General features: G+C 37.2%; 2 protein-coding genes and 1 long non-coding RNA gene across 5 annotated transcripts; 1 reads left to right on the forward strand and 2 right to left on the reverse strand.

Annotated features, from left to right (window-relative positions):
- Positions 1–11220: 11220 nt before the first annotated feature.
- On the forward strand, positions 11221–16614 carry LOC104116247 (SUMO-activating enzyme subunit 1B-1-like). Of its 3 annotated transcripts, none has more exons than XM_009627059.4 (11): positions 11221–11374; positions 11599–11703; positions 11909–11960; positions 12270–12465; positions 13352–13431; positions 13557–13673; positions 13879–13929; positions 15091–15157; positions 15915–16018; positions 16106–16210; positions 16287–16614. In XM_009627059.4, the coding sequence occupies exons 2-11, from the start codon at positions 11615–11617 to the stop codon at positions 16395–16397; spliced, it is 972 nt and encodes a 323-aa protein (XP_009625354.1). In that variant the 5' UTR covers positions 11221–11374; positions 11599–11614; the 3' UTR covers positions 16398–16614. The 3 variants fall into 3 exon arrangements, with proteins under 3 accessions (XP_009625354.1, XP_070053498.1, XP_009625356.1); XM_070197397.1 differs by having other exon boundaries at positions 11272–11366; XM_009627061.4 differs by lacking the exon at positions 11221–11374 and adding an exon at positions 11381–11463.
- Positions 16615–19451: 2837 nt separating this feature from the next.
- On the reverse strand, positions 19452–20839 carry LOC138908798 (uncharacterized). Its single transcript, XR_011415206.1, has 2 exons — positions 20497–20839; positions 19452–19897 (listed from the first exon to the last, which is right to left on the reverse strand). It is a non-coding gene; the product is annotated as an uncharacterized lncRNA (long non-coding RNA).
- Positions 20840–22495: 1656 nt separating this feature from the next.
- LOC104116248 (gamma carbonic anhydrase-like 2, mitochondrial) lies at positions 22496–27468 on the reverse strand. Its single transcript, XM_009627062.4, has 2 exons — positions 26964–27468; positions 22496–23075 (listed from the first exon to the last, which is right to left on the reverse strand). Exons 1-2 carry the CDS (start codon positions 27343–27345, stop codon positions 22699–22701), a joined length of 759 nt encoding a protein of 252 aa, XP_009625357.1. The 5' UTR covers positions 27346–27468; the 3' UTR covers positions 22496–22698.
- Between the last annotated feature and the right edge of the window lie 44621 nt (positions 27469–72089).

Genomic DNA, 72089 nt, shown 5'->3' on the forward strand with positions numbered 1-72089 from the left:
AGGTGACGTTAAATGTGACTCGTTAAGTCGAGTAAATAGTTATGAGGTCTTCATGCCTCACATTTTGCTGTCAGTATTGTGAAAAATTCGAAACGAGATTTTGGTTAATATGAGGTTAATCGGCGATGTTGTAATCGATTATGAACAACTATTAAGACCAGAGATATGGGGCATACATATGATGTGCTTCATGTCCTGATATCAGTATGATAATGCGGTGCATGTAATGCTGAGATTAGTGTTATTAATATATATATTGTGGTGCTTTGTTGGGTTGTGGATGAGTTGTTAGGAGTTATTTTGGTGTTACTCTGGCAGGTGGATAGACCCATTTACAGGGAAGACTCTGCCGAAATTTCTGAAAATTTTGGGAGTTAGTAAAAATTTGGGGGATTGAGACGTGCAAAAGAAGAGATAAGTTATGTTATGTATTTAAGGGCGAATGATCCTAAGCGAGGGAGAATGTAACACCCCGGAATAATTTTGAAGTACTTCAATACTATCAAGAAAGTTGATGTGTGTGTAGATACGAGTGGCTATAGCCAGTTGAGACTAATACCGTGCGTTGATGTGAAAATCGGTCCTTTTGAAAATGTTTGGAGTGTAAAAAATTGGTTTTAAGGCTTATAAGTGTAAATCAAAGAAATAATCACAACTGATACGGTGTTGTCGGTCTTATCTCAAATACGGTAACGTGGGATCAACCGTAAGTATATGTGTAAAAGTAAAATCATCAATTTGGTAACCTCTGAATAATTCTTAGCACATTCGAGGACGAACGTTTGTTTAAGAGAAGGAGAATATAACTACCCGACTTGTCGTTTAAAAAATTAACGCCCCGTTCAGCGACATAAGGTTTCGAGCAACTTCATAATAAGTATTATGACCTGCTGGTGTGGTCGAGTTTGATTTTTCGGAAGATTCGGAATTATTAAAAGAAACAATCCTTAATTAGAAGCTTAAATGGAAAGAGTTGACCGGAGAGTTGGCTTTTGAGCAAACGACTCCGAAATAGAATTTTGATGATGTCAATAGCTCCGTATGGTGATTTTGGACTTAGGAGCATGTCCGAAAAATTATTTGGAGGTCGGTAGTGGAATTGGGCTTGAAATGCGAAAAGTTAAATTTTTGGGAAGTTTGATCGGGGGTTGACTTTTTGATATCGAGGTCGTAATTCGATTCTGGAAATTGAAATAGGTCTGTTATGTCATTTATGACTTGTGTGAAAAATTTAAAGTCATTCCGAATTGATTTGATGTGTTTCGGCACAAGATGTAGAATTTAAAAGTTCAAAGTTCATAGATTTTGATTTGAGGTGTGATTCATCGTTTTGATATTGTTTGATGTTGTTTGAAGCCTCTACTAAGCTCGTATTGTATTTTGGGACATGTTGGTATAATTGGTTAAGGTCTCGAAGGCCTCGGGTGGATTTGGGAAGGTAAACGGAATGGATTTCGGACAAAGAGGGTTGCTGGAAATTTCTGTTGCAGAGCTGTTCGCCAGAAATTTCTGGTGCGTGGAGCCAACTTTGGAAGCTTATATCTCACAATCTATAAAGAATCTGAAAATATTTAAAATGTCAAAGTTGTATCACTTTGATTCTAGTTTCCAGAAAATTAAATCATTCATTATTTGGATATTTGTACAGAAAGTTATGATGGATTGAATGAATGCTGGTAGAGTAGTTTCGTCAGAAATTTCTGATGCGTAGAGCCAATTTTGGAAGCTTATATCTCGCAATTCATAAGAAATCGGAAAATTATCAAAACATAAAAGTTGTAGTTTTTTTATTTTAGTTTTCAGAAAGTTAAACCATTCATCATTTGGACATTTGTACATAAAGTTATGATCAATTGAATGAAGGCTGGTGCAAGCAAATTTTGGTGTGGACTTTTAGTGACGGAAAAAAGACTTTTAGTGACGGATGGGCAGAAACTTAAGGACCAAAAATGGTCATTTCCTTCATTTCGTTTTGAATTTTTGGAGCACGGTTCTTGGGCGGTTCTTGGGGGATTTTTAGGCGATTTTCACTGAAAAACATTGGGGTAAGTGTTCCTTATCCTATATTGATTATATTTCATGATTCCATACTCATTTACATCATGAATCCGTGAATTTATGGAAGAAAAATCAAATTTTTTGCAAAATCTTCCAAAAATAAAAATTTAAGATTTGGAGGTCGAGTTGTTATCGGAATTTGATAAAATTGGTATGGGTGGACTCGTAATTGAATGGGTTGTCGGATTTTGTGAGTTTCGTCGGATTCCGAGATATGGGCCCCACGGGCAATTTTTGAGTTAAATTTCGGATTTTGTTGGAAAATTAGTATTTTCATATGGAATTAATTCCTACAATTAGTATTCACTGAATTGAATTAATTTGGTTAGATTTGAGCTGTCCGGGGGTCAATTCAAGCAAGAAGGCGATTTTGGAATATCGGCCTAACTTCAAAAAGATAAGTGTCTTGCCTAACCTCAAGTGGGGGAATTACCCCTTAGGCATCGAGTGTTATGTGCCATTTGTGAAATGTGAAAAGCCGTGTACGCGAGGTGACGAGTATGTACTGGGGCTTATATATGCAAAATTTATTGAGTTAAAGTCTTGGACATATTGTGTAGTAAATTAGATAATTGTTGGCATATATTTAATCATCTATGTGCCACGCCTCAAATCACATTTATTGAATTTGTTTTTATATGACAATTTGATATAATTATTACTTGTATATTTATGTGAATTCCGTGAGTTTGATGGTTTGATATTTCTTGGAATTTAATTTCATTATGAATTTTTCCTATGCAAATAATTAATTAAGCAAGCTTAAGAAGAAGTATTAATATAATTATCTAAATTTGGATTAATGAAGGTGTTGCCCTATGTTAATTATTTTCTATCTCTGTTGGTTGATTTTGAGGCTTTATATACATTAAGTGGAGCCTTGGGCTATTTGTTGTGAAATTAACTGATTTTATTATATCATTGGAATTGATTGTGACCATTGGGCAAATCTTGGTATGAATTGGTGGAGGCAAATGAAGAAAGATGTATCAGGACTTGCGGCAGCATTATTGGCGGAGGCGAATGAAGAAAGACATAGTTGCATATGTATCTCGGTGTCTAAATTGCCAGCAGGTAAAGTGTAGGCATCAGAGACCTGGTGGTTTGCTTCAGAAGATAGAGATTCCTGAGTGAAAGTGGGAGCGTATCACTATGAATTTTGTTGTTGGACTCCCACAGACTCAGAGGAAGTTCGATGCAGTTTGGGTCATTGTGGACAGGCTGACCAAGTCAGTGCACTTCATTCCTGTGGCAGTTACCTATTCTTCGGAGCGGTTGGCAGAGATTTACATTCGTGAGATCGTCCGTCTCCACGATGTGCCAGTGTCTATCATTTCTGATCGAGGTATGTAGTTCACCTCGCACTTCTGGAGGGCAGTACAGCGTGAGTTGGGTACGCGGGTTGAGTTGAGCATAACATTCCATCCTCAGACGGGTGGGCAGTCCGAGCGCACTATTCAAATCTTGGAGGATATGCTCCGCGCATGTGTTATAGACTTCGGAGGATCGTGGGATCAGTTCTTGCCCCTTGTAGAGTTCGCCTATAACAACAGCTACCACTCGAGCATTCAGATAGCTTCCTATGAGGCATTATATGGTAGGCGGTGTCGGTCGCCAGTTGGGTGGTTCGAGCCGGGAGAGGCTCGGTTGTTGGGCACAGACTTAGTACAGGATGCCTTGGATAAGGTCAAGATTATTCAGGATCGACTTCGCACAGCTCAGTCCAGGCAGAAGAGTTATGCCGACCGCAGAGTTCGTGATGTTGCATTCATGGTCGGGGAGAGAGTGTTACTTCGGGTATCACCCATGAAGGGCGTAATGAGGTTCGAAAAGAAGGGCAAGTTGATCCCTAAGTATATCGGACCTTTTGAGATTCCGGAGAGAGTGGGAGATGTGGCTTACAGGCTTGTGTTACCACCTAGTTTAGCAGATGTTCATCCGGTATTCCATGTGTCCATACTTCGAAATTATCACGGCGATCCGTCCCATGTGTTAGATTTTAGCTCTGTCCAGTTGGACAAGGATTTGACTTACGAGGAGGAGCCAATGGCTATTCTAGCCTGGCAAGTTCGCCAGTTGAGATTAAAGAGTTACCCTTCAGTTCGAGTGCAGTGGAGAGGTCAGCCTATTGAGGCAGCTACTTGGGAGTCCGAGTCCGATATGCGAAGTAGATATCCCCACCTTTTTACCAGCCTAGGTACTTTTCTATGTTCGTTTGAGGACGAACGGTTGTTTTAGAGGTGGAGAATGTGATGACCCAAAAGGTTATTTTATGTTTTAGAACTCGAATATGCGCTCTTAAGCATTGAAAATCTTATTTTTACCCTCCTCGATTTGCGTGCACAGTCTGGGCGTGTTTCCGGAAAACTTTTATGTCGCAAATTGATGAAAATAAAAAATTTTACTTTAAAAATTGATTTTAGTTGACTTCGGTCAATATTTTTTGTAAACGGGCCCGGATCCCTGTTTTGACGGTCCCGGTGGGTTCGTATCTAATTATGGGACCTGGGCGTATGCCCAGAATCGAATTCGGAGGTCCCTAGCTCGAGTTTTGAATTTTTGATGAAAATTAAAAGTCTGAAAATTAATTTTATTTTAAGAATTGGTTGATATTTGGCCTTGTTGATATTGGGTCCGTATTTTGGTTCCGAAACCTGGTATAGGTCCAATATAATATTTAAGACTTGTCTGTAAAATTTGGTGAGAAACGGAGTTGATTTGATGTGATTCAGACGTCCAGTTGAGAAATTAGAAGTTTTAAAGTGTTCTTGAGAATTTCATTTGATTTGGTGCTAAATTCGTAGTTCTAGGTATTATTTTGGCGATTTGATCGCGTGAGCAAGTTCGTATGATGTTTTTAGGCTTGTGTGCATGTTTGGTTTGGAGCCCCGAGGGCTCGGATGAGTTTCGGATAGGCCACGGGATGTTTTGGACTTTGGAAAATCTGATTTTCTGCAGATTCTGGTGTTCTAGCATGTCCTTCTTCGCATTCGCGAAGGTCCTCTCGCGAATGCGAAGAGTAAGCTGATGAGGCCGGAATTTTCTTCTTCGCGAACGCGAAGGTTTGGTCGCGAACGCAAAGCGATGAGGGCAGCCTACGCGAACGCGTAGTGTTAGGCACTGGGGGGGGGGGAGGTGTCAACCTTTCCTTCATCACGAACGCGAGCAAATATCTCGCGAACGCGAAGGCCAGGGGGGTAGCCTACGCGAACGTGAACACTGTCTCGCAAACACGAAGACTTGGCAGCCAATGCTCTTCGTGAACGCGACAGCGGCCTCGCGAACGCGATGCACACTGTCGCCCAACACTTAAAACAGAATCCAACACGGGATTAAGCCATTTTTCCCACTTTTCACAAAACAAAAGGGCTAGAGGCGATTTTCAAGATTTATTTTCTTCCCCAAAGTGTTGGTAAGTGATTCTAAACCATTTTCTTTCAATTACCCATTACATTTTATGAATTATCAACCTAAAATCTAAAGTTTTCATGGTAGAATGAGGGGTTAGGGTAGAAACTAGAAATTTCGAAAATTTGGGGATTTAGACCTCAATTTGAGGTCGGATTCCAAAAACAATTACATATTCGGGCTCGGGGGTGAATGGGTAAATAGATTTTGGTCCGAACCTCGGGTTTTGACCAAGCAGGTCTGGGGTCAATTTTTTGACTTTTTGGAAAAAAAATTGGAAAATTTAATTTATGCAATATAATTGATTCCTTTAGAAATATTTGATATTATTGAGTCATTTTTGAATAGATACAAGTGGTTTGGAGGTGAATTCTAGAGGAAAAGCTGTGATTGAGAATTAAGTGGCCTTCAGAGCGATGTAAGTATTGTGTCTAACCCTGACTTGAGGAAATTAGGAACCTTAGACTATTTGCTATGTGAAATTCATGTGAGCGGCGTATATGTGAGGTGATGAGTACTTATGCGCCGTCAATTTACCTATTTTCCATGTTTCTTCTGTTTTTCTTATATTGTCTCTTTCGTATGCCTAATTGCTATGTGTTTATACTAGTGTTGTTAAATTGATCGTTCTTATCATGTTTACGAATTTTTTGGTGATATATTGTGGAACCAAATGTTGAAGTAGGCTTGTACTTGTTATTCTATCTCCCTGTTATTATTTATGCATTACATTTTGGTAAGGGAGAATGTTAATGCACGAAGGTTGATGTCGTGCCATAATGTGAGTGTTAATGCACGAAGGGTGATGCCGTGTCGTTCCTATTGATTTATGGTGAGACTAGGAGTAAAAGCACGAAAGGTGATGTCGTGCATTTTTCCTTTACTGTATTCGTGTTCCTGTTGATTCATAATATATTGGTTGTTCCAGTTATCATTACGCTGTAGTTCTTTATCTCGTATTTCCCCCAGCATATTTCTCCCTCCCGATATCTCCTGTCTAATTCTTCATTACTGTTATTTGTATATACATTGTTAAACTACACAGGTTGATTTGTAGGTGCCTTGCCTTAGCCTCGTCACTACTTCGTCGAGGTTAGGCTCGACACTTACCAGTACATGGGGTCAGTTGTACTGATACTGCACTCTGCACTTTTTGTGCAGATTTTGGTACCTGCTCGGGTTGATCGAGATTTTAGTTGTTGGACCCGCTATCCGGAGACTCAAGGTAGATCTGTCGGCGTTCACAGACCTTGAAGTCCCCGTCTATCTTTTCTGTTTTACTGTTTCTTTCATTCAAACAGTGGTATTTCTCTCAGACTATTGCTTGTAGTGAATTCTAGAATGCTCGTGAATTGTGACTCCAGATCCGAGTGATAGTAATTGATACAGTCTTTATATTATTCCGCACTTATTATATTTCATCTTAGCTAATTATTGTTATTTACTAAATGAAAATAAGGATTTGGTTTAATGATTCTCTAACGTTGGCTTGCCTAGCAAGTGAAATGTTAGGCGCCATCACGATCCCGACGGTGGAAATTCCGGATCGTGACAACTCCTCATTAAATTACATGGAGTGAGTACTGATACATTACAATGTCTTTCATTTGCTATAACGTTATGGGTGTTTAATTCATCTAGAAGAGTATAAAAATAACAAAGAAGTGGAAGAGTTTCAATTCCATTATTACATTAGCTTAGTTGAGAATACAAAAAGATTTCGCTAGTTACAGGGACATCTCATGCGTACGTTGCATTCTATGTTTTCATTATTTATTCATATAATAAAGAGTAGTAGAAATTATTGGAATACTATTTGATTGTAAGGGTAAAGTAAATTTGTAAATTAATTTTTGACTTTAAAGTTGATTAACATAATTAATTAATTGCTCCACATAAAGTTAGTTCAAATAAATTATTAAATAAAGGGTAGTTTGGTCATTCTGCTTTTGAAGGATATTTTAAGTCTTTTAACTTTGACTTAGGGTCTTCACACTTATAATATAGTATATATATATATATATGATGTGATTAACTTTGACTTAGGATATTCACACTTATAATATAGTATATGATATAGATAGATAGATATACTCTATACGTTTATGTATGCCACTGAAGCCGTTTCTTTTCTTTTCCCAAAATCATACGTTCTTTTCTTTTCCCAAAATCATATGTTACAAACTCTTATTCTTTTAACTATGACATTCCAAGATTTATTAACCTTTTACTTTATTACATTATAGTTGAGAATGACATGTGAACAATACAATAAACAGCCTCTTCAGAACATATAATCCCTCTGGTCTACAATAAGTTACCAGTTTGCTTTAGGCACGCCCATTAAGAAAATACTAAATTCTATACAAAAATACCTAGTATGACTAAACTACCCTTAATTAAATATTGGTCACATAGTTATAGTGGATTTAATGTTATGAGTAAGATAATTTTTTAGGGATATGCACATAAGGGTAAAAGAGTAAAAACAAATTGAATTTTTTCTTGATTACATAAATGGACACTTATTTTGGACCAAAATGAAAAAGTAAATTGGTCACTTATTGTGAATCGGAGAGAGTAAAATTCTTCCAGGACGGTAAGATCTGTCAAAGCAACAAAAATTAAAACTAACCAATTAGCTAGACAAAATTTATGGTAAACATTAGATTTAGTTACAGCTTACAACATAAGTTTTGTCAAGTTGACCCTTCTTCCATTTCGTACTATACATATAAGTGTATGTTGGAATTAAGACCTTTAGAAAATTAGATATGGTTTTTGGGTCAATCATACAGTTGAAATAATTATGCACATTTCTCCCTTATACAAAGCACACAAATTAAAATAACTTTAGATTGGTAATAATATGTTTTAATGAATCATGATTAGGTGAAAAAAATCTATATGAAAATATATTTCATGCATCTATTCATTCAGTGTAAACATCGAGTGTGGATAATTTTTTACCCTATTTTAATTTTCTAAAGTAAAAAGTGCATTCTTATATTTTTGAGTCTACGCGACATGTTTTACAGTAGGGTTTTTTGGTTTAAACTTGTTTCACAGTATGTACCAACCTGAAACTGTTGCATAAAAAAAGTAATTTATCTTATTTGGCACAATAACATAATTAACCTTAGTCCATGTGATTAAACAGATTGGTGCGTGTGAACAATTCCTCTATTTTTTTTAGATCTAAAGGTCAACATATCTTTGAAAATATAGTTATTTCTTTGGTTTTTAAAAGTAGTTGTGAATAAAATAACAATGTAAAAATCTTACAACTATCTATCTTATGAAGAAATACAATTATCCAATCATGACAGGAAAAATAAATGTTAGTAAAATTTAATATCTTTAGCCATTTTCATTATATTATGCGACTATTGCACTTCAAGTTCCTTGAATATTTCAGTTTCCCAACATATTGTTAATTATGAATGGAAATGAATCCACACCCCCCCCCCCCTTCTGGATTTTCATTCGTTTTACATTCTTTCTACTTCTCCTGAATTATCTGTAAAGAGAAAAGATACCAAAAGCAGCATAAAACAAGAGGTCCTCTTCTTGGATAGGAGCATTAACCATGCCTACTAATCTAAAGCAAGATTATGACAAAAAACTTGGTAAGTTAGTCAGTTAAATTTCATCATGATTACCGTAGTAAACTCCATATATTATATATAGGTGAAATATATATGAACCCCCAATGGATATATATAGAATTAATTTATTCATTTATTTATGTTGGGCTTCAGGTTTGAAGATGTTAGTATGTCATGTAGAAGAAGAAGAAGAAAAAATTGAACATGTTATTTTAACAAGATGTCAGATTCTCATTCCCATGTTTGGCAGGTACGCACTATATATAATGCCTGCTTCGCGCTCTACTGTGTTTTCCTACCAAATAATAACAGGCAGTCGGGTCAGACATAAGCCGATAAAAAACGAGTAATGCAAAAATGAATAAAGTATTTGACCGGGCCCATATTTAATATAGATAGAAATTGGTTAACCAACGGATAATATAATCACTTTTGAGAAAATTTTTAGTCTCCCAAACTTGAAGAACCTCCAATTTGGGTCTTTGCAAATGTAGAAGTTAAACTCATTATCCATTGATTATCTATTTTTTAAATGGATAATAGGGATCTTATTCATATTTAATCTATTTTTAAAAAGTTCATTTTGCCACCACTAATTGTACTCTTCTTATCTGTGTTCACGAAGATGCACATAACAACTTTTGTCTAGTTAAGATTGAACACCAATATGAAGCAAATAATACAATTGCACTAGAATTGTTTGATATAGATGAGATTTCTTCGCCCTTAATCTAAGATCTCGGTCCGATCCTTGAGAATAACTCCTAATAGGGAACACTCCATTTGAGACTGCTCGATAACACGAATTTTAATCAGTCAGTAACTTATTTTCGAATATCGAATTGTTAAAAAAAAAAAATAAATAAAGGAGAGAATTGTTGGCTTGTGTCTATGTTTACTTTGTACTTCTTTACTTAGAAATTATGGAAATCTCTGTGACTATTTTCTTTTTGTTCAATAAGGTTTCCAGTTTTTCTTTACAAAATTCCCAAAAGGAGGATTTAATTTTTGCAAATCTCTTGTGTTACTCCAGATGTACTCCTTAAGACTCTCCGCAATCTGATTGTCTAATTTTCTTTATAATGTTTAATCGAACTTTTGAATTGAAATTTAATGTGAATATAAGCATGTCCAAGAAATACTTATTCTTATTATATTTTTTTGGTACATTTGTTATTTTATTTTGCTGCGAAAGCGTCGCTATAGTCTCTCTCAATTTGTTACACTCTTGTTTTTTGGTTTCTAAATTGGTGTCTAGTATTTGCTTTGAAACCTTACTAGTTCGATTTTGCATAAAACCGTTCCGGGCCACTCTGGGTAAAGCACTTCTTATCAAAAGGATCCTCCCTCTGAGAATAAAAATTTACCCGCATCGAACGTTTAAACTAAACCAATAAATATATAACACATGTCTTTACAATTATTGTGATATCACTAAACTATAATTAAATAATTTCTTCATTATTTAAGTGATGGATTAACTCAAATAGCCACCCACTTAATTAATCTTTTAAACTAAAAATAGCCGGCGGATGTATAACATATGTATAGTTCATTTACAATATGTGTATAACTACGTATATTAATCAATATATAATTTATGTATATCAGTTAGGAAAAGTAAGCTGTGAATCTGGCCGGCTATTTGTGTAACGATCTCTTAAATAATACACCTTCTTTTCTTAAATTATCACTTTACCATGATAAATGATTTAGGATAAATATTTGATGCAGGTAAAGTTTTACTATATTCAAGACTCGAACGTAAAACCGCTTATTATGATGAAATATTTTTCGCAAGTCCGACTCAGCACAGAATGCAGTTTAAAGAGTATGACATCAATTAAGAAGACACCATCGAAGAATATCGCGTTTTACTATAGATTTTGCCTCAAATATTTTAAATAATATTTAAAAATTATTTTAAATAAGTATTAATTTATCAACTTGAAACATTTTTCAACTTCAAAATATTTTGAAGTTTGAAACATAAGCTTTTGGATTAATTTCATCAACTTTTTGAAATTAAAAAACACTAGATTAGTTTTATTCTTAAAATTATATTTCCTAAAAAAGCAGTAGTAATAAATTGCTTACAACTTTTCTCATATCAAAGTTTAGGAAAATTAAATCTTGAAATGGAAGTCATCATTTATATGAGGAGTAATTTTCAATCAGTTTTACTTTGACTTCACTATTTGACCAAACAGAAAGCAAAACCAAAGAGAAGAAAATAGAGACGCTGCGAAGTAGAACCCTATATTCTTCTGCAAACAAGCTCAGTTCTTCTGTGGTTGAGTGTATGCTCTCTTTCCACTACTTCGTCGTCTTCTTTTTTTCCAATTTTCCTTTCGAGAAACGAACCCGATCCGGAGGTTTTTTGAGCTGGGTGCGGGTCGGGGAGTTTCTATTTGTTATTGCGCGTCTTCTTTATGCAATTACATTGAACAGATTCGACTTTGGTTTTGAGGTTATAATTTGTTGTTATTGCTTTATACTTGAGTAATGCTATTTTTTTTTTCAGGCTGCAATTGGGACAAATGGGAACAGAAGGTGAACAATTGACGGAGCAGGAAACTGCCATTTATGATCGTCAAATTAGGGTTTGGGGTGTTGATGCTCAGAGAAGGTAAATATCAATATGACGCGTCACGAACAGATAGCTGTTTAGCATGTACATCCACTTACTGATTAAAAAAGAAAAAAATATACATCGACTTAAACACATAAATTTGTATACCAGCTTTTTATTTGGAAATAAAGAAAATAAGTAGTAGAACATCTCTATTTATTCGATTTGGATTTCAATCTGTATTATTTGTTGTTTGCTTCAGGCTCAGCAAATCTCATGTATTTGTTAGTGGACTGAAAGGAACTAGTGTTGAGGTAGCTTTTCTACTTTTTGAACTCTTTTTATTGTTAATATATTTTTACTATGGCACAGTGTTTTTCGCAGCAACACTCAACAGAACATATTAATCACTAATTATAGTATTGTCTCTTTGAATTGGGCTATTACATGATAATTCACCAAGCTCATAAATATTACACGTCATGATTATTGGCCCCTTGATATGTTCCTATCGAACATCTGGAGTACCAGTTGCTAAAATTAATTTTGAGTAGCTTCTTGTACTTGTTCTAACTTATTTGTTTGTCTATGTTTTGTTTAATTATTTACCTTTCTTTTCCCAGTTCTGCAAGAATATTGTTTTAGCTGGAGTAGGTAGTTTGACGCTGAATGATGATCGCTTGGTAACAGAAGAACTATTATTAGCTAATTTCTTAATTCCTCCTGATGAAAATGCTTTCCGTGGGAAGTCCGTTGCTGAGCTTTGCTGTGATTCATTGAAGGATTTCAACCCTATGGTTTCTGTTGCTGTAGAGAAAGGTTTTTTTTTTTTTTTGGATGAACTATTAGTTTGCTAGTTTCTGTTGCTGTAGAGAAAGGTTTTTTTTTTTTTGGATGAACTATTAGTTTGCTTCTTTCCTCTATCTCATGCAAAATTTTGCATTTTCATTGTTGTTGCTTTATCTGGACATTGCTTCTTATGTCATGCTTGCCTCATCGAATGGAGTCTCAAGTTGAATGCAGGATGAAAGGAACATAGTAAGGTGGGGATTTAAAACGGAAACAAGAAATTATAAATGACTAAGCACAGCATCACAGTTTCACTAGCATCATCTGTCAAAAAGAATGCGGAGGATACTTTGATAAGTATACTCAGTTTCAAGGGAAAAGCTTAGGATGTCTCACAAAAAAAGAATTGGTTTCTTCTTAAAGTTGTTACTTATTTTGCAGAATAAGCATTTGCATTTCTTGATTCGCTGCCGTGGTGCATCAGGAAATTTCCGTGTCACGTGGTGTTGTAAACTTAGGCTCTAGAATCTTTTGACAAACGGCCATAATCACCTGAATCTAAATCAGCTCAATGTCAGCCACAGAAAACTCTCACTTTCTCCCAATTTTGCCTCAGCTGTCTGGTTATTCATCTAATTGCTTACATTATAATAGTGATTTTCCTTTAAGCTGACCACTGAATGAGGCTGTAATACACACGTGCATTTTAAGCTGTTAGATAACTCATTCAATAATTGCAAATCCTATAATACAGCAAGCTTGTTATTATGTTATTTTTTAGCTTGACTTCCTGATGTGCTTGTTTTTGACATTTCGTTATGTGTTAAGTAACTTTGTCTATTTAATGTCAAAATCAATTTTTCTGTTTCAAAGCTGTTGGAAATTTCTCATGTGACTTTTATACTATATTTTTCAGGCGCTCTCTTCAATTTTGACGCTGATTTCTTTCAGAAGTTTGATGTTGTTGTTGTTAGCTGTTGCTCCCTTTTGACGAAAGTAAAATTATCCTTCCATTATATGCTGTTTTAACTAATCTTTAATAAAATTATCAGATTCCTTCCTAACTGGTACCTTTCGGGAAATACTGACAATAGTTGTTTTGATTATGTTTCCTTTTGCAGAAATCAGTAAATGCTAAGTGTCACAAGTTGCCAAAGCGTGTTGCATTTTACAGTGTAGAATGCCGAGACTCCTGTGGTGAGATATTTGTTGACTTGCAGAATTACAGCTATTGTAAGGTTATAACCAACTCATTTCTTTGTTTATTTCTCTTTGTTCTGCTGGATTATATCCTTTTCTCTCTTAAATGTAATCTTCCCCCCTAAATGATTAAGGTAGAGTCACTGATCTTTTTTCCCTCTATGTCCACTTGGTCTATGTCTTTTTCATATTAAAAGAAAGTGGACCTCAAGGCCTTCAGTAAATTCTCTGTTACTTTTGCAGAAAAAAAATGAAGAGACGATGGAATGCACATTGCAGTATCCAAGTTTTGAGGTATAACTTCATTGAAGCATAAACTAATAATATTTGTTTTTATTTAGCCATAATAGTATTTTGCTAACTTGTTCCACTGTTAAAGTTATATATATCTTTCTATTTATGATAAATATTTTTAGGTTAAATAAATTTTGAAGTCTTTAGTCAGCAAAAGCATAGTCCAATTGAAAGTCAAAACTGAAACAAATTCTCATTGAGGTCAATCGTAGAAATTTTTTCGACTCAAGTTTATAACATCTATGTGTCTAGCAGAAAATATATCATGACTATCAAAGATTGGAGACATTATAGTAGTTTCAACAAACAAATGATATTTTATTTCGTATCACAAGCTTATAGCATGCACGTTTCACCTTCTGAAGATAGAGCCTGATGTTTGTGTTTTCATTTCTTAAATCACTTTTTACCTTGTCTCAATGCATTTATAAGTACTTGATGGTCAGCTTAAATTTGTATGTGGTATTTGTGTAGCTTGTAAAAGTATATGGCAGCTTTTAATTGTAGACGATTTGCCTAAGTGATTGTCCATATTGTGCAAGTCTATGATTCAGACTAACTAGAATACAAAGCACAGAGATGATCTCCCTACATACCACATCCTTCTGAATGTGTTGTCAATGCCATTGAGGAATCATCAAAACTTGCTTCCTGTGGTTTCTTTTGCACCTGTCTCCCGTCATTGCCTTTTTCTGTACTAGCCATTCCCAGACATCGATTACAGCTTTGGCAATTTGTTTATTACCAGTCTCAGCACGGATATAGTTCACATTTCCAGTTCTAGTTTAAATTCAGACACATTTGGTTGCATCTAGATTTGAAATTCTTTGGGTATTAATCTTCCTAACAATAAACAAGGACAGAAATGCAGTAACTTTTTGAATAAAATTTACATGCAATTCTGAAGTCATAATATTGTCGAAAGGTACTGACAAATACCTAAATTACCTTACACTATAATATTTTCTACACAATGAAGAATCCTTTTCGAACCCCGTTAACAACAAAATGTGCACTAAAGAATCCCTTTCATATCCCGTTAACAAAAATATCGAATGAAAAGCTTGACTTCATCATTACTCGTTTTTTAAGTCCATAGGGTTTCCTTATTTCCTATGTTGCTGAGTATTGCCACAATTGCCCTAAGATTAATATTTGCAGGAAGCCATTGCAGTCCCCTGGAGATCTCTACCCAAGAGGATGTCAAAGCTATACTTTGCAATGAGAGGTAATTGTATTGCTCTGTTTCTTGTAAATTCTTATGCAGCTATTGTGATGGGTTGTCTAATACAGCGACTTCTTATCTGAGATTTGCTAAATGTCACTTGGTATTCAGCATTCCATAAAGGAGAGTTATCTGAGTCAGAACTATGATGATTTGCTTAATTTCTGAAAACTTTTGCTTGTCCATAGATCAGAAATACAGAAAGTAAGGACCAATCATATACATCTGAGAAGTGGGCCTATAGGAAATGTTAATCTCCAGCATGCAGTAATGTTAGCATAATCGTGTCCCCCCTCCCTTACTCCCGCCTCTGGGAAATACATATAGAAAACGTTTTTCTCCAGCAGGCAGTATTCTCATCCAGGACTTGTCAGAAAAGAGGACTTGCACGTGCTATTCAAATACTATGTTGTTAATTATAATTGACAAGCATGAATATTTTTGAGAAACTTGACTGGGTACTGTCCGAAATTTATGACTTTGTGTACTTGACTTCTTTCTCGCCGTATACTATTTATGCTTTTTCTAAAATGTCTTTTAGTTGTAGTGAATGTTGTTGACTAATAGCAGTTGCCGGTCATAATCCAAATTTTGGCAGCCTGAACGTGTAATATATCAATGACGATCTTATTGTTAGTGATCTGAATAGTAATAATGGTGACAAATTGATAACACGTTCTTCTGATATATAGCTTGAGCGGAAGAATAATTTATTTATGTGGCTTGTCACCTGACTCCTTGACCACTAACTCTGTTGCAGTTATAGAAAGGTTTGAAGAGCTTGAGGGCCGGAATCCTGGAGAAACTTCTGCTGATGACCTTCAAAATGTTCAGAAGTTGAGAAAGGAACTCTGTGAGGCACATGTATATCCCCGGAATCTGATATGCTCTTGTATATAAGTTTCATTCCTTTCCTCTAGGTTGCTAACCTATATTTCCTCTTGATTACAGTGCTTAAACGAATCTCAGATCCCAGATTCTCTTCTGCAAAGATTGATAGCAAGTAGAAGCGAATTTCCTCCTGTCTGTGCAATCATGGGAGGAATTCTTGGACAGGTAATTATGCCACTGTTGTGTTGACTAAAACTTTTGGACTTCTTTACTAATGTGTTGTAATTCTCTTCCTTTGCAGGAGGTGATAAAAGCAATATCTGGCAAAGGAGATCCTCTTAAGAACTTTTTCTTCTTTGATGCCATGGATGGTAAAGGGATAATAGAAGATATATCGAATGTCAACAGCTGAGGATGGTCTGACTTAATGATAGAAACCGTCTTTTAAGGAAAGCTGACCTTTCTGGGGTATCTTTTAGGTAAACCATATGACTAATTACAGCTAAACCTGTGGACATTCATTCAACTTAGAGTTCTGATTAGCAAAATTTATGATGTTTTTGACACTTGATACCATCAGTTGAGGGTTCGCGTTGGCTAATATTCTGAAACATGCGGATATTGTCTCATTTTCAGTTGTCACTATTCTCTCGAGATCTCTAGGCATGCTAAGTTACTCTCCTCATGCTGCCTTCATGGCCTAAGTTGTTCTGAACTGCATGTTTTTTATACCAATCTTTTACTCAAACCCTTCTAATTATTAGTTGTACATGATCTCTTCTGCCAGTCATTGATTTGAGAATCACCAAAAGGAAAATAAAAATAAAATGGTTCGACAAATTTGACATAATTTTATATTAGCATCTTGGAATGAGACATGTTATAACATCACCATTATGTATATTCTTAATAAACGACTTATTCAGCATACTCAAGTTTCCACCGAGTAAAGTTGACTGTTGCAATTTATGTCGAAGAGTAATTTTTCTGATGATATTGTTGGAAGTTCCAAGTTTTAAAATATGCTATTACTAGTTTTGAAAGCGATGTTATTAGAGAGTTAAACAAACTATTGGCTTGCCGAAGTGTCAAATTTTACACGAGAGAAAAGACTACAAAAACAGAAGAATTTTAAAATGCTGAAGGAGAGATCTACGAGAGAAAAGAATACTGGAACAGATAATTTAACAGTAAAAGTAATCCAAAAATGAAACTGCTACAGAATGGACAGCCGACGAATAAATGTTGAAACTTGGTAGCGTTACCGGTGCCCTTTGGTTTGTAGCATCGTTTACAACAACCACAAATCCTAGAGTGGGTCGGGGAAGGGTAATGCATATGCGGACCTTACCAATGTCTTGTGAAGATAGAGAGGTTGTTTCCGAAGATTAATCTAAGAATACGAGAGTACAAGATTAATACTACTACCTACTGGTATGGCATAGGAATACATTCGACTAGTCACTAATGTTTTACCGTGATTTTCGACGTCCACACCTTTATCGTTAAATAATGATCATGTTATGACGGAGAACGAAACCGGAAATCCATAGTTAATGTAAACCTCGTTTGCAAAATTATAGTATCTAATCCAGAGGCGGAGCCAGGATTTAAAACTTATGGGTTCAGAATTCAAGTTCTTTTAAGTTACTGGGTTCTAACTTAATAATTTATGCATATTCAATGAATTTCTTAAGACAAATATAAGGTTTTGACCAAAGCTACTGGGTTCGGCCGAACTCATAGCCAAAAGGCTGGCTCCGCCCCTGATCTAATCAGTGGCGGATCCAAAATTTTACGCAAGCGGTTCAACTTAAAACGACCTTAACCAACGATAGGGGTTGTACTGATAAGCGGGATTTGTGGCGCTTTTTTTTGTTTGGGTTCATAAGGATATCTTAAAAAAATGAATAATTAAATAATAAACAAAAGAGGTCCGAATTCTGTTCTTCTTTAAAAAAAAAAACAAATAGGGCACAAAACTTAAAACATTTAACAAAAACCAATTACTTTAACTAAAAATGTTAACAGTTACTTAGTTTTATATTTTTATTTAAACTTTAAAAAAACATTCTATTTACTCAATTTAGATTTTAGAGTTTTATTAAACTCTAATAAATTAAAAATAACAAAGTTATTAATTTAGAAAAATAATAGGACAACAGAAAATAAAGAGTTATAACTTAAAATAAACTAGTAACTATAAGAGAAGATAGCTTATAAAGTGAACTAACAATTTAATTGTAATAAAAATAAACAATTTAAGATAACCTAGTTTAATATGAACTAACACAATACAAATAATTTCAAGATATGCACTTGCATATTTTAGCAAAAAATACTGTAAGATTTCATCTATTGAAGTTAAATAGACCGGAGATTAATTCTTATTGGATTTCATTAGAGGATCATATAGAAAATAAAATAGAGATAAAAGAAAATAAAAGCACACTTAAGGGAATAAAGTAGCTGGCTATTCGTTTAAAAAAAGAATTACCTAACAATGCAAGCTATTTATTAGGCCCTTTGGCATTAAAGGGACATGCACGTGCACTTAATATGCACACAGGAACAAAACTAAAAACGCTACCATTAGGTTTCGAACTCGAGACACTTTAGTTAACCTCGAACCCGCTAGACCACTTTTTCAACTGGATGGACTTATATAAAATGGGTTCATATATTCTCATTTTACGGAATTTAACTTATGTAAAATATCAAAATTTTTAAGGAAGCGGATTCATTTGAACCCTTTTGACCTTATGTGGGTCCGCCCCTGTATCTAATATGCTTTATAAATAGTTTGACGGAGGGCAAATCAGGCAAATCATAAATCTACTATGGTACGTTTTTACTTCTTTTTTTTTAATGTTATTTCCGGTTAAGAGCGCTTGAATCACTCCAAGAGAAACCAACAAGAAAAAGTTGAATGCAAATAGGAACCTAAGAAGCTGACTTAAGAGAATGCACGAAAACCTGATTAGTAGCATTTATTCAAGCTTTCTTCGAATCAGACTCAAATCAATGTTGAATACAAGAAGAATGCGTGTAATTTACTGTCCAGAATGCCTTAAATTTAACACGACTTCATTGTCTGTAACATATCAACGGTTATTAACATTTTAAGCAGCAAAAAAGGATTATGATTAAATATTTGTTATTACATCCTAAGAAGTAAGAAGCATATATAATGAATCACTGGATGAAGCTTTATTTTTCTTTTTCCCTGCTACGTTTCCAAAATGTGAAGTTGGTGAAGTGCGAATATGGGACATTAGGATGCATATCGATTTGTTCGGTAATAATCAATAAGTTTAATACCAATTTTTACGTGCTAATAGTTTATGCTTAAAAAAGATATAAGTTGTTTCTGTGCGTATGACATAAACAAGTTGTATTAAATAACAGTTTTAGACAACCAAATACCAAAAAACAAAATTACAAAAAAATTTAACAAATGTTATACTCCATACAAAATAGTCTTAGGGTATCATAATCATTTTCTGTGCCCCAACTTAGACACTACAAACAATGTTAATTGATACATTTAACTTTACTACACTAGAACATAAAAAACTTATCCAACTAAAAAGTTCTCTTCACATCCTAAATTACGAGGTGTTATTGTTCCATGATATGCTAAGAATCATACTCCTATATAGTTTCTTGAAAAGGAAAAATTTAATTGTTATGGTACAAGAACAATTTTCCTCATATTTCATGTCACTTTTAAGCTACAAATTTCATATCAGAATGCCAGACTAAGTTTACGTAACATTATAATCCATGCAATCTCAAATGTTATCCCAATAATATCATCTACAATATGAACATCAAACTACATTAACAACATACCCAGTGATATCCCACAAGTGGGGTCTGCTGAGGATAGTGTATAGACAGACCTTACCCCTACATTGCGAAGATGGATAAGTTGTTTCCGATAGACTCGTGGCTCAAGAAAATCATAATCACAGCAGTCATGAAAAAGAAATATGGTAGTATAGAAGCCATGGAAAAAGAAACAGTAACAACAACAAGAAAATAAGATAACCGAAATAAAAAATAATAGGCGGTGATAGAAATCAAAAAATAAGAAAATACAGAAGTGATACTAATATTAGTGGTACGGGAAAAGAAAAACTACTGAAAATTATTTGTCCAATATTTGAAGAAAAAAATGACAAGAAGGTAAAACCCCATTGACATCTTGAAATATTCTTTGTTCTATTAGAGATTAGAGACAATATATGTAAACAAAACATTATCTTTTTACTTGATCAGGATCAGCATAAGCTTCACCATTTTTGTCAAAGAAATGGAAAGAAAAGATAACACAAAAAGGGTAGAAGAGGCTAAGATGATATTGGCACGGCTCAATCAAATTAAATGACACAAAATGTTTGGGGAATTTGATTTGATTGAGTCATTCCAACATCATTCTACAAGCTTTACATATGCTGCTAAATACAAAGAGAAAAATAAAAAAGAATAAGAGATTTTTAATTTACCTTTCCACTTCATATGTTGTAGATCATCAAAAACTAAGAGCTTGTTGTTGCAATATTTCTAATAGCCGGCATGTTTATGGTAGAAAATGATGTAACCCTAATTTAGAGAGGAGAAAAGGGAATAACTAATAAGAAAGAAAAATAGTATTATTGGAATTTATAGTAAAAAAAACATAAGATTAAGTCAAATGAGCTTTCCACGACATACGTAGTGGTTGATGATAAACACCTAAAATGTCACAAAAATAGGTCCCCTCTCCCTCAATTATATTTCTGTTTGCATTTACAAAGATTGCTTTTTAATCATTTGTCAACTTGTTGCTAACCTAACCTAATTTTCATTTATAAATGTGCTTTTTCATAGTTGTCAATACGCCATCACCATTATGTCATTATAATAGATCGTATATTTTGCTTAAATATGTATTTTTTTCTCTCCCTAAATTCTGTATAACCACACTCACAAATATGGTTTAAACAGTGGTGGAATCACGTTTTCGAATAAAGGAAAAGGAATATGACTAATCTCTTATTCTATTTTACCTTAGATTTTACCCCCCAAAAAACAATTGTGGTGAAATTAAAAAATAGCCAAATTTACAAGTGGTAATTGAAAAATACCCACAGTTTCAAAAGTAATCGAAATTTAGCCACTTTTCATGTAAAGATAAATCTGAACGAAAACACTGTTTAAAATCCGAAAAATATTCTAGCATAATATACTGGAGTTCGAATTTTTTACATGTGAACTTTCAGCATAATATACTGGTCCCGCATAATATGCTGGAAGTTCATATACGGGTGCTCCAATCTCTAGTATATTATGCTGGAACTTTCCGTGTTGCAGCAAAATAGTGGCTATTTTTCAATGACTTTGCAAACGCTGGCTATTTTTCAATTACCAGTCCGAAAACTGACTAGCCCGTGCTATTTTTATCATATTCTCTCTACTTTAGCCTTATATGTAGACTTGTTCAATTGTTGCATATAAAATGGAATTCAATCACCAACATTGATATAAAATATTATCGTATCCCTTGTACAATGCTATTGAAAATGTAGACTTTAAGATAACCAAACAAGGATCACATTGGATCTGGTAGTGTTCGTTGGCTGTACATAACAACTCAACAAGAAATGTGGAAGCAAATTGTTTAATTGCTTCACAATTATTAGTTCGTACGACCTATTATACTAGCAAGAATATCTAGTTGATGGCCTGTTCTATATATAATCATTGGAATTCTTTTTCTGATTGGTGATTATATGGGCTAAAAAGACATAGAGAAACTAATGATTCCCTAACCTTTTAAACAAAAAAATAAGAATAAATATGCTCACCTAATTCTTTTGTCCCTTTCTGTGCAGAACTCGTATCCACCTGCAACAAATGTGGCCCAAAGAAATTAATTGGAAAAGATGGTATTTGACCCTTGCACATTCACAAGCGTTTTTTCTATGGTCTTGAACTTGGAATAAAAGGCACATTGCCTCTGCCGGCTTCCATCTGATGATCACTTAATTATTTTAGTGATCCTACTACTGTAAAAAATATAGTAATGTTAGAGGAGTTGGGTGAAATTTGTGAATTAGATCGTGCTAATTTAAAATCCGATGATGTTAATTTGCTAGCATTTCGTCAAAAAGTAATGCCTAGTAACACTTCGAAACAAATCTTAAGCATCATCAGTAGAGAAAAAATGACCATTCACACAAGTAGATCAATACAAGATACCCGAAAAATAGATTTCGACTTGTAAAAATCATATATTACTACATTTCATATTCCTGATTTCCTTCCCCTCCAAATTTGGAGTAACAACCGACAGATTGAACTTCTTATGCTTACACGCAAAACCACAATGCTCACGACTCGCTCATGAGCCCATTCAAGGTCCGATGCTATTACCAGAGCAGCCCAGAGGACTTTACACACTGATGTGGTTACCTATAGTTCTTCATCTAATTTGGTACAGGAAAAGTCAAAGCATATACAGGCTTCTGGAAAGCATAACATGTATTGATGACCAAATACATCCGAGTGTCAGAAGAAAATCCTTGAACAGAGAACAAACATTCACTTATCGGATTGTAGAATCACATGAAAAACAAGAGACTCTAAGTTTCACTTAAAGAGTCTTACAATTTTCTTATTTCTCCGAAGAAAACCTCCCAACAAGCACAATCAATCAAACAAAAATTCTAAATTGAAATTCCAAAAGACTTCTTAAGCTTCTCAACTTCCAAATATACGGTGGAGTAAGGCAGAAATTCTGAGTGGTGAGCATTGGCCAGATCATTTATTGCAGTAGAAAGCCTTGGTATCTCTTTTATCTCTTCATGGGTCAAGGTCCTGACAAACCTTGCGGGATTCCCTGCCCAGAGTTCACCACTTGGAATCCTCCTCCCAGGTGGGAGCACCGACCCAGCTTCAAGAATAGAGTTAGTCTCCACCAATGAACCTTCCATAAGGATAGAGTGCTGGCCAATAATGCATTCAGGCTCAATTGTGCAGGATCGCAACAGACTGTATGCACCAACTGTAACATACCTGTCTACTAATGTTTCTGCTGGCAGCCCTGTTAAACGAACAGCAAAAATTGAAGTGTCACATACAAGTATTTTCCAAAGAAAATGCACCTTGATCGGCTAGGAACAGATAAAGATAGATAATATATCATTCTGCTTAGCTGCAAATCTTAGTTGGACTAGGAAAAAGAAATCAACCTACTTGAGGATAGGACTGATAGAGGTTTGGTCACCTCAGAATGCTCCAAGAAATACCTAGTAAAGGACTTCTCTCGACACTCTAATCATATGGATTCTCTAGGTCACTGAATATCATCTGAAGATCATTCTTCCTATCCCTAAATATTTTCATCAAACTTCATAGCAAATCCATAACCTCTTTCATAACTTACCAGGCATAAACTAAAATTGGTCCTTTAAAGTGTTAAATCAATTCTAAACCACATAACATTAAGAACGTGATAACTGTTTCAAGTTTTAAATAACGTAGCAGTTGTATAAGAACATAATCAGCAAAATCCCAAGAAAATTTGGATCTGCCTTCAAGGGGAAGACCAAAGTCCGAACTTCAATACTGCATTCTTTCAGATATTATTTAAGTTGCTAACAGAAAATGTGATACGTCATTCAAACACACTGTTGTTGCTGTCATTTCTTTATAATTCTTTGGGTAGTTTTGTCATTTCAATGTTACAGTGAGAGGCAGCAGTCATTTTCTTCAGTTTTATTCTATAGTAGGATGAACTATGCACCAGTGCCAAGATTTCAGTGGTTACTCATTACATCAACCAGCAGCATAAAACATGAATATTAGAGGCATGTCTGCATAAGTTATGTTACCCCCTTTGAGGATACAGCATCCCACAGCCCCCACCCACCTACCACATAATAAACTGAATTGCGTATGCCAAAAATCGGATTCTTCTTCTTTTATTTTTTTTATTAGAAAAACAATAATCACCGATAAAAAACTAGAAAAACAATAATCTTTACCTAGAATTTGAATCAGACGTCCCTATATTTTATAATTTGTTATTTAAATTCTCCTTCCTCCAAGTCACTACAATCTCCTTCATGGCTACCTCTTATTTTTTCTAGCAAAGAGCCTTAGACCCTCTTTACCTCATAGTCATACTTTTTCCTCCTACCAAAGAGTCTTAGGCCGTCTTTCTCTTCCCTTTGCAGTTTGCAACTCACCATATGGGATCTTTCCCCATGGAATTGCTCAGTCTTTATTTCTCTTTCTTCTCAGCTTGACTATTACTTGTTTCTTCATAATTATATGTTTGAGATTTACATTTCTTTATATTTTTGACCAACTAGACAGGATTACAGATTAGTTACTGTCATCACATTCACATTAGGTTCAGTATTTGTCATCAGTCTTTTTAGTCTGGCTATACACTTCTAAGTACACTTTTTTTTGGGTAAGGAACACTTCTATGTAAACATAAAGATAAGCGTGAGATTTACATAAGCTCTATTTTTGGAGCACTCTAATTTACCTTACAAGATAAAATAATTACTAGTATTGGAATGAAACGAGCTCAATTAGAACAGAATGGATGTAGAGAGTTCATCAACCAACCCAAATAGTTTGGACTTTGGACTTGAGATGCAATTGATTGATTAATTTCTTTTTCTTTTAGAATGATGATGGTGTCCGTACCAGCTTACGCCCACCTCGACCGTTTCACCGGGTACCTGCTACTTCCCACCAGCGCAAGTACCGGGTAACTTTGTCCCGGTAATGTTTAGGCAGAAAGGAAGAAATCATCGGGTACTTTTTGCCCCCACTGTGATTTGAACCTAAGAAGGCTATTCATTGCTTGCTTAATTATTATTTCTTCTTTTTAGAGAACAGTGGATTCAGTTAGAAGAGATAAAACGTCATGGAAGGATTAAATTCATAAGCAAATACTAAGAAAATGTATTTGTTTGTTACCCAAATAAAAAAGAAGTATTTTATCGAAAGGCAAATCTGTCTGCTTGTGGATTGAAACATAGTCGTTAGACAAAGTCCTGAAAAGAGAGAGGTTACAATGTTTCAGGCAGCAGGTGGCTATAGGTATAGCATGCTAAAACCTGAATCAAAGTTTATGTAATTAACCATTTTGACTTCCACAATTCTTAGGTCAGATCTATTCGAGGTCTTTCTAAAGTTTCCATAACCCCTTCACAAATTCTACAAATCCCTCATATTGAAGCCCATGAGCAGGCAACTGAGACTTAATAAGCAAATTAAAATCAACTACTGCCAAGGTAAAAATATATTAGTGATCCACCCAAGGGTGTGACCTAGTGGTCAATGAAATGGGTTGAGAATCTTGAGGTCTCAGGTTCAAATTTCAACAGAGGCAAAAGCACTAGGTGATTTCTTCCAATCCGTCCAAGCCTTGGGGATACCTGATGGGAGGTGGCAGGTATCCTGTGGAATTAGTCGAGGTGCGCGTAAACTTGTCCAGACACCACTAATATATATGCTTACTGTTTTGGCATAACATTTAGAGAAACATTTTTATAGGTGTAAACAAAAAAATCCTAATTTCCAACCATATTTTTTGTCAAAATAACTTATCATTGTAGAATATATATGACAAACACGCTTTCGAGAGCATTTACCGTCCCACATTTTAGATCGTGTTCCTGCTTAAACACTGAACTTCGCTTACTTCTGTATATGTATTCATAATGACTCACTTCCCGCTAGTAATATGCTGATCTTGTGAAAAGTAACAAGCAATCAATAGTTCTTACTGATAGTTTCCTTATTTTCCTGAGGATTTTTCTATTCAACATTGTAAATCACTAAGAAAGTTGTGTTCTCATTCAAAGTCAAGGCCCGCTTGATTCTGAGAGTCGAAGTGAGGCAAAGTGAGATTAAACTGCTATTAGGGCTGAAGCGATAACAACAGAGCAAGACATGTGCACTTCTGTGTTATCTAGCACTTGCATCAGAAGCAAAAAGAAATAAAAAATCCGACTAAATATTACCAAAACTAGGGCTTCAAAACCGGCCTCTCCTACTCCTCTTCTTAGTTATTTGAAGTTGCATTTTCTCTAGAACTTTACTGCGATGACCTTATCCTCCAGCACATAAATGGCATCCCACTAGAGCACATCTTCAATTTTCTAGAGCATCGAAGTTACATTTCCTGCAACGACCTTCTTCCCCTAATCCTCCTTCATTTTGGAAACCACTTCACTTCAATAACGTGTACATTTTGCTTCTCACTTCTTGCTTAGAGCCCCGAACCCTTGAAAATTTTCAGTTTCACTTCAAAACATTGGATATAGGGGCTTATGTTGTCTTGCTGCAATTAGCATACTTTGGGATCTACAGTATACTTTTTGTGCATTAGAAATATCAGTTGCACCGCGTTGTCTGGTCAGTTTTATTTCAGGGAAGTTCCCCTCTTTTGTGGAAAAGACAAGATAGATAAAGAGTGCAACACTTGTCCCTAATTGAACCAACTACCAAAACTATGATTCAATTGTTCACTTGACTTACAAGCTTTCTATGTTTTGGAAAGCTTCCGACAGGATGGACTGCTTCGATTGTAAGGTCCTAATCAATGAACATTCAACAAGGTTTCCAGATTCCATAAGTTCACGTAGACATTTGACTTTAGAACATGAAACATCATTCAGACTCAAAGGCAACATTCCTCACTAAGTTCCAAAATCCTTCTAAATACAATTTGTTCTCAGCAACATAGTTAAAGTACCTTTACACACTACTAATTTTCTCGCAAAACATGTAACTCAACTATCAATATCCAACAGATTAACTTCACCTAAGCAATGAAATACTGAAATTCCGTAAAATAAACAAAATTTCAAATAAATTGGAAATAAGACATCAATTTAATCAGCATAATAAGCTCATTGTGATGAAATATAAACTCAAATCTTATCGACAAATAGCGTAAATTTACCTGTAGGAGAAGACCAAGCAGCGTGAACCACACACTTTTCCTGAATGCTAGAGCAGAACCCTATTGTAATCTTATTGAGATCTCCTCGAAGGACGGCGCCGTTCCAGACGGACGCGCCGTCGTATACTGTCACCTGTCCAGCAAGGACCACATTCGGTGCCACGTAGGCATCGACGGCGACTTTCGGGGCCCACTGGCCAAGTGGAATGATCTTCCTCTGTCCTCTGTAGTCCCACTTCACTCGATCCGGAGATTCCTTTATTGCCGCCTGAGCCTCCGTCGCCAGCGAGCGGCGGATGAGATTGTGATTCTGGTGGCAGCGGAGGTGGCCGGAGAGAGTTGTTGCTATGACTCTTCTCGATAACCTACCTAGTGTCGCCATTTCAGATTTTGGAGCAGCTTCTGTGTGTGTGAGACTTGAGAGAAAGGGATTTTGCGAGCTCGAGAATGGATGAGAAATGAAATGAAGCAATAGGGTCGTGGACTTGGAGGTGATTTTCGTTTTCTTTTGGGGGGCTTAGAGGAAAAGCGTGAAATAGAAATTGGAGTTCAGAAAGAAAGAATATTTCCATTTAGGCTCAAAAAGTTTCTGATAGTTGTATGAGCTCCTTTAAAGGTTCATAATTACATTATAGGTGCCTTTATTTATTTCTTGTGCGCATTCAATTTTATCTATAATTTCATAATTTTCATTACTATACACGATGGAGTGTCAAATGGGTGGGCTGGATTGATTTTAAGCGGGTCAAAATTGCTGAGTCAATAAATGATCCGTCCAAAAGTAACTTGAGTTGAGATTGATTGAGTTAAGTTGGGCTAAAAATTAGGTCATTGCCCAACTCGCGCAACTCTTAACGAGCTTTAATTAATATGTATTATTTTTTGATTAATTATTTAATTATCAAATAAGACTTTGGTCATATATAATATATTAAACAAAAAAAATAATTTTTAAGATATTTTAATAAAGTTACTCATTGATCAATTTGAGCTAAAAATTAGCCCAACTTTAGATAAGCTGAAATGGGTTGGGTCAAAGTGGGCTGAGTTCAACAAGGGGAGGGTCAATGACCAACCAAACCTTGAGCGGCTTGAACGGATCAAATGGGTTTGAGCTCAAATTGCCACCCCTACTGATGACTATAATCTCTTTTATTTTCTTATGCCACGAGATGAAGGGTGGAAGTAAATCCCATATAATTCTAATTTCATTAGATCATCAAGGCTTTTCTCCTTGTTATTTTCTTCTCAACTAGTATTAGCACTCGCGCGGATGCGCGAACACTAATCATGTCAAATATTTAAGTTATTTGGATTATATGTAAATAACTTAAAATTTAAACTTTCTCGGTAAATATAGATAATCATTGAATATTAATAAAAATACTACATAAAATTTTTTTATCATTTCTTCTATTTTTCTTTTTTGATATCATTCTCGCCGGTGTCATTGGATCCTAAAAATAGTCAGAAAGTAAAATAATAACTCATATTTATAGCAAAACAATCAAATGTTGAGACTATGAATGACTCTTTGGATACGACTTGACTCTGTTACTACTACTTGAACTCTTATTTGGTGTGTTGATATCTCTTAAAAAATATTTTTTTTTAAAAATTTCAGTTTCTAAAACTTTAATTTTTAATAATAATTATTTTTATAATAATGCAAGTGAAAATATTATCCTTAATTCAAAACTCATTTTAGATGACTATCTAAAAATTTAAAAAATTCTTTAGCCAGTGAATTATTTTTTCCAGTATGACTCCATTTAAATATTTGACATTAATCATGTTAAATATCTGAGTTATTTGAATTATATGTATAATCTTAAAATTTAAACCTTCTAAATAATTATAGATAATCATTAGATATTAATTAAGAAACACTACATAAAAAAAGACTAACATTTTCTTAAATCTCGTAGTGATAATTTTATTTTAGCACTATTGTCATTGGAACCTAAAAATAGCCACAAAGCGAAATAATAACTCATATTTATGGCAAAGCACAAAGGTTGACAAGATTCGGAACTCTTATATGTCCAAGGTTCAATATTGAAATAATTTCAGAGGTTTTTCCTAACTTTGTCTGTGTCAACAAACAATTCGAAAAAATATAAACGATTCTTTGATTATGACGTGACTCATATACTACGACTTGAACTCTTATTTGGTGTGATATTATCTTTCAAAAAATATTTCTATTTTGAAATTTCAATTTTTAAAACTTTATATATATTTCAATAATAATTATCTTTTTAATTGTAACGACCCGGCCTGTCGTTTTGAGAACTTAAGTCTCGTTCGGTGGCATAAGACCCTGAGCAGCTTCATATTATGTGTATTGACTTGCGTGCGTGGTTGAATTCAGTTACCGGATGATTCATAGTGATTTGGGACACTTAGTCCCTAAAACGGAAGCTTAAGTCTTAGAATTTTGATTGTAGTCGGAACTATATGAAGATGACTCCGGAATGGAGTTCTGTCGGTTTCATTAGCTCCGTTGGGTAATTTTGGACTTAGGAGCGTGTCCGGACTGTAAATCCGAGGTCTGTAGCTGATTTAGGCTTGAAATGGCGAAAGTTAAATTTTTGGAGATTTGGATCGGAAGTGGACCTTTTGATATCGGGGTCGGAAAGCGATTCCGAGAGTTGGAACAACTCCGTTATGTTATTTGGGACTTGCCTGCAAAATTTGACGTCATTCCGGATTGATTTGATAGGTTTCGGCACGAGTTTTAGAAGTTGAAAGATTTGAAATTTATAAGTTTGATTCATGGTGCGATTCGTGGTTTCGACGTTGTTTGATGTGACTTTAAGGCTCGACTAAGTTCGTATGGTGTATTAGGATTGGTTGGTATGTTTGGTTGAGGTCCCAGGGGCCTCGGGTGAGTTTCGGGTGCTTAACGGATTAAAAGTTTGAGTTGTGTTACTGCTAAGTCTTCAGGCTTCTGGTATTTTTGCACCTGCGAAGAAGAGACCGCAGGTGCGAGAGCGCACGTGCGGAGAGGCAAGCGCAGAAGAGGAAAAATGGAGGAGTGCCAGGGGGCCGCAGGTACGAGGAAAATTCTGCATCTGTGATGCCCGAAGATGTGAAGATTGAGGCGCAGGTGCGAGAAGAGCTAGACTTGACAGTCTCCGCAGGTGCGGAGAAATTGTGCGTATCAGCGGCTTCGCAGAAGCAAGAGGAAGCGCAGGTGAGGTTGGACACGCGCACTTGCGGTCGCGCAGATACGGCTATTTATGCGCAGGTGCGGTCACGCCTGGGCAGAAAAGAGAAATCCGAGGGTTTGGTTTCATTCTTCGTTTTTGGACTTCAGAGCTCGGAATTTGGCGATTTTTCGAGGGTTTTTCAGAGGAAACTTTGGGGTAATAATTCCTAATTTGTTTTTGGTTGTTTTCCATTAATCCATAGTTGTTTTCTCCATTTAGTTTCGGGTTTGGATTGAAAATTTAGGAAAAATGGGAAGAAGTTCTTCAACTAAGAGTTTTGAGTTTTGATTGGGATTTAGACATTGGATTTGGATAGTTTTGGTACGAGTGAACTCGCGAGTGAATGTGTGTTCGTATTTTATGACTTTTACCCGATTTCGAGACGTGGGCCCAAATCGACTTTTTAGGGAGAATTTCGGAATTTTTATTAAATATTGATTTCATTGATTAGATAAGTTTATTATTGTTGTATTCATGTTATGCAATTGTGTTTGGCTAGATTTGGGGCATTCCGAGTCGGATAATTGAGAAAAGGACATTCTTACGGACTGTTTGAGCTTGATTCGAGGTAAGTATCTGGTCTAACCTTGTGTGGGGGATTTTCCCCTTAGGATTTGAGTCTTCTATGTTGATTTGTAATCCATGCACGCGAGGTGACGAGTGCGTGCTCGGACTTATTTGTGAAAAGTTGGCCTTTTAGGATTCTTAGGTCCTTATATTCACTAATTATGAAGTTGTTCTTGATATTATTAAGTTCCTATTTACTAGTTTCACCTCTACATGCTTTAATTAGAATTAATTGCTTTCAGGATTCACTCTTATTGCCTATTGGACTCTTATTTGATTTAACTAAAGATTTTTTTTACCTCATCTATTGTCATGCTCCTCTATTGTCATGCTATCTTTTCATAACTGCTTATCTTTATTTGAAATTATTATTATATCATCTTATAATTTATTTAGTCTTAATTGAGGTTATGATTATTTTTCCGCTGTTATCCTTAATTGAATTGTTGAATATCCTTCGTAATTTTCTCAACCTTAAAAGAAGTTTAGATATCCTATATCTTAGTCGACTTGTTTTATTTGGCATTATTGGATTCGTGTTAGCTTCACTGTTGATGAAGTGTATATTGTGGGATTCATTGCTACACCTTAGTTTTTCCTTTGTTGAGTTATTCGCTTTACGCCTAGCATTTCAGACTGTGGTTATTCCTTGTGATTTGATCTCACATTTTCCTGTGATTTAAAAGTTCTTGAGTTGATTTACTCGTCGTACTTTGTATTATTGCCATTGTTGTTGTATTTGTTGTGATGATGCACGAGATTTCTGCCGTGCGGTTGTTATTATTATGATGCACGAGGTTTCTACCGTGCGGTTGTTGTTATGGGGTGGCACGCGGTTTCTTCCGTGCTATTGTTACTATTGATATTTACATATGCGGCATGACAAGGTGAGATATATATATATATATATATATATATATATATATATATATATATATATATATGTGTGTGTGGGTTGCGCATGTGGCGAGACAAGGTGGGAACATTATTATGCACGTGTGGCGAGACAAGGCGGGCATTTATGTTACTATTGCACATGTGGCGAGACAAGGTAGGCTGTGTTAGGGATTGATTTGTGATGATTTGTGGCCTGGGGGCATTCTTGTTGTTGATATTTGTGAAGGGGTATACATACCTATGCGAGCTTTATCTTGTGAAAGCTGTGAGAAAATATTCTACGTGTTGTCCGTTCTTTTTCCTTATGCTTATTTGCTGATATGGACTATGGTAGGACACTTGCACAAGCATACACGTAGTTAAGCACTCTTATCAGATAAGAGGTGTTCTTGATATTGTTGAGCATAGATGCTCACCCTTGTTTACTTGCCTTCTATGTGAGAATGGCTCTATTGGCACGTGAGTCATCAGTGCGGTTATGAGATGTTATGATGGCACATGATGCTAAGTGTTGGAGTTCAGGTATTAGGACCCGTGAGTTGTGATTTGTCCGAGGTTCGGTACCTCGTGGAGTTGTTGACTAAAACTTGGTGTAAAAGCAGTTGTAATTACTGAGTTATTACTTGTCCTTGTTGTATTCGTGATTCCGGATTTAGGTTATGTTCCATTCACTTTGTCTGCGTCATTTTCATGATATTCCGCTGATACTTGTTATTTCTTGCTTTAATGCCATTACTATATTGTGAGCCATATTGCATAATCTTTATGTAGACATCATACTTCTGTTATTCATGTACTTATATCTGTTCAGTTTATTAGACCAGTGGGTGTCTTGACTGTTCCTCGTCACTACTCCACCGAGGTTAGTCTTGATACTTACTGGGCACCGCTGTGGTATTCTCATGCTACTCTTCTGCATATTTTTTGCAGATCTAGGTACTTGTTCGTTAGCTAGCTGTGTGGACTGTTGCTGTGGAGACTCAAGGTAAACCTGCTGCTGCGTTCGCAGGCTTCAGAGTCACCTTCCAGTTTTTGTTTTACACTGTTTATTCTTATTTCAGGACAGTTATATTTAGAAGTTTTCTAGCAAACACTCTATAGATCTTATGACTTGTACTACCGGTTTTGGGAATTTTAAGAGATTCTATTTAAATAATGTTGTTGTTTTAATTATTGTTAGGCTTACCTAGTCCCTAAGACTAGGGGCCATCACGATACCCAACGGAGGGAAAATTGGGTCGTGATAAGTTGGTATCAGAGCTTTAGGTTCATAGGTGCTACGAGTCATAAGCGAGTTTAGTAGAGTCTTGAGGGTCGGTACGGAGACGTCTGTACTTATCTTCGAGAGGCTACGGAACTATTAGGACAATTGCACTTCTTTCATTCCTATCGTGCGAGCTTATTGATCTCAGAGTTTGAACTTTTATCATTCCATTCTCTCACAGATGGTGAGGACACGAGCTGCAGTTATCGACGACGCTGCTCCCGGAGCAGGTATCGCTAGAGGCAGAGGCAGAGGCAAAGGTCGACGAGGAGTACGTGTCGCAGCTAGAGCACCTGAGGAGACGCCAGTAGTTCCAGTTGGGGAGCAGGTACCGGAGGCGCCTATTGTTATCCCCGGACTTCAGGAGACCTTAGCACAGTTCCTGAGTATGTTTGGCGCATTGGCTCAGGCGGGGTTGATTCCGGTTGTACCAGCTACTTCACATACCGGGGGAGGAACCCAGACTCCCGCAGCCCACACCCCAGTGCAGCGAGTGCATGTTGGGCAGGTTCCAGGTATCGTGGCGACACAACCTGTGGTTCCAGTTCAGCCCGTGGTTAGGGCAGCAGCATCTGAGGAAGAGCAGCTTAGACTTGCAAGGTTCAAGAAATATGACCCTCCTACATTTAGTGGTTTGGCTTCAGAGAGTGCACAGGGTTTTCTGGAGGAGTGTCACCACATTCTCCGTACTATGGGTATTGTGGAGACGAGCGGGGTTGCTTTTACTACGTTCCAGCCTAGGGGAGTGGCCTACCAGTGGTGGCGGGCATATGAGTTGGGTAGCCCGGCCGAGTTAGCTTCACTTACATGGGTTCAGTTTTTAGAGATGTTCCTCAGAGAGTTTGTACCTCAGTACATTCGAGATGCATGGCGCGCGGAGTTTGAGCAGCTGCGCCAGGGTACTATGTCAGTGTCAGAGTATGCCGTGAGATTCAGTGATTTGGCCAGGCATGCACCTACTTTGGTCGCCACAGTTAGAGAGCGTGTCCGTAGATTCATTGAGGGACTCAGACATGATATTCAGTTCAACATGGCTCAGGAGTTAGAGTCAGATGTTTCGTTTCAGCAGGTGGTAGGGATCGCCTGCCGAGTAGAGGGCATGTGGGACCGGCAGAGAGAAGATAGTCGAGGCCACGAGAGAGAGTACATGCGATATCAGGAGAGAGAGGACAGGGAGGTAATGAGGCCTCATAGACCGGAGAGATCTACTGGTCCTTATTTTGGAGGCAGGGTACGACATGGTAGAGGTTTTGTGGGTCAGCCAATTCAGTTTGCACTTCATGCTTCGCACAGTGCTTCAGGTGCTCATGGGTCTCAGAGTACCCGTACCGCATAGTTCCTACAGCCACGTCAGCAGAGAGGTTGCTTTAAGTATGGAGATACCAGCCACAAGGTGAGAGATTGTCCTAGACTCCGGACAGGTGTGTCACAGCGGAGTATTTAGTCGAGTAGAGGGTGCCCAAGAGGGGAAGGCCCGACCCGTTGATGTGTTTTGTATAGTAAGCTTGAGGCCACTGCGCCAGATGATGTCATACATGTATGCTTTTTATTTGTTACAGAGAGGCACCGTTCGTATTTTGATTCGGTTCTGCTTATCGGGGCGGGTTCCCCTATTTGTTGTCCCACCTATGGGTGAGTTCATGACTTAGTATTATGTTTAAATGTTTACCCCGTTGGGAGTTTCTATGAGTGATAGCCGTGTCTATCATTTATTTCTATTAATTATTGAAAGTTATGAGACTATAAGTGAATTCACGTTGTCCATTATGGTAGGTTTGATGTGATTCCTGAGTAAATTTGGTTATAATTTGTGATTTGATACTCTACCAGGGTGAGAATTTAGCAAGTGTTTAGATTTTATTGGAAGAATTGAGTTAGTGGAAGATTTATATTGCTATGATGTGTATTCGACTTGTGATTCAGAGTTGAGGGCGAAACCCTCACGATTCCATGTGATTTGATATGTTTGAGCCGGGCTGCGTGCCGCGGTGGAAGGTTATACCAGGATGAGATCCTTATGATTTGTTCATGTACTTTGATTTTTCCTTTTGAATTGATTCTTAGTATGATACTGTTAGAGAGTTGTGTCTGTCGGGCTTGTTTGATATTTCCCTTATGTGTTTCTCTTTACATATTCAGTCATTTTCATTCTGCGCTTCTCGAGTTTTAGCTTGCGGGGTGTGTGCCCGGTGGTGTTAGTTGTGACTTGTTGATTCGAGTATATAGTTAAGAGGTCTTCGTGTTTTCTTGCATCGTTGTCAGTGTTGTGGAGGTTTGAACAGGGTTCTAACGGATATGAGGCTAATTGCCATTGATGGTTTTTGATTACGGGCAGCTATTGTGATAAAAAATGTTATTATGGGCCTATGTGTAGTGTGTCTTGTTATGTGGTCGTACCTTGTGAGTGTAGGCATGAGTTGCTACAGCTGGTTGAGACTGATACCGGTTATGGATTTAGAATCGGGTCTTTTGAAGATAAATTAAAGGTGAGAATTTTGACTCTAAGGCTTATCGGTGTTGGCAGAAAGGATGAATTACAGTTGGGATGGTGTTGTCAGGCTTATGTGGATTGGGGTGACGTGGAGTCGCCCGCGGGTGTATGTTGGATATGTACTTTCAGTGAATTCGAAAACTTCGAGGCGATCTTAGCACGTTCGAGGACGAACGTTTGTTTAAGAGGGGAAGGATGTAACGACCCGGCCGGTCGTTTTGAAAACTTAAGTCTCGTTCGGCGGCATAAGACCCTGAGCAGCTTCATATTATGTGTATTGACTTGCGTGCGTGGTTGAATTCAGTTACCGGATGATTCAGAGTGATTTGGGACACTTAGTCCCTAAAACAGAAGCTTAAGTTTTAGAATTTTGACCATAGTCAGAACTATGTGAAGACGACTCCGGAATGGAGTTTCGTTGGTTCCATTAGCTCCGTTGGGTATTTTGGACTTAGGAGCATGTCCGGACTGTAAATCCAAGGTCTGTAGCTGATTTAGGCTTGAAATGGCGAAAGTCGAATTTTTGGAGATTTGGACCGGAAGTGGACTTTTTGATATCGGGGCCGGAAAGTGATTCCGAGAGTTGGAACAGCTCCGTTATGTTATTTGGGACTTGCCTGCAAAATTTGACGTCATTCCGGGTTGATTTGATAGGTTTCGGCATGAGTTTTAGAAGTTGAAAGATTTAAAATTTATAAGTTCGATTCATGGTGCGATTCGTGGTTTTGACGTTGTTTGATGTGACTTTAAGGCTCGACTAAGTTTGTATGGTGTATTAGGATTGGTTGGTATGTTTGGTTGAGGTCCCGGGGGCCTCGGGTAAGTTTCGGGTGCTTAACGGATTAAAAGTTTGATTTGTGTTACTGTTAAGTCTTCAAGCTTTTGGTATTTCCACACCTGTGAAGAAGAGACCGCAGGCGCGAGAGCGCACGTGCGGAGAGGCAAGCGCAGAAGCGGAAAAATGGAGGAGTGCCAGGGGCTGCAAATGCGAGGAAAATTACGCATCTGCGATGCCCGCAGATGCGAAGATTGAGGCGCAGGTGCGAGAAGAGCTGGACTTGACAGTCTCCGCAGGTGCGGAGAAATTGTGCGCATCAGCGGCTCCGCAGAAGCAGATTTTTGGCACGCAGAAGCGAAAGGAAGCACAGGTGCGGTTGGACACGCGTACTTGTGGTCGCGCAGATGCGGCTATTTATGCGCAGGTGCGGTCACGCCTGGGCAGAAAAGAGAAATCCGAGGGTTTGGTTTCATTCTTCGTTTTTGGACTTGAGAGCTCGGAATTTGGCGATTTTTAAGGGTTTTTCAGAGAAAACTTTGGGGTAATGATTCCTAATTCGTTTTTAGTTGTTTTCCATTAATCCATAGTTGTTTTCTCCATTTAGTTTCGGGTTTGGATTGAAAATTTAGGAAAAATGGGAAGAAGTTCTTCAACTAAGAGTTTTGAGCTTTGATTGGGATTTAGATATCGGATTTGGATAATTTTGGTACGAGTGAACTCGCGAGTGAATGGGTGTTCGTATTTTGTGACTTTTACCCAATTCCGAGACGTGGGCCCGGGTCGACTTTTTAGGGCGAATTTCAGAATTTTTATTAAATATTGATTTCATTGATTAGATAAGTTTATTATTGTTGTATTCATGTTATGCAATTGTGTTTGGCTAGATTTGGGCCATTCGGAGTCGGATAATTGAGGAAAGGACATTCTTACGGACTGTTTGAGCTTGGTTCGAGGTAAGTATCTGGCCTAACCTTGTGTGGGGGATTTTTCCCTTAGGATTTGAGTCTTCTATGTTGATTTGTAGTCCATGCATGCGAGGTGACGAGTGTGTGCTCGGACTTATTTGTGAAAAGTTGGCCTTTTTGGATTCTTAGGTCCTTATATTCACCGAGTATGACGTTGTTCTTGATATGATTAAGTTCCTATTTACTAGTTTCACCTCTACATGCTTTAATTAGAATTAATTGCTTTCATGATTCACTCTTATTGCCTATTGGACTCTTATTTGACTTAACTGAAGATTTTTTTTACCTCCTCTATTGTCATGCTATCTTTTCATAACTGCTTATCTTTATTTGAAATTATTATTATATCATCTTATAATTTGTTTATTCTTAATTGAGGTTATGATTATTTTTCCGCTGTTATCCTTAATTGAATTGTTGAATATCCTTCGTAATTTTCTCAACCTTAAAAGAAGTTTAGATATCCTATATCTTAGTCGACTTGTTTTATTTGGCATTATTGGATTCGTGTTAGCTTCCCTGTTGTTGAAGTGTATATTGTGGGATTCGTTGCTACACCTTAGTTTTTCCTTTGTTGAGTTATTCGCTTTACGCCTAGCATTTCAGACTGTGGTTATTCCTTGTGATTTGGTCCCACATTTTCCTGTGATTTAAAAGTTCTTGAGTTGATTTACTTGTCGTACTTTGTATTATTGCCATTGTTGTTGTATTTGTTGTGGTGATGCACGAGGTTTCTGCTGTGCGGTTGTTATTATTGTGATGCACGAGGTTTCTACCGTACGGTTGTTGTTATGGGGTGGCACGAGGTTTCTTTCGTGATATTGTTACTATTGATATTTGCATATGCGGCGTGACAAGGTGAGATATATATATGTGTGAGTTGCGCATATGGCGAGACAATGTGGGAACATTATTATGCACGTGTGGCTAGACAAGGCGGGCATTTATGTTACTATTGCACACGTGGCGAGACAAGGTGGTCTGTGTCAGGGATTGATTTGTGGCCTGGGGGCATTCTTGTTGTTGGTATTTGTGAAGTGGTATACATACCTATGTGAGCTTTATCTTGTGAAAGCTGTGAGAAAATATTCTACGTGTTGTCCGTTCTTTTTCCTTATGCTTATTTGCTGATATGGACTATGGTAGGACACTTGCACAAGCATACACGTAGTTAAGCACTCTTATCAGATAAGAGGTGTTCTTGATAGTGTTGAGCATAGATGTTCACCCTTGTTTACTTGACTTCTATGTGAGAATGGCTCTATTGACACGTGAGTCATCAGTGCAGTTATGAGATGTTATGATGGCACATGATGCTAAGTGTTAGAGTTCAGGTATTGAGACCTGTGAGTTGTGATTTGTCCGAGGTTCGGTACCTCGTGGAGTTGTTGACTAAAACTTGGTGTAAAAGCGGTTGTATTACTGAGTTATTACTTGTCCTTGTTGTATTCGTGATTCCGAATTTAGGTTGTGTTCCATTCACTTTGTCTGCGTCATTTTTATGATATTCCGCTGATACTTGTTGTTTCTTGCTTTAATGCCATTACTATATTGTGAGCCATATTACATAGTCTTTATGTAGACATCATTCTTATGTTATTCATGTACTTATATCTGTTCAGTTTATTAGACCAGTGGGTGTCTTGACTGTTCCTGGTCACTACTCTACCGAGGCTAGTCTTGATACTTACTGGGCACCGCTGTGGTGTGTCCATGCTACTCTTCTGCACATTATTTTGCAGATCCAGGTACTTGTTCGTTAGCTAGTTGTGTGGACTGTTGCTGTGGAGACTCAAGGTAAACCTGCTGCTGCGTTCGCAGGCTTCAGAGTCACCTTCCAGTTTTTGTTTTGCACTATTTATTCTTATTTCAGGACAATTGTATTTAGAAGTTTTCTAGCAAACACTCTGTAGAGCTTATGACTTGTACTACCGGTTTTGGGAATTTTAAGAGATTCTATTTAAATAATGTTGTTGTTTTAATTATTGTTAGGCTTACCTAGTCCCTAAGACTAGGTGCCATCACGATACCCAACGGAGAAAAATTGGGTCATGACCTTAATGATGCAAGTGAAGATATTATCCTTAATTTAAAATTCATTCTAATCGGCTATCTAAAAATTTAAATGATTCTTTGGCCGGAAAAACTTTATTTCAGTATGATTCCATTTTAAGTTTATCGATATCTCTAGCCACAGATTTTGAATTTTTAATACCCTATATATACAAAAAATTTGTTCTTTTGATCATTAAATGTTAAATTAGTTGATTGTTATTATATAACATTGCATATATTGTCTTAAAATTGCCAAGTAGTTTATTTTTCGACACCATATATACTTGGCTTAACCTCAATGCAAACTACTCAAATTATATTTAAATTCAAATTCGAATATAATATCAGTTTGTTAGTAATTGTGATTTTTAAAAAATGACACACAATGTAAATAAAAAAAATATTTTGAGATATCCTTATCTTATAATCTATGTATTTGAGTCGAAAAAAATATTTGAAATCGATGAGATTAGCTTCCAAACTTTTTATACTCAACAAAGATGAAACATAAGAAGAAATTCGTTGTTATCTCTTATTTATGGTTTTTAGATGTTTCATACACTTTTTCAATATTTATTTTCCTTTATCTTATTTTTTATGTGATTCTTTCTTTTGTTACAAAAAATTAATTTATTTCACTATAAAAGGATGAATTTTAATAGAAATTGTCTACATAAGAACTTTATTTATATTTTTAGTCTTTGGTTGAAATTCTTTCATATTTTTCTTTTGGCTTTATCTAACCAGCCTAAATAGGTGCTCACCGGTCCACTTAAATTAAAAAATTGAAGGATGTGTAATTTATATATAATTCACATATAATATGTGTATAATCGTGTGTTGTCTGTATATCATCTATTTATATTAGCTATAAAAAGTAAACAATAAATCAGGCCGGATATTTATGTAAATATTCCATAAGATTTTAGTTTTTTGAGTTTATCCATGATATGACTTCTATTATAATAATTTTAAAATCTCTCTACTAATGTTCAAAAATATCTTATCTTTTTGTTATCTTTGAAGTAGAAAAAAAGTAAAGAGTTTTTTCGAAATAATTTATTTACGTTTTAAAAAAATATTTCACGTCATACCAATTTTTTTTAAAAAAATATACTCTTTGTTACACTTGAAAATTGCTATAGAAACTATCAGTTAGAAACCAATATCTCTCTTGTTGAGTTCGAGAAAAAAAAAACCTTTCACATAATCTAATGATTCAAAACGACTAATATTCTTCAATGAAAAAACTATTATACCCTTGCACTATTGGCTTGACTGCAACTTAATGAAGGGGTTTCAGTTTATACCCTTTTTGAGCACCTAATTTTTGACTATATGTGAATTTTTATCACCTTCTACTATGTAAATATATTCAGACATTTAAAAGGTCAATTATTACTATTAGTATTATTTTTATCTTTATTTTTAAATAAAATAAATTAAAAACCAAAAATAAATAAAAATTATTTTTAAAAAAAACAAATTTTGGATGGGAATTAAAAAATAGGAAAAGTAGAAATATAAAATTAAAAAGTAAAACTAAAAGTAGGTGGAAATTGTTTAATAAAAAAAGTAACAGAAAGTGAAAATTTTAAAAAAATAAAAGTAAAAGAATGTGAAAATTTATAAAATGAAAAGTAAAAGAAAGTTGGAATTAAAAAATAAAAGTAAGAGTAGCTGAAAATTTACAAATAAAAAAGTAAAATTAAGAGGAAATTAAAAAAAAGAAAAGTAAAATAAGCGGGAAATAAAAAAAAAAGTGTCACAACCCAATTTCACCTATAGGTCGTGATGACGCCCAACACTACAGCTAGGCAAGCCAACTAATAAGTCAATCGTACATTGGTTAAACTTTTATTCTAAGAAAATAATAAAATACCAACTTCTACCAATGTGTGTGCCAAGACCCGGTGTCACAAGTGCATGAGCATCTAGTAGATTATACAAAACTCCAAATACTGTCTGAAATGAAATAGACAGAATATAAATATAAGAAGAGACACTGGTAGCTGCAGAACGGCTCAGAAAGGCAGCTCACCACTATGCCTCGGGATGACGTGGGTATGTGATGATAGGTCCTCCACTAGTACCTATCTCAGATCCTGCACAAAAAGTGCAGCAAGTGTAGTATGAGTACATAAACAACGTGTACCCAGTAAGTATCAAGCCTAATCTCGAAGTGGTAGAGACGAGATGACCGACTTTGATACTCACTATGGGTCAATAATAATTGAAATAAAACTAGGATATTTAAATTAGCATGATTTACAGAATTTATAATAATTTATTTAATCAGCGAAAATAATCAAATTCCTTCAAATGTAACAATTCTCAATATATTAATTAAATTCCTTCAATTCAAATAAATTCTAATTTATCAATTAAATCTCATTTACAAGAGTAACAAATAAATTCCTAAACAAGCAAGAATAATAATTCATTAAATTCCAAGGATTTTTCAATTTATTAATTAGCTTCACAAGCTGAAATAAATTATTAAAGTATCGTGTAATTATTATTATTAAGTACGATTTCTGTCGAGGACGTACGACCCGATCTAGAGTGTCGTGTACACTGCCGAGGGACGTGCGGCGTGATCCATAGATGCATCTATCCTGCCGAGGCGTTCGGCCCACTCCACAAGAAAGGAGGACATTTTCTTATGTGCCTCCGGAAGGAGAGTATGTTTATTATAAGATAAATTTGGGAGGAGAACAATTTCTTTTAACAATTAATTGATTTAAACAAAAATTAAGCATATGAAAATTTCATATTTTTCTACTTTTCATAACAATTCACAATATATATATATGTATATATATCAATTATTTTAATTAATAAAGAATACAATTCACACAACTAATTCATGCTTTGAGTCTTAAACTACCCGTACTTTAGCATTAATAGAAGCTACGCACGGACTCTCGTCACCTCGTGCGTACGTAACCCCCGCAATTAGCAACAATTATTCAATTTAATCCCTATGGGGTAATTTCCCCCTCACAAGATTAGACAAGAGACTTACCTCGTCTTGCTTCAATTTAATCCAAAATTTTTCCTTTTCCACGATTATCCAACTCCGTCTGGCTCGAATCTAGCCAAAATAATTCGATACAACCACTAAATATTATAGGAATCAATTCTATAAGAAAATACTTCATTTTGAAGAAAAGATCCCGAAATTAATTAAAAATTCGCCCGAGTGGCCCACATTTTCGGAATCCGGAAAAAGTTATGAAATCTGACAACCCATTCAATTACGAGTCCAACGATACCAGTTTCACTCAAATCCGACTCCGAATCGATACCGAAATCTCAAGAATTCGTTTCTATGAGATTTCTAAAACTTTTCCAAATTTAAATCTCAAAACACTAATTTATGGTGAAAACAATGATATACTTGTATATGTAGACCAAATCCGTGTTAGAATCACTTACCCCAATATTTTTCCCTTGAAAATCTGCCAAAAGTCGTCATGCTCAAGCTCAAGTTCGTCAAAAATGGCAAATGGGACGAATGCCCTCTTTTTATAAAACTGCCCAGCAGCCTTCGGAAACTGGGCCTCGATCGCGACTTCGATTACAGGCTCGAGCCTGGACCTCGGTCATGGCCTCGAGGTTTGGCCTTCGATCATAGCCTCAATCATGGCATCGAGCTTAAGCCTTCGATTGTGACCCTCGAGCCTTGCCTTCGATCATGGCCCTCGAGCTGGACCTTCGATCATGGCTTCGATACACTAGCTCGAGCCTGTACTTCGTCAACCCTGGGCTCGATATCTGGGCTCGATCACAGCCCAGAATGTCCAACAGAAGAGGAAAAATTGCAGCAGCTTTTTAACTCCAATTTTTGATCCGTTAACCATCCGAAACTCACCCGAGGCCCTCGGGACCTCAACAAATTATACCAACAAGTCCTAAAACATCATACGAACTTAGTCGAACCTCTAAATCACATCAAACAATGCTAAAACCACGAATCATACCCCAATTCAAGCTTAAATGAAAATAAGAGTTTTCAACTTCTACATTCGATGTCGGAACCTATCAAATCAACTCCGATTGACCTCAAATTTTACACACAAGTCATAAATGATATAACGGAGCTATGAAAATTTTCGGAACTAGATTCCGACTCCGGTATCAAAAAGTCAACTCATCGGTCAAACTTTCAAACTTAAATTCTTGTTTTTAGCCATTTCAAGCCTAATTTAACTACGGACTTCCAAATAAAATTCCGAACACGCTCCTAAGTCCAAAATCACCATACGGAGCTGTTGGAATCATCAAAATTCTATTCCGGGGTCGTTTTCTGAAAATGTTGACCGAAGTCAAACTTAGCACTTTAAGGCCAACTTAAGGAACCAAATGTTCCGGTTTCACCCCAAACACTTCCAAATCCCGAACCAACCATCTCCGCAAGTCATAAATCATTACAAGCACCTATGGGAAGTTTTATTTTAAGGAACGGGGTTCTAAAAGTTAAAATGACCGGTTGGGTCATTACATTCTCCACCTCTTAAACAAACGTTCGTCCTCGAACGAGTTTAGAATTATACCTAAAGTGCTGAATAAATCTGGATATCTACTCCGCATGTTTTCCTCGGCCTCCCAAGACACTTCCTCGACCGGTTGGCCCCTCCACTGGACTTTTACTGCAGAAACCCTCTTGGACCTCAACTGGCGAACCTGTTTCTCAACAATGGCAATTGGCTCCTTTTCATAACCCAAGCTATTATCTAGCTGAACTGTGCTGAAGTCTAATACATGTGATAGGTAGGCATGATACTTCCGGAGCATAGATACGTGGAAAATCGGATGAACTCCGGATAGGCTGGGAGGCAATGCAAGCTATAAGCAACCTCCCCAACTCGTTTCAACACCTCAACTGGGACTATAAACCTTGGGCTCAACTTGCCCTTCTTCCCGAATCTCATAATTCCCTTCATCGGCGAAACCTTCAAGAGAACTTTTTCGCCTACCAAAACTGATAAATCACGCACTTTCTGATATGCGTAACTCTTCTGCCTAGACTGCGTTGTACGAAGTCGCTCCTGAATCAACTTTACCTTTTCCAAGGCATCCCATACCAAATCAGTACCATATAACTTAGCCTCACCTGGCTCAAACCATCCGATAGGTGAACGACATCACCGACCATATAAAGCCTCAAATGGAGCCATCTCGATGCTGGATTGGTAACTGTTATTATAAGCAAACTCGGCCAAAGGCAGGAAACGATCCCACTGACCTCCAAAGTCAATCACATATGCCCTGAGCATATCCTCCAAAATATGAATTGTCCTCTCTGACTGTCCATCGATCTGCGGATGAAAGGCTGTGCTGAGCTCTACACGGGTCCCCAACTCACTCTGTACTGCTCTCTAGAAATTTGAAGTAAACTGAGGACCTCTATCTGATATGATGGAAATTGGCACACCGTGCAACCGAACTATCTCCTGAATATAAATCTGGGCCAACCTCTCTGAATTATACGTGGTCACAACAGGAATAAAATGTGCCGACTTAGTCAACCTATCAACAATCACCCAAACTGCATCAAACTTCCTCAAGGTCCGCAGCAACCCAACTATAAAATACATAGTAATTCGTTCCCATTTCCACTCTGGTATGGTCATCTGCTGAAGTAGGCCACCCGGCCTCTGGTGCTCATATTTAACTTGCTGGCAATTTAGACATCGAGCTACATACTCAACTATGTCCTTTTTCATTCGTCGCCACCAATAATGCTGCCTCAAGTCATGATACATCTTCGTAGCACTTAGATGAATAGAATATCGAGAACTATGTGCCTCCTCCAGGATCTTTTTCCTCAGTTCATCCACATTAGGAACACACAGACGATCCTGGAGTCGTAGAACACCATCTGCACCAATAGTGACTTCCTTGGCACCACCTCGTAGTACCGTTTCACGAAGAACCACCAGGTGTGGGTCATCATACTGGCGAGCCTTGATCTGCTCAAATAGTGAAGATTGGGCCACAACACATGCAAGAACTCGGCTGGGCTCTGAAATATCCAGCCTCACAAGTCTGTTAGCCAAGGACTGAATATCTGAGGCTAATGGCCTTTCCTCTGCTGAAATGAAAGCCAAACTACTCATACTCTCTGCCTTTCTGCTCAAGGCATCTGCAACCACATTTGCTTTGCCCGGATGATACAGGATAGTAATATCATAATCTTTTAGTAACTCCAGCCATCTACGTTGTCTCAAATTTAGGTCCCTCTGCTTGAACAAATGCTACAAACTGCGATGATCAGTGTAAACTTCACAAGACACCCCATAAAGATAATGCCTCCAAATCTTAAGAGCGTGAACAATCGCAGCTAACTCCAAATCATGTACCGGATAATTCTTTTTGTGGGGCTTCAGCTGACGTGAAGCATATGCAATAACTTGCCCTTCCTGCATCAATACACAACCCAAGCCAATGCGCGAAGCGTCGCAATGCACTGTATACATCCCCGAACCAGAAGGCAACACTAACACTGGTGCTGTAGTCAATGATGTCTTGAGCTTTTGAAAGCTCACCTCACAATCATCAGACCATCGGAATGGAGCATCCTTCTGGGTTAATTTGGTCAAAGGTGCTGCAATAGATGAAAAACCTTCCACGAACCGACGATAATAACCTGCCAAACCAAGAAAACTCCTGATCTCCATCACCGAAGTGGGAAGATGCCAATTCTGAACTGCCTCAATCTTTTTGGGATCAACTTTAATACCCTCGCCCAATACGATATGTCCCAAAAATGCTACAGACTCTAGCCAAAACTCACATTTAGAGAACTTAGCATATAGCTTTTGTTCCCGCAATATCTGAAGCACTAATCTCATATGCTGCTCATGTTCCTCCTTACTGCGCGAATAGATTAAGATGTCATCAATGAAGACAATGACAAACGAATCAATATATGGCATGAATACTCTGTTTATCAGATCCATAAATGCTGCCGGGGCATTAGTTAAACCAAAAGACATTACCAGAAACTCATAATGACCATATCTAGTACGGAAAGCAGTGTTCGGAACATCCGAATCCCGAATCTTCAACTGATGGTACCCCGACCTCAAGTTGATCTTAAAGAATACCCTAGCACCCTGCAACTGGTCAAATAGATCATCAATATGCGGCAACGGGTACTTGTTCTTAATAGTGACTTTGTTCAATTGGCGATAATCAATACACATCCGCATTGTTCCATCCTTCTTTTTCACAAATAATACTGGTGCACCCCAGGGCGATACACTCGGTCTGACAAACCCTTTGGCTAGTAACTCTTCAAGCTATTCTTTCAATTCTTTCAATTCCTTCGGAGCCATGCGATACAGTAGGATAGATATAGGCTGGGTATCTGAAGCCAAGTCAATACAGAAATCAATATCATGATCAGGTGGCATACCTGGAAGTTCTGAAGGAAATACATCGGGGAACTCCCGAACTACAGGCACTGAATTAATAGCCGGAGTCTCTGCAGTATTATCCCGAACATAGGCTAGATAAGCCAAACAACCCTTCTCAACCATGTGTTGAGCCTTTATAAAAGAAATAACTCGATTAAATGAACTAACAGGTGAACCCTTCCACTCCAGCTTAGGCAATGCTGGAATAGCCAAGGTAACAGTCTTAGCATGACAATCTAGAATAGCATGATATGGAGATAACCAGTCCATGCCCAGAATAATTTCAAAATCGGTCATCTCAAGCAATAAGAAATCTGCTCTAGTTTCATAACCACAGAATGTAATAATACAGGACCGGTAGATCCGGTTCACAACAATAGAATCGCCCACAGGAGTGGACACATAAACAGGAGTACTCAAGGACTCACGAGAAACGCCCAAGAATGGAGCAAATAGAGATGACCCATATGAATACGTAGATCCTGGATCAAATAATACTGAGGCATACTTGCCACAAACAGAAATAATACCTGTAATCACGGCATCTGAGGCCTCTGCATCTGGTCTAGCCGGAAAAGCATAGAACCGAGCTGGAGCGCCAACTGTCTAGCCTTCACCTGGCTGACCTCCACCTCTAGGACAACCCCTACCCACCTGTCCTCCACCTCTGGGTGGTCGGACTACTGGTGGAGCAACTGGTCTGGTAAGCATATGTTGCTGACCCTGCTGTACTGGTCTACCCCGAAGCCTGGGGCAAAACCTCCACATGTGACTGGGATCCCCACACTCGTAACAACTCTTTGGTGCGATGGGCTGCTGACTAAGTGTCTGGCCCTGGGGACCTGAATATCCATGGAAAGAACCCTGAATAGCTGGTAGGCGATAAGAACTCTCTGGTATAGCACTGAAATAAGGTCGTACTAGAGCACCTCGAGGAGGTGGTGGTGCTGGATATGGGGGTCTGCTGGACTGTCCCCTCACAAACTGACCTCTGCCCCCGGACGGAGCACCTCTGAACTCTCCAGAGTACTTGAACCGTTTATCTCTCATAATCTGCTCTCGGCTCCGCTGACGTACACCCTCAATCCCCCGGGCTATCTCCATAACTCACTCATAAGAAGTACCCATCTCAACCTCTCGAGCCATAGTGGCCTGAATACAAGTATGTAAACCGGCTACAAACCTTCGCACTCTCTCCGCCTCAGTAGGGAGTATCATTAGTGCATGGCGAGATAATTCAGAAAACCTCGCCTCATAATCAGTCACTGACATCTGACCCTGCTGGAGTTGTTCAAACTGAAACCGCAACTCTTCCCTCTGAGAGGGTGGAATATACCTGTCCAAGAAGATACGGGTGAACTTGTCCCAAGTCATGGGAGGAGAATCTGCTGGTCTGCCAAGAACATAAGACTGCCATCATCTACGGGCTGTACCCTCTAGCTGAAAAGTAGCGAAATCAACCTCATGGGATTCCAATATCCTCATGTTGTACAGTCTATCCTTGCAACGATCAATGAAATCCTATGGATCCTCATGTCGCTCACCCCCGAAGACAGGAGGATGTAGTCTAGTCCATCTATCCAATAGTTTCTGAGGATCGGCAGCTACAGCTGTCCTAGGCTCAAAAGTAAACAATAAATCAGGCCGGATATTTATGTAAATATTCCATAAGATTTTAGTTTTTTGAGTTTATCCATGATATGACTTCTATTATAATAATTTTAAAATCTCTCTACTAATGTTCAAAAACATCTTATCTTTTTATTATCTTTGAAGTAGAAAAAAAGTAAAGAGTTTTTTCGAAATAATTTGTTTACGTTTTAAAAAAATATTTCACGTCATACCAATTTTTTTTTTAAAAAATATACTCTTTGTTACACTTGAAAATTGCTATAGAAACTATCAGTTAGAAACCAATATCTCTCTTGTTGAGTTCGAGGAAAAAAAACCTTTCACATAATCTAATGATTCAAAACGACTAATATTCTTCAATGAAAAAACTATTATACCATTGCACTATTGGCTTGACTGCAGCTAAATGAAGGGGTTTCAGTTTATACCCTTTTTGAGCACCTAATTTTTGACTATATGTGAATTTTTATCACCTTCTACTATGTAAATATATTCAGACATTTAAAAGGTCAATTATTACTATTAGTATTATTTTAATCTTTATTTTTAAATAAAATGAATTAAAAACCGAAAATAAATAAAAATTATTTTTTTAAAAAAAAACAAATTTCGGATGGGAATTAAAAAATAGGAAAAGTAGAAATATAAAATTAAAAAGTAAAGCTAAAAGTAGGTGGAAATTGTTTAATAAAAAGAGTAAAAGAAAGTGAAAATTTTAAAGAAATAAAAGTAAAAGAATGTGGAAATTTATAAAATGAAAAGTAAAAGAAAGTTGGAATTAAAAAATAAAAGTAAGGGTAGCTGAAAATTTAAAAATAAAAAAGTAAAATTAAGAGGAAATTAAAAAAAGAAAATTAAAATAAGCGAAAAATAAAAAAAGAAAAGTGTCACGACCCAATTTCACCTATAGGTCGTGATGGCGCCCAACACTACAGCTAGGCAAGCCAACTAATAAGTCAATCGTACATTGGTTAAACTTTTATTCCAAGAAAATAATAAAATACCAACTTCTACCAATGTGTGTGCCAAGATCCGGTGTCACAAGTGCATGAGCATCTAGTAGATTATACAAAACTCCAGATACTGTCTGAAATGAAATAGACAGAATATTAATATAAGAAGAGACACTGGTAGCTGCAGAACGGCTCAGAAAGGCAGCTCACCACTATGCCTCGGGATGACGTGGGTATGTGATGATAGGTCCTCCACTAGTACCTGTCTCAGATCCTGCACAAAAAGTGCAGCAAGTGTAGTATGAGTACGTAAACAACGTGTACCCAGTAAGTATCAAGCCTAATCTCGAAGTGGTAGAGACGAGATGGCCGACTTTGACACTCACTATGGGTTAATAATAATTGAAATAAAATTAGGATATTTTAATCAGCATGATTTACAGAATTTACAATAATTTATTTAATCAACGAAAATAATCAAATTCCTTCAAATGTAACAATTCTCAATATATTAATTAAATTCCTTCAATTCAAATAAATTCTAATTTATCAATTAAATCTCATTTACAAGAGTAACAAATAAATTCCTAAACAAGCAAGAATAATAATTCATTAAATTTCAAGGATTTTCCAATTTATTAATTAGGTTCACAAGCTGAAATAAATTATTAAAGTATCATATAATTATTATTATTAAGTACGATTTCTGCCGAGGACGTACGGCTCGATCTAGAGTGTCATGTACACTGCCGAGGGACGTGCGGCGCAATCCATAGATGCATCTATCTTGTCGAGGCGTTCGGCCCGCTCCACAAGAAAGGAGAACATTTTCTTATGTGCCTCCGGAAGGAGAGTATGTTTATTATAAGATATATTTGGGAGGAAAATAATTTCTTTTAACAATTAATTAATTTAAACAAAAATTAAGCATATGAAAATTTCATATTTTTCTACTTTTCATAACAATTCAATATATATATCAATTATTTTACTTAATAAAGAATACAATTCACACAAGTAATTCATGCTTTGAGTCTTAAACTACCCGAACTTTAGCATTAATAGTAGCTACGCACGGACTCTCGTCACCTCATGCGTAAGTAGCCCCCGCAATTAGCAACAATTATTCAATTTAATCCCTATGGGGTAATTTTCCCCTCACAAGATTAGACACGAGACTTACCTCATCTTGCTCCAATTTAATCCAAAATTTTGCCTTTTCCACGATTATCCAATCACTAAATATTATAGGAATCAATTCTATAAGAAAATACTACATTTTGAAGAAAAAATCCCGATATTAATTAAAAATTCGACCGCGTGGCCCACATCTCGGAATCCGGCGAAAGTTATGAAATCTGATAACCCATTCAATTACGAGTCCAACGATACCAGTTTCACTCAAATCCGACTCCGAATCGATACCGAAATCTCAAAAATTCGTTTCTATGAGATTTCTAAAACTTTTCCAAATTTAAATCTCAAAACACTAATTTATGGTGAAAACAATGATATACTTGTATATGTAGACCAAATCCGTGTTAGAATCACTTACCCCAATGTTTTTCCCTTGAAAATCTGCCAAAAGTCGTCTATGCTCAAGCTCAAATTCGTCAAAAATGGCAAATGGGACGAATGCCCTCTTTTTATAAAACTGCCCAGCAGCCTTCGGAAACTGGGCCTCGATCGCGACTTCGATTACAGGCTCGAGCCTGGACCTCGGTCATCGCCTCGATCAGGGCATCGAGGTTTGGCCTTCGATCATAGCCTCAATCATGGCATCGAGCTTAAGCCTTCGATTGTGACCCTCGAGCCTTGCCTTCGATCATGGCCCTCGAGCTGGACCTTCGATCATGGCCCTCGAGCTGGACCTTCGATCATGGCTTCGATACACTAGCTCGAGCCTGTACCTCGTCAACCCTGGGCTCGATATCTGGGCTCGATCACAGCCCAGAATGTCCAACAGAAGAGGAAAAATTGCAGCAGCTTTTTAGCTCCAATTTTTGATCCGTTAACCATCCGAAACTCACCCGAGGCCCTCGGGACCTCAACAAAATATACCAACAAGTCCTAAAACATCATACGAACTTAGTCAAACCTCTAAATCACATCAAACAATGCTAAAACCACGAATCATACCCCAATTCAAGCTTAAATGAAAATAAGAGTTTTCAACTTCTACATTCGATGTCGGAACCTATCAAATCAACTCCGATTGACCTTAAATTTTACACACAAGTCATAAATGACATAACAGAGCTATGAAAATTTTCGGAACTAGATTCCGACTCCGGTATCAAAAAGTCAACTCATCGGTCAAACTTCCAAACTTAAATTCTTGTTTTTAGCCATTTCAAGCCTAATTTAACTACGGACTTCCAAATAAAATTCCGAACACGTTCCTAAGTCCAAAATCACCATACGGAGCTGTTGGAATCATCAAAATTCTATTCCGGGGTCATTTTCTCAAAATATTGACCGAAGTCAAACTTAGCACTTTAAGGCCAACTTAAGGAACCAAATGTTCCGGTTTCACCCCAAACACTTCCAAATCCCGAACCAACCATCTCCGCAAGACATAAATCATTACAAGCACATACGGTAAGTTTTATTTTAGGGAACGGGGTTCTAAAAGTTAAAATGACCGGTTGGGTCATTACAAAAAGTATAAAAGTGGGAATTTAAATATAATAAAAGTAAAAAAAGTAATAAATTAAAAAATAAAAGTAAAGGACAGTGGGGAATTATTTTTTTAAAAAAATAAAAAAAATGGAAAGTGAAAATTCTTTTTAATTAAAAAGAAAAAAATAAAATAAAATAAAAAAATCTGAAAATTCTGAAATTTTTTCTATAAATAGAAGAAAAGTGTGAGGAAGAGAGAGAGAGAGAGAGAGAGAGAGAGAGAGAGAGAGAGAGAGAGAGAGAGAGAGAGAGAGAGAGAAATAGGGAGGAAGGAATTGAGAGAAATTTATTTTTCTTCTTCTAGGATAAGAAAATTTCTACTCGTGTCATTCTTTCTTTGTCTTTCTTTCGAAAAATCCAGCAAAATCACCAAAATCACCCCCCAAAAAATAGCTTTAAACCCACCAAAAACAAGCCACTAAATCACCGGTCTTGCAAGGTCGATCGGGGTTGCAAGTCGCGATTTGTTGTTCGAGGTTTCGTGGCAGGTGAAAGCTCCAGTCAACACTCGTCGAATTGTTTAGCACTCTTGTAATTTCATCTCTGTTAATTTATATCAAAGGTCCATTATTTTCCTTTCTTCACTGATTATAATTGTCCATTTACCTTCTTGTCTATTGGTGTGATTATTGGGTAGCATGAAGTAGTAGTTCACTCTATTGATATTTGGATTATTTGAATCTGATTGTTTCCTTGTTCATATGTTTATTGGACGATGATGTTAATTTTAGAGTTGTAAATTTTTGTTTTGAGTTGATTTAACCGGATAAAGGGTCTATTGAATCACTGTAATTTGGCTTGTTTACTAATTTTGTTCATGAGATTGTGGTGTCATTAGTTTTGTTTAAGAAATGTACAGAATATGGGATAATGGGCTGGATAATTTGCCTGGGCCACGATTTGTTTCTAAGGAAATTGGTTTTTGGGTTGTTGGAGAAGAAAAGATTTTGGGCCAAAAGATTTAGTCTCATAAGGCCCAAAGTAATAAATAGCATAGCTGGCCCATCCTTCTCTAAACTAGCCCACTTTTCTATAATATAATAAATCCAATTCTTCCACAAATAATTACATACCTCATGACCTTACAATAATTTCAACATTAGTAATTGAATAATATTCGAACATCGTAGCTTGCTTTAGGCACGATTAATAATAAATCATCGTGACTGTGGGTACGGTTCCCATGGCATGGTCACGATACGTAATCCCCAATTCGAGTGTGCGTTTCACGTGACTTGACCACAACTTCAAACAATAATAAATAAAATTAAACGCGTTGTAGATTGCAGGTGCATTTCACGTGACGCGATTTACGATGTGTATAAACAACGAGTGTACGACAACGTAACTCATTTAATATTAATTCCATATAAGTTTAAAAATGCAGTAATGTAATAAAAGCGGTAAAAGGAATAAAAATGCACATATAGGTTTAAAACATGTATTAAATCAAATAACTAGGCCAATTATTAATAGTTGAGCAACCGTGCTAAAACCACGAAACTCGGAAGTGCCTCACACCTTCTCTCGGGTTAACAGAATTCCTTACCCGGTCTTCTGTGTTCACAGACCATAAATAAGAGTCAATTTTTCTCGATTTGGGATTTTAAAATAAATCGGTGACTTGGGACACCATAAATTATTTCAAGTGGTGACTCTGAATAAATAAATAATCTCATTTCGAATAATGTCACTTAAATTGAAAAAAAAAACTCCCTATCCCCTATCCCCCTTGGGAAAAAGGAGGTGTGACACCCTTCAATTCCTAGAATGTGCTATATTGAAATTAATGATAGCAATTGTATAGCCAAAGTTTTGTTATTTGTTTGATGTTCATTTATAAAAATTGACTCTTCAAACAAATATTCTTCAAAAAGAAAAGAAAAAAATAACATTATTTTTAATATTAACTGATTTTTGTGATATTTCTTTCTCCGGCATGTATGTTTACTGCATTATATATGTAAGTAACGTTTTATTCGATTTTTAAACTCTTTTTTGTTATTTGGATAAAAGGTCAATTATTACTATTAGTATTATTTTTATTATTATTTTTATCTTTATTTTTAAATAAAATGAATAAAAAACCGAAAATGAATAAAAATTATTTTTTTAAAACAAATTTCTGATGGGAATTAAAAAATAGGAAAAGTAGAAATATAAAATTAAAAAGTAAAACTAAAAGTAGGTGAAAATTGTTTAATAAAAAAAGTAAAAGAAAGTGGAAAATTAAAAATATAAAAGTAAAAGAATGTGGAAATTTATAAAATGAAAAGTAAAAGAAAGTTGGAATCAAAAAATAAAAGCAAGGGTAGCTGAAAATTTAAAAATAAAAAAGTAAAATTAAGTGGAAATTAAAAAAAAGAAAAGTAAAATAAGTGGGCAATAAAAAAAGAAAAGTATAAAAGTGGGAATTTAAATATAATAAAAGTAAGAAATTAAAAAATAAAAGTAAAGGAAAGTGGGGAATTATTTTTCTTAAAAAAAAGAAAATGGGAAGTGGAAAATATTTTTAATTAAAAATAAAAATAAAAAAAATAAAAAAACGGAAATTTCCAAAATATTTTCTATAAATAGAAGAGAAATGTGAGGAAAAATAGAGAGAGAGAGAGAGAGAGAGAGAAAAAAAAATAGGGAGGAAGGAATTGAGAGAAATTTATTTTCTTCTTCTAGGATAAGGAAATTTCTACTAGTGTTATTCTTTCTTCGTCTTTCTTTCAAAAAATCCAGCAAAATCACCACCCCCCCAAAAAAAATAGCTTTAAACCCAGCAAAAACAAGCCACTAAATCACCGGTCTTGCAAGGTCGATCGGGGTTGCAAGTCGCGATTTGTTGTTCGAGGTTTCGTGGCCGGTGAAAGCTCCAGTCAACACTCGTCGAATTGTTTAGCGCTCTTGTAATTTCATCTCTGTTAATTTATATCAAAGGTCCGTTATTTCCCGTTCTTCACTGATTATAATTATCCATTTACCTTCTTGTCTATTGGTGTGATTATTGGGTAGCATGAAGTAGTAGTTCACTCTATTGATATTTGGATCATTTGAATCTGATTGTTTCCTTGTTCATATGTTTATTGGACCATGATGTTAATTTTAGAGTTGTAAATTTTTGTTTTGAGTTGATTTAACCGGATAAAGGGTCTATTGAATCACTGTAATTTGGCTTGTTTACTAATTTTGTTCATGAGATTGTGGTGTCATTAATTTTGTTTAAGAAATGTACTGAATATGGGATAATGGGTTGGATAATTTGCTTGGGTCATGATTTGTTTCTAAGGAAATTGGTTTTTGGGCCGTTGGAGAAGAAAAGATTTTGGGCCAAAAGATTTAGTCTCATCAGGCCTAAAGTAATAAATAACATAGCTGGCCCATCCTTCTCTAAACTAGCCCACTTTTCTATAAATAATAAATCAAATTCTTCCACAAATAATTACATACCTCATGACCTTATAATAATCTCAAAATTAGTAATTGAATAATATTCGAACATCGTAGCTTGCTTTAGGCACGATTAATAATAAATCATCGTGACTGTGGGTACGGTTCCTGTGGCATGGTCACGATACGTAATCCCCAATTCGAGTATGTGTTTCACGTGACTCGACCACAACTTCAAATAATAATAAATAAAATTAAACGCATTGTAGATTGCAGGTGCGTTTCACGTGACGCGATTTGCGATGTGTATAAACAACGAGTATACGACAACGTAACTCGTCTAATATTAATTCCATAAAAGTTTAAAAATGCAGTAATGTAATAAAAGCGGTAAAAGGAATAAAAATGCTCATATAGGTTTAAAACATGTATTAAATCAAATAACTAGGCCAATTATTAATAGTTGAGCGAACGTGCTAAAACTACGAAACTCGGGAGTGACTCACACCTTCTCTCGGGTTAACACAATTCCTTACTCGGTCTTCTGTGTTCGCATACCATAAATAAGAGTCAATTTTCCTCGATTTGGGATTCTAAAATAAATCGGTGACTTGGGACACCATAAATTATTTCAAGTGGCGACTCTGAATAAATAAATAATCCCATTTCGAATAATGTCACTTAAATTGGGAAAAATAACTCCCTATCCCCTATCCCCCTTGGAAAAAAGGAGATGTGACAGCTCTGGTGACTCTGCTGGGGAATAAGAACCCAGAATCTCTGGTTCAGGGTTCAGAATTCGAGCTTAGAATAGCTGTTATACTTGGCTTTTATTTATTATCTGATTTTTACGTGTTTGAGCCTAATGTGATAAATGCCACTTTTTACCGCTTTGATATTGCTTGAATTGTATATAAACTGTTACGAAACCCTCTTCTCTTTGAGTCTTCTAAATCTTCTGGGAAGCGTGTGCTTCGCGTGGCTTCTTTTCTGTTAGAGTCATACCTCTAATTTTAGAATGAGGATCGGACAAGTTGCAAAGCCAGTGAAGCTTCTGTATTCCCGGTACGCTGTCCTCCCCCCCTCCCCGGCTCGAGTTGTCTGCTCGGGTAAGCCAGGTCTAGAACAACACACCCAAGATCTAAACCTAGAATAACATAGCCTCATGCCGGATCCCTAGTAGGAACGTTTATTTGCATCACGTGCATTTGACTTTGGGGACTCAACACATGGGTTGGGTCCGTCTAGGATAGGTGTACCCAATATAAAGGACCATCCTGATGCATTTTACATGCTACTTGTGCATATGTTTGTTTCGGCTTGCATGTTGACCGGCTTCTAGAATAGGGAAAAGGAACCAAGAAAACACAAAGAGTGAGGTAGGAGAGAAAAAAAATTTACCCGATTTTGAAAATCCAGGTATTTGAAAAGTACTGAAACTTTGCCGAAATTTTTAAAAAAGAAGAAGTCATTTTCAAAATAAGTCGTGTTTTTCTATTGCGCCAAAACCTACCGAACTACGTGGGTCTAGTTCTCACCGGATGTGAGATACGTAGGCAACCCCTATCAGGTCCAGTCACATTTTTTCAAAACTAACCAAAATAAGAACCTTTTGAAACATGATCATCACCCGGGCCGTTCTTGTCAAAATAGCCTTAAAACATTCTCCTGGAGCGCCAGAAGGCTGTTTTCATAAAAATAGCCACAATGTAAACCCAAGTCAGTCTTTTCTCCTATAACCAACCTCAGTTGGCAGAAACAACCCTAAAAACTTTCCTCAAGTGCTGAAGGGCCGTATTTGCAAAAAAAAAAAAACCTTTTTGTTACGAAATTTACTCGTTTGGATTTTTAAAATTAACAACTTTGTGTTTTTGGAAAATGTGTCGGTTTTGATCTTTGTCCTCAATTTGTGTGCAGAATGAGCACCGTTGAGAATGTACCTTTTCGGGTCGTAGATGAGATTCCACTGGGACTCCACATGTGGTGGAATGACCTGGGGGAGGTCAGCAAGCATTATGTGACAAACGCTTTAGGTGGGCTCACCGGGCTTCTGAAAATTAAACCAAGGGTTGATATAATTGAAGCTTTGATACTGTTTTGGGACGTGACGCACAATGTTTTTCACTTCTCTGATTTTGAGTTGACCCCTTTGCTAGAGGAGATGGCAGGTTATGTTGGTCTTGATGGGAGTCTCAGGCACCGATATCCAGTAGCACCCCCCTCATAATTTTTTGGACCTTCTAAGCATTAGCCGGTAAGTAAAAGATGGAAATTTGGCCAAAGGATTTTGCACATTCCACTTCTTATACAACCGGTATGGGGATCCCCGAGGATTTGAGGCTCCGGACACTAGTTTGAGTCATCAGGGAAATAAAAACAAATGGGAAGCACGCAGAGGTTTAGCCTTCGTAGTTGCATTTTTAGGCACTCTGATATGCCCAAGGAGTGACGGACATATAGAGCTGGGACTTGAAGGAATGGCCAACTTTATGGTCAAAAAGGCCAACGGCACTCTTATACCGATGATTCTCGCAGAAATCTATCGAGCTCTAACCGCCTGTCGAGCTGGGATCAAAGTTCTTTGAGGGTTGGAACTTGCTTTTGCAAATGTGGCCGGTGGAACATCTTTGCCATCGCCTGAGGTACATGAACTACGGTCTGACCGGACTCGATTGCATTGAAGAATACGAAAACCGGGTAAACAGTCATGTTAGCTTCACTATTGATGAAGTGTATATTGTGGGATTCATTGCTACACCTTAGTTTTTCCTTTGTTGAGTTATTCGCTTTACGCCTAGCATTTCAGACTGTGGTTATTCCTTGTGATTTGATCTTATATTTTCCTGTGATTTAAAAGTTCTTGAGTTGATTTACTCGTCGTACTTTGTATTATTGCCATTGTTGTTGTATTTGTTGTGGTGATGCACGAGATTTCCGCCGTGCGGTTGTTATTATTGTGATGTACGAGGTTTCTACCGTGCGGTTGTTGTTATGGGGTGGCACGCGGTTTCTTCCATGCTATTGTTACTATTGATATTTGCATATGCGGCGTGACAAGGTGAGATATATATATGTGTGGGTTGCGCATGTGGCGAGACAAGGTGGGAACATTATTATGCACGTGTGGCGAGACAAGGCGGGCATTTATGTTACTATTGCACATGTGGCGAGACAAGGTGGGCTGTGTTAGGGATTGATTTGTGATGAATTGTGGCCTGGGGGCATTCTTGTTGTTGATATTTGTGAAGGGGTATACATACCTATGCGAGCTTTATCTTGTGAAAGCTGTGAGAAAATATTCTACGTGTTGTCCGTTCTTTTTCCTTATGCTTATTTGCTGATATGGACTATGGTAGGACACTTGCACAAGCATACACGTAGTTAAGCACTCTTATCAGATAAGAGGTGTTCTTGATATTGTTGAGCATAGATGCTCACCCTTGTTTACTTGCCTTCTATGTGAGAATGGCTCTATTGGCACGTGAGTCATCAGTGCGGTTATGAGATGTTATGATGGCACATGATGCTAAGTGTTAGAGTTCAGGTATTAGGACCCGTGAGTTGTGATTTGTCCGAGGTTCGGTACCTCGTGGAGTTGTTGACTAAAACTTGGTGTAAAAGCAGTTGTAATTACTGAGTTATTACTTGTCCTTGTTGTATTCGTGATTCCGGATTTAGGTTATGTTCCATTCACTTTTTCTGCGTCATTTTCATGATATTCTGCTGATACTTGTTATTTCTTGCTTTAATGCCATTACTATATTGTGAGCCATATTGCATAATCTTTATGTAGACATCATACTTCTGTTATTCATGTACTTATATCTGTTCAGTTTATTAGACCAGTGGGTGTCTTGACTGTTCCTCGTCACTACTCCACCGAGGTTAGTCTTGATACTTACTGGGCACCGCTGTGGTATTCTCATGCTACTCTTCTGCACATTTTTTGCAGATCTAGGTACTTGTTCGTTAGCTAGCTGTGTGGACTGTTACTGTGGAGACTCAAGGTAAACCTGCTGCTGCGTTCGCAGGCTTCAGAGTCACCTTCCAATTTTTGTTTTACACTGTTTATTCTTATTTCAGGACAGTTATATTTAGAAGTTTTCTAGCAAACACTCTATAGAGCTTATGACTTGTACTACCGGTTTTGGGAATTTTAAGAGATTCTATTTAAATAATGTTGTTGTTTTAATTATTGTTAGGCTTACCTAGTCCCTAAGACTAGGTGCCATCACGATACCCAACGGAGGGAAAATTGGGTCGTGACAAGTTGGTATCAGAGCTTTAGGTTCATAGGTGCTACGAGTCATAAGCGAGTTTAGTAGAGTCTTGAGGGTCGGTACGGAGACGTCTGTACTTATCTTCGAGAGGCTACGGAACTATTAGGACAATTGCACTTCTTTCATTCCTATCGTGCGAGCTTATTGATCTCAGAGTTTGAACTTTTATCATTCCATTCTCTCACAGATGGTGAGGACACGAGCTGCAGTTATCGACGACGCTGCTCCCGGAGCAGGTATCGCCAGAGGCAGAGGCAGAGGCAAAGGTCTACGAGGAGTATGTGTCGCAGCTAGAGCACCTACTAGAGCAGCAGTTGAGGAGACGCCAGTAGTTCCAGTTGGGGAGCAGGTACCGGAGGCGCCTGTTGTTATCCCCGGACTTCAGGAGACCTTAGCACAGTTCCTGAGTATGTTTGGCGCATTGGCTCAGGCGGGGTTGATTCCGGTTGTACCAGCTACTTCACATACCGGGGGAGGAACCCAGACTCCCGCAGCCCACACCCCAGTGCAGCGAGTTCATGTTGGGCAGGTTCCAGGTGTCGTGGCGACACAACCTGTGGTTCCAGTTCAGCCCGTGGTTAGGGCAGTAGCATCTGAGGAAGAGCAGCTTAGGCTTGCAAGGTTCAAGAAATATGACCCTCCTACATTTAGTGGTTTGGCTTCAGAGAGTGCACAGGGTTTTCTGGAGGAGTGTCACCGCATTCTCCGTACTATGGGTATTGTGGAGACGAGCGGGGTTGCTTTTACTACGTTCCAGCTTAGGGGAGTGGCCTACCAGTGGTGGCGGGCATATGAGTTGGGTAGCCCGGCCGAGTTAGCTTCACTTACATGGGTTCAGTTTTTAGAGATGTTCCTCAGAGAGTTTGTACCTCAGTCCATTCGAGATGCATGGCGCGCAGAGTTTGAGCAGCTGCGCCAGGGTACTATGTCAGTGTCAGAGTATGCCGTGAGATTCAGTGATTTGGCCAGGCATGCACCTACTTTGGTCGCCACAGTTAGAGAGCGTGTCCGTAGATTCATTGAGGGACTCAGACATGATATTCGGTTCAGCATGGCTCAGGAGTTAGAGTAAGATGTTTCGTTTCAGCAGGTGGTAGGGATCGCCCGCCGAGTAGAGGGCATGTGGGACCGGCAGAGAGAAGATAGTCGAGGCCACGAGAGAGAGTACATGCGAGATCAGGAGAGAGAAGACAGGGAGGTAATGAGGCCTCGTAGACCGGAGAGATCTACTGGTCCTTATTTTGGAGGCAGGGTACGACATGGTAGAGGTTTTGTGGGTCAGCCAATTCAGTTTGCTCTTCAGGCTTCGCACAGTGCTTCAGGTGCTCATGGGTCTCAGAGTACCCGTACCGCACAGTTCCTACAGCCATGTCAGCAGAGAGGTTGCTTTGAGTGTGGAGATACCAGCCACAAGGTGAGAGATTGTCCTAGACTCCGGACAGGTATGTCACAGCGGAGTATTTAGTCGAGTAGAGGGAGCCCAAGAGGGGAAGGCCCGACCCGTTGATGTGTTTTGTATAGTAAGCTTGAGGCCACTGCGCCAGATGATGTCATACATGTATGCTTTTTATTTGTTACAGAGAGGCACCGTTCGTATTTTGATTCGGTTCTGCTTATCGGGGCGGGTTCCCCTATTTGTTGTCCCACCTATGGGTTAGTTCATGACTTAGTATTATGTTTAAATGTTTACCCCGTTGGGAGTTTCTATGAGTGATAGCCGTGTCTATCATTTATTTCTATTAATTATTGAAAGTTATGAGACTATAAGTGAATTCACGTTGTCCATTATGGTAGGTTTGATGTGATTCCTGAGTAAATTTGGTTATAATTTGTGATTTGATACTCTACCAAGGTGAGAATTTAGCAAGTGTTTAGATTTTATTGGAAGAATTGAGTTAGTGGAAGATTTATATTGTTATGATGTGTATTCGACTTGTGATTCAGAGTTGAGGGCGAAACCCTCGCGATTCCATGTGATTTGATATGTTTGAGCCGGGCTGCGTGCCGCGGTGGAAGGTTATACCAGGATTAGATCCTTATGATTTGTTCATGTACTTTGATTTTTCCTTTTGAATTGATTCTTAGTATGATACTGTTAGAGAGTTGTGTCTGTCGGGCTTGTTTGATATTTCCCTTATGTGTTTCTCTTTACATATTCAGTCATTTTCATTCTGCGCTTCTCGAGTTTTAGCTTGCGGGGTGTGTGCCCGGTGGTGTTAGTTGTGACTTGTTGATTCGAGTGTATAGTTAAGAGGTCTTCGTGTTTTCTTGCATCGTTGTCAGTGTTGTGGAGGTTTGAACAGGGTTCTAACGGATATGAGGCTAATTGCCGTTGATGGTTTTTGATTACGGGCAGCTATTATGATAAAAAATGTTATTATGGGCCTATGTGTGGTGTGTCTTGTTGTGTGGTCATACCTTGTGGGTGTAGGCATGAGTTGTTACAGCTGGTTGAGACTGATACCGGTTATGGATTTAGAATCGGGTCTTTTGAAGATAAATTAAAGGTGAGAATTTTGACTCTAAGGCTTATCGGTGTTGGCAGAAAGGATGAATTACAGTTGGGATGGTGTTGTCAGGCTTATGTGGATTGGGGTGACGTGGAGTCGCCCGCGGGTGTATGTTGGATATGTACTTTCAGTGAATTCAAAAACTTCGAGGCGATCTTAGCACGTTCGAGGACGAATGTTTGTTTAAGAGGGGAAGGATGTAACGACCCGGCCGGTCGTTTTGAAAACTTAAGTCTCGTTCGGCGGCATAAGACCCTGAGCAGCTTCATATTATGTGTATTGACTTGCGTGCGTGGTTGAATTCAGTTACTGGATGATTCAGAGTGATTTGGGACACTTAGTCCTTAAAACAGAAGCTTAAGTTTTAGAATTTTGACCATAGTCAGAACTATGTGAAGACGACTCCGGAATGGAGTTTCGTTGGTTCCATTAGCTCCGTTGGGTATTTTGGACTTAGGAGCATGTCCGGACTGTAAATCCAAGGTCTGTAGCTGATTTAGGCTTGAAATGGCGAAAGTCGAATTTTTGGAGATTTGGACCGGAAGTGGACCTTTTGATATCGGGGCTGGAAAGTGATTCCGAGAGTTGGAACAGCTCCGTTATGTTATTTGGGACTTGCCTGCAAAATTTGACGTCATTCCGGGTTGATTTGATAGGTTTCGGCACGAGTTTTAGAAGTTGAAAGATTTGAAATTTATAAGTTCGATTCATGGTGCGATTCATGGTTTCGACGTTGTTTGATGTGACTTTAAGGCTCTACTAAGTTTGTATGGTGTATTAGGATTGGTTGGTATGTTTGGTTGAGGTCCCGGGGGCCTCGGGTAAGTTTCAGGTGCTTAACGGATTAAAAGTTTGATTTGTGTTACTGTTAAGTCTTTAGGCTTTTGGTATTTCCGCACCTATGAAGAAGAGACCGCAGGCGCGAGAGCACACGTGCGGAGAGGCAAGCACAGAAGCGGAAAAATGGAGGAGTGCCAGGGGCTGCAAATGCGAGGAAAATTACGCATCTGCGATGCCCGCAGATGCGAAGATTGAGGCGCAGGTGCGAGAAGAGCTGGACTTGACAGTCTCCGCAGGTGCGGAGAAATTGTGCGCATCAGCGGCTCCGCAGAAGCGGATTTTTGGCACGCAGAAGCGAAAGGAAGCATAGGTGCGGTTGGACACGCGTACTTGTGGTCGCGCAGATGCGGCTATTTATACGCAGGTGCGGTCACGCCTGGGCAGAAAAGAGAAATCCGAGGGTTTGGTTTCATTCTTCGTTTTTGGACTTGAGAGCTCGGAATTTGGCAATTTTTTAAGGGTTTTTCAGAGAAAACTTTGGGGTAATGATTCCTAATTCGTTTTTAGTTGTTTTCCATTAATCCATAGTTGTTTTCTCCATTTAGTTTCGGGTTTGGATTGAAAATTTAGGAAAAATGGGAAGAAGTTCTTCAACTAAGAGTTTTGAGCTTTGATTGGGATTTAGATATCGGATTTGGATAATTTTGGTACGAGTGAACTCGCGAGTGAATGGGTGTTCGTATTTTGTGACTTTTACCCGATTCCGAGACGTGGGCCCGGGTCGACTTTTTAGGGCGAATTTCAGAATTTTTATTAAATATTGATTTCATTGATTAGATAAGTTTATTATTGTTGTATTCATGTTATGCAATTGTGTTTGGCTAGATTTGGGCCATTCAGAGTCGGATAATTGAGGAAAGGACATTCTTACGGATTGTTTGAGCTTGGTTCGAGGTAAGTATCTGGCCTAACCTTGTGTGGGGGATTTTCCCCTTAGGATTTGAGTCTTCTATGTTGATTTGTAGTCCATGCACGCGAGGTGACGAGTGTGTGCTCGGACTTATTTGTGAAAAGTTGGCCTTTTTGGATTCTTAGGTCCTTATATTCACCGAGTATGAAGTTGTTCTTGATATGATTAAGTTCCTATTTACTAGTTTCACCTCTACATGCTTTAATTAGAATTAATTGCTTTCAGGATTCACTCTTATTGCCTATTGGACTCTTATTTGACTTAACTGAAGATTTTTTTACCTCCTCTATTTTCATGCTATCTTTTCATAACTGCTTATCTTTATTTGAAATTATTATTATATCATCTTATAATTTGTTTATTCTTAATTGAGGTTATGATTATTTTTCCGCTGTTATCCTTAATTGAATTGTTGAATATCCTTCGTAATTTTCTCAACCTTAAAAGAAGTTTAGATATCCTATATCTTAGTCGACTTGTTTTATTTGGCATTATTGGATTCGTGTTAGCTTCCCTGTTGTTGAAGTGTATATTGTGGGATTCGTTGCTACACCTTAGTTTTCCCTTTGTTGAGTTATTCTCTTTACGCCTAGCATTTCAGACTGTGGTTATTCCTTGTGATTTGGTCCCACATTTTCCTGTGATTTAAAAGTTCTTGAGTTGATTTACTTGTCGTACTTTGTATTATTGCCATTGTTGTTGTATTTGTTGTGGTGATGCACGAGGTTTCTGTCGTGCGGTTGTTATTATTGTGATGCACAGGGTTTCTACCGTGCGGTTGTTGTTTTGGGGTGGCACGAGGTTTCTTTCGTGCTATTGTTACTATTGATATTTGCATATGCGGCGTGACAAGGTGAGATATATATATGTGTGAGTTGCGCATATGGCGAGACAAGGTGGGAACATTATTATGCACGTGTGGCGAGACAAGGCGGGCATTTATGTTACTATTGCACACGTGGCGAGACAAGGTGGTCTGTGTCAGGGATTGATTTGTGGCCTGGGGGCATTCTTGTTGTTGGTATTTGTGAAGTGGTATACATACCTATGTGAGCTTTATCTTGTGAAAGCTGTGAGAAAATATTCTACGTGTTGTCCGTTCTTTTTCCTTATGCTTATTTGCTGATATGGACTATGGTAGGACACTTGCACAAGCATACACGTAGTTAAGCACTCTTATCAGATAAGAGGTGTTCTTGATATTGTTGAGCATAGATGTTCACCCTTGTTTACTTGACTTCTATGTGAGAATGGCTCTATTGACACGTGAGTCATCAGTGCAGTTATGAGATGTTATGATGGCACATGATGCTAAGTGTTAGAGTTCAGGTATTGAGACCCGTGAGTTGTGATTTGTCCGAGGTTCGGTACCTCGTGGAGTTGTTGACTAAAACTTGGTGTAAAAGCGGTTGTAATTACTGAGTTATTACTTGTCCTTGTTGTATTCGTGATTCCGAATTTAGGTTGTGTTCCATTCACTTTGTCTGCGTCATTTTTATGATATTCCGCTGATACTTGTTGTTTCTTGCTTTAATGCCATTACTATATTGTGAGCCATATTACATAGTCTTTATGTAGACATCATACTTATGTTATTTATGTACTTATATCTGTTCAGTTTATTAGACCAGTGGGTGTCTTGACTGTTCCTGGTCACTACTCCACCGAGGCTAGTCTTGATACTTACTGGGCACCGCTGTGGTGTGCCCATGCTACTCTTCTGCATATTATTTTGCAGATCCAGGTACTTGTTCGTTAGCTAGCTGTGTGGACTGTTGCTGTGGAGACTCAAGGTAAACCTGCTGCTGCGTTCGCAGGCTTCAGAGTCACCTTCCAGTTTTCGTTTTGCACTATTTATTCTTATTTCAGGACAATTGTATTTAGAAATTTTCTAGCAAACACTCTGTAGAGCTTATGACTTGTACTACCGGTTTTGGGAATTTTAAGAGATTCTATTTAAATAATGTTGTTGTTTTAATTATTGTTAGGCTTACCTAGTCCCTAAGACTAGGTGCCATCACGATACCCAACGGAGAAAAAATTGGGTCATGACCTTAATGATGCAAGTGAAGATATTATCCTTAATTTAAAATTCACTCTAATCGGCTATCTAAAAATTTAAATGATTCTTTGGCCGGAAAAACTTTATTTCAGTATGATTCAATTTTAAGTTTATCGATATCTCTAGCCACAGATTTTGAATTTTTAATACCCTATATATACAAAAATTTTGTTCTTTTGATCATTAAATGTTAAATTAGTTGATTGTTATTATATAACATTGCATATATTGTCTTAAAATTGCCAAGTAGTTTATTTTTCGACACCATATATACTTGGCTTAACCTCAATGCAAACTACTCAAATTATATTTAAATTCAAATTCGAATATAATATCAGTTTGTTAGTAATTGTGATTTTTAAAAAATGACACACAATGTAAATAAAAAAAATATTTTGAGATATCCTTATCTTATAATCTATGTATTTGAGTTGAAAAAAATATTTGAAATCGATGAGATTAGCTTCCAAACTTTTTATACTCAACAAAGATGAAACATAAGAAGAAATTCGTTGTTATCTCTTATTTATGGTTTTTAGATGTTTCATACACTTTTTCAATATTTATTTTTCTTTATCTTATTTTTTATGTGATTCTTTCTTTTGTTACAAAAAATTAATTTATTTCACTATAAAAGGATGAATTTTAATAGAAATTGTCTACATAAGAACTTTATTTATATTTTTAGTCTTTGGTTGAAATTCTTTCATATTTTTCTTTTGGCTTTATCTAACTAGCCTAAATAGGTGCTCACCGGTCCACTTAAATTAAAAAATTGAAGGATGTATAATTTATATATAATTCACATATAATATGTGTATAATCGTGTGTTGTCTGTATATCATCTATTTATATTAGCTATAAAAAGTAAACAATAAATCAAGCCGGATATTTATGTAAATATTCCATAAGATTTTAGTTTTTTGAGTTTATCCATGATATGACTTCTATTATAATAATTTTAAAATCTCTCTACTAATGTTCAAAAATATCTTATCTTTTTGTTATCTTTGAAGTAGAAAAAAAGTAAAGAGTTTTTTCGAAATAATTTGTTTACGTTTTAAAAAAATATTTCACGTCATACCAATTTTTTTTTAAAAATATACTCTTTGTTACACTTGAAAATTGCTATAGAAACTATCAGTTAGAAACCAATATCTCTCTTGTTGAGTTCGAGAAAAAAAAAACCTTTCACATAATCTAATGATTCAAAACGACTAATATTCTTCAATGAAAAAATTATTATACCCTTGCACTATTGGCTTGACTGCAACTAAATGAAGGGGTTTCAGTTTATACCCTTTTTGAGCACCTAATTTTTGACTATATGTGAATTTTTATCACCTTCTACTATGTAAATATATTCAGACATTTAAAAGGTCAATTATTACTATTAGTATTATTTTTATCTTTATTTTTAAATAAAATGAATTAAAAACCAAAAATAAATAAAAATTATTTTTAAAAAAAAACAAATTTTGGATGGGAATTAAAAAATAGGAAAAGTAGAAATATAAAATTAAAAAGTAAAACTAAAAGTAGGTGGAAATTGTTTAATTAAAAAAGTAAAAGAAAGTGAAAATTTTAAAAAAATAAAAGTAAAAGAATATGGAAATTTATAAAATGAAAAGTAAAAGAAAGTTGGAATTAAAAAATAAAAGTAAGAGTAGCTGAAAATTTAAAAATAAAAAAGTAAAATTAAGAGGAAATTAAAAAAAAAGAAAAGTAAAATAAGAGGGAAATAAAAAAAGAAAAGTGTCACAACCCAATTTCACCTATAGGTCGTGATGGCGCCCAACACTACAGCTAGGCAAGCCAACTAATAAGTCAATCGTACATTGGTTAAACTTTTATTCCAAGAAAATAATAAAATACCAACTTCTACCAATGTGTGTGTCAAGACCCGGTGTCACAAGTGCATGAGCATCTAGTAGATTATACAAAACTCCAAGTACTGTCTGAAATGAAATAGACAGAATATAAATATAAGAAGAGACACTGGTAGCTGCAGAACGGCTCAGAAAGGCAGCTCACCACTATGCCTCGGGATGACGTGGGTATGTGATGATAGGTCCTCCACTAATACCTATCTCAGATCCTGCACAAAAAGTGCAGCAAGTGTAGTATGAGTACATAAACAACGTATACCCCGTAAGTATCAAGCCTAATCTCGAAGTGGTAGAGACGAGATGACCGACTTTGATACTCACTATGGGTCAATAATAATTGAAATAATACTAGGATATTTAAATTAGCATGATTTACATAATTTATAATAATTTATTTAATCAGCGAAAATAATCAAATTCCTTCAAATGTAACAATTCTCAATATATTAATTAAATTCCTTCAATTCAAATAGATTCTAATTTATCAATTAAATCTTATTTACAAGAGTAACAAATAAATTCCTAAACAAGCAAGAATAATAATTCATTAAATTTCAAGGATTTTTCAATATATTAATTAGCTTCACAAGCTGAAATAAATTATTAAAGTATCGTGTAATTATTATTATTAAGTACGATTTCTGCCGAGGACGTACGGCCCGATCTAGAGTGTCGTGTACACTGCCGAGGGACGTGCGGCGTGATCCATAGATGCATTTATCCTGCCGAGGCGTTCGGCCCACTCCACAAGAAAGGAGGACATTTTCTTATGTGACTCCTGAAGGAGAGTATGTTTATTATAAGATAAATTTGGGAGGAGAACAATTTCTTTTAACAATTAATTGATTTAAACAAAAATTAAGCATATGAAAATTTCATATTTTTCTACTTTTCATAACAATTCACAATATATATATATATATATATATATATATATATATATATCAATTATTTTAATTAATAAAGAATACAATTCATATAAGTAATTCATGCTTTGAGTCTTAAACTACCCGGACTTTAGCATTAATAGAAGCTACGCACGGACTCTCGTCACCTCGTGCGTACGTAGCCCCCGCAATTAGCAACAATTATTCAATTTAATCCCTATGGGGTAATTTTCCCCTCACAAGATTAGACAAGAGACTTACCTCGTCTTGCTTCAATTGAATCCAAAATTTTTCCTTTTCCACGATTATCCAACTCCGTCTGGCTCGAACCTAGCCAAAATAATTCGATACAACCACTAAATATTATAGGAATCAATTCTATAAGAAAATACTACATTTTGAAGAAAAGATCCCGAAATTAATTAAAAATTTACATGCGTGGCCCACATTTTCGGAATCCGGAAAAAGTTATGAAATCCGACAACCCATTCAATTACGAGTCCAACGATACCAGTTTCACTCAAATCCGACTCCGAATCGATACCGAAATCTCAAAAATTCGTTTCTATGAGATTTCTAAAACTTTTCCAAATTTAAATCTCAAAACACTAATTTATGGTGAAAACAATGATATACTTGTATATGTAGACCAAATCCGTGTTAGAATCACTTACCCCAATGTTTTTCCCTTGAAAATCTGCCAAAAGTCGTCTATGCTCAAGCTCAAGTTCGTCAAAAATGGCAAATGGGACGAATGCCCTCTTTTTATAAAACTGCCCAGCAGCCTTCGGAACTGGGCCTCGATCGCGACTTCGATTACAGGCTCGAGCCTGGACCTCGGTCATGGCCTCGATCAGGGCATCGAGGTTTGGCCTTCGATCATAGCCTCAATCATGGTATCGAGCTTAAGCCTTCGATTGTGACCCTCGAGCCTTGCCTTCGATCATGGCCCTCGAGCTGGACCTTCGATCATGGCCCTCGAGCTGGACCTTCGATCATGGCTTCGATACACTAGCTCGAGCCTGTACCTCGTCAACCCTGGGCTCGATACCTGGGCTCGATATCTGGGCTCGATCACAGCCCAGAATGTCCAACAGAAGAGGAAAAATTACAGCAGCTTTTTAACTCCAATTTTTGATCCTTTAACCATCCGAAACTCACCCGAGGCCCTCGGGACCTCAACAAAATATACCAACAAGTCCTAAAACATCATACGAACTTAGTCGAACCTCTAAATCACATCAAACAATGCTAAAACCACGAATCATACCCCAATTCAAGCTTAAATGAAAATAAGAGTTTTCAACTTCTACATTCGATGTCGGAACCTATCAAATCAACTCCGATTGACCTCAAATTTTACCCACAAGTCATAAATGATATAACGGAGCTATGAAAATTTTCGGAACTAGATTCCGACTCCGGTATCAAAAAGTCAACTCATCGGTCAAACTTCCAAACTTAAATTCTTGTTTTTAGCCATTTCAAGCCTAATTTAACTACGGACTTTCAAATAAAATTCCGAACACGCTCCTAAGTCCAAAATCACCATACGGAGCTGTTGGAATCATCAAAATTCTATTCCGGGGTCGTTTTCTCAAAATGTTGACCGAAGTCAAACTTAGCACTTTAAGGCCAACTTAAGGAACCAAATGTTCCGGTTTCACCCCAAACACTTCCAAATCCCGAACCAACCATCTCCGCAAGTCATAAATCATTACAAGCACCTACGGGAAGTTTTATTTTAGGGAACGGGGTTCTAAAAGTTAAAATGACCGGTTGGGTCATTACATTCTCCACCTCTTAAACAAACGTTCGTCCTCGAACGAGTTTAGAATTATACCTAAAGTGCTGAATAAATCTGGATATCTACTCCGCATGTTTTCCTCGGCCTCCCAAGTCGCTTCCTCGACCGATTGGCCCCTCCACTGGACTTTTACTGCAGAAACCCTCTTGGACCTCAACTGGCGAACCTTTTTCTCAACAATGGCAATTGGCTCCTTTTCATAACCCAAGCTATTATCTAGCTGAACTGTGCTGAAGTCTAATACATGTGATAGGTCGGCATGATACTTCCGGAGCATAGATACGTGGAAAGCCGGATGAACTCCGGATAGGCTGGGAGGCAATGCAAGCTATAAGCAACCTCCCCAACTCGTTTCAACACCTCAACTGGGACTATAAACCTTGGGCTCAACTTGCCCTTCTTCCCGAATCTCATAATCCCTTCATCGGTGAAACCTTCAAGAGAACTTTTTCGCCTACCAAAACTGATAAATCACGCACTTTCTGATATGCGTAACTCTTCTGCCTAGACTGCATTGTACGAAGTCGCTCCTGAATCAACTTTACCTTTTCCAAGGCATCCCTTACCAAATCAGTACCATATAACTTAGCCTCACCTGGCTCAAACCATCCGATAGGTGAACGACATCGCCGACCATATAAAGCCTCAAATGGAGCCATCTCGATGCTGGATTGGTAACTGTTATTATAAGCAAACTCGGCCAAAGGCAGGAAACGATCCCACTGACCTCCAAAGTCAATCACATATGCCCTGAGCATATCCTCCAAAATATGAATTGTCCTCTCTGACTGTCCATCGATCTGCGGATGAAAGGCTGTGCTGAGCTCTACACGGGTCCCCAACTCACTCTGTACTGCTCTCTAGAAATTTGAAGTAAACTGAGGACCTCTATCTGATATGATGGAAATTGGCACACCGTGCAACCGAACTATCTCCTGAATATAAATCTGGGCCAACCTCTCTAAAGTATACGTGGTCACAACAGGAATAAAATGTGCCGACTTAGTCAACCTGTCAACAATCACCCAAACTGCATCAAACTTCCTCAAGGTCCGCGGCAACCCAACTATAAAATACATAGTAATTCGTTCCCATTTCCACTCTGGTATGGTCATCTGCTGAAGTAGGCCACCCGGCCTCTGGTGCTCATATTTAACTTGCTGGCAATTTAGACATCGAGCTACATACTCAACTATGTCCTTTTTCATTCGTCGCCACCAATAATGCTGCCTCAAGTCATGATACATCTTCGTAGCACCTGGATGAATAGAATATCGAGAACTATGTGCCTCCTCCAGGATCCTTTTCCTCAGTTCATCCACATTAGGAACACACAGACGATCCTGGAGTCGTAGAACACCATCTGCACCAATAGTGACTTCCTTGGCACCACCTCGTAGTACCGTTTCATGAAGAACCACCAGGTGTGGGTCATCATACTGACAAGCCTTGATCTGCTCAAATAGTGAAGATTGGGCCACAACACATGCAAGAACTCGGCTGGGCTCTGAAATATCCAGCCTCACAAGTCTGTTAGCCAAGGACTGAATATCTGAGGCTAATGGCCTTTCCTCTGCTGAAATGAAAGCCAAACTACCCATACTCTCTGCCTTTCTGCTCAAGGCATCTGCAACTAT

Source organism: Nicotiana tomentosiformis, chromosome 3 (assembly GCF_000390325.3).
Source record: "Nicotiana tomentosiformis chromosome 3, ASM39032v3, whole genome shotgun sequence".
In the NCBI taxonomy this organism is placed as follows: domain Eukaryota; kingdom Viridiplantae; phylum Streptophyta; class Magnoliopsida; order Solanales; family Solanaceae; genus Nicotiana; species Nicotiana tomentosiformis.

Coding starts and splice junctions, on each gene's coding strand:
- LOC104116247 (XM_009627059.4), top strand. CDS start 11,615: ATGGGAACAGAAGGTGAACAATTGACGGAGCAGGAAACTGCCATTTAT. Junction 11,961..12,269: donor TGAAAGGAACTAGTGTTGAG/GTAGCTTTTCTA, acceptor TTCTTTTCCCAG/TTCTGCAAGAATATTGTTTT. Junction 13,432..13,556: donor GTTGCTCCCTTTTGACGAAA/GTAAAATTATCC, acceptor TTCCTTTTGCAG/AAATCAGTAAATGCTAAGTG.
- LOC104116248 (XM_009627062.4), bottom strand. CDS start 27,345: ATGGCGACACTAGGTAGGTTATCGAGAAGAGTCATAGCAACAACTCTC. Junction 23,076..26,963: donor TGCTTGGTCTTCTCCTACAG/GTAAATTTACGC, acceptor TTCGTTTAACAG/GGCTGCCAGCAGAAACATTA.